General features: G+C 30.9%; 7 protein-coding genes across 11 annotated transcripts; 2 read left to right on the top strand and 5 right to left on the bottom strand.

Moving 5' to 3' along the window:
- Positions 1-685: 685 nt before the first annotated feature.
- LOC114190035 (DNA topoisomerase 6 subunit A) lies at positions 686-3,218 on the bottom strand. 2 transcript variants are annotated; one of them, XM_028078785.1, is made up of 3 exons: positions 2,629-3,218; positions 1,076-1,825; positions 686-887 (listed from the first exon to the last, which is right to left on the bottom strand). In XM_028078785.1, the coding sequence occupies exons 1-2, from the start codon at positions 3,133-3,135 to the stop codon at positions 1,079-1,081; spliced, it is 1,254 nt and encodes a 417-aa protein (XP_027934586.1). In that variant the 5' UTR covers positions 3,136-3,218; the 3' UTR covers positions 686-887; positions 1,076-1,078. The 2 variants fall into 2 exon arrangements, with proteins under 2 accessions (XP_027934586.1, XP_027934585.1); XM_028078784.1 differs by having other exon boundaries at positions 697-1,825.
- A 2,767-nt stretch (positions 3,219-5,985) lies between these two features.
- LOC114190037 (urease accessory protein D) lies at positions 5,986-9,608 on the bottom strand. 2 transcript variants are annotated; one of them, XM_028078789.1, is made up of 9 exons: positions 9,532-9,608; positions 9,210-9,372; positions 8,431-8,496; positions 8,257-8,331; positions 7,777-7,821; positions 7,208-7,441; positions 6,655-6,737; positions 6,400-6,571; positions 5,986-6,228 (listed from the first exon to the last, which is right to left on the bottom strand). In XM_028078789.1, exons 2-9 carry the CDS (start codon positions 9,333-9,335, stop codon positions 6,103-6,105), a joined length of 927 nt encoding a protein of 308 aa, XP_027934590.1. In that variant the 5' UTR covers positions 9,336-9,372; positions 9,532-9,608; the 3' UTR covers positions 5,986-6,102. The 2 variants fall into 2 exon arrangements, with proteins under 2 accessions (XP_027934590.1, XP_027934588.1); XM_028078787.1 differs by having other exon boundaries at positions 9,471-9,604.
- A 1,774-nt stretch (positions 9,609-11,382) lies between these two features.
- LOC114190033 (pentatricopeptide repeat-containing protein At1g66345, mitochondrial-like) lies at positions 11,383-15,718 on the bottom strand. 2 transcript variants are annotated; one of them, XR_003605759.1, is made up of 5 exons: positions 15,567-15,718; positions 15,305-15,462; positions 14,509-14,574; positions 14,279-14,410; positions 13,334-13,631 (listed from the first exon to the last, which is right to left on the bottom strand). XR_003605759.1 is itself a non-coding variant. In XM_028078783.1 (2 exons), the coding sequence occupies exon 2, from the start codon at positions 13,309-13,311 to the stop codon at positions 11,725-11,727; it is 1,587 nt and encodes a 528-aa protein (XP_027934584.1). In that variant the 5' UTR covers positions 13,312-13,326; positions 14,279-14,410; the 3' UTR covers positions 11,383-11,724. The 2 variants fall into 2 exon arrangements, 1 of the variants encoding a protein (XP_027934584.1); XM_028078783.1 differs by lacking the exons at positions 13,334-13,631; positions 14,509-14,574; positions 15,305-15,462; positions 15,567-15,718 and adding an exon at positions 11,383-13,326.
- A 4,657-nt stretch (positions 15,719-20,375) lies between these two features.
- On the top strand, positions 20,376-23,130 carry LOC114190036 (protein trichome birefringence-like 36). The gene is made up of 5 exons (XM_028078786.1): positions 20,376-21,012; positions 21,276-21,447; positions 21,520-21,701; positions 21,865-22,023; positions 22,664-23,130. The coding sequence occupies exons 1-5, from the start codon at positions 20,684-20,686 to the stop codon at positions 22,962-22,964; spliced, it is 1,143 nt and encodes a 380-aa protein (XP_027934587.1). The 5' UTR covers positions 20,376-20,683; the 3' UTR covers positions 22,965-23,130.
- A 3,202-nt stretch (positions 23,131-26,332) lies between these two features.
- LOC114190066 lies at positions 26,333-31,196 on the top strand. Of its 2 annotated transcripts, XM_028078831.1 has the most exons (6): positions 26,333-26,497; positions 26,595-26,650; positions 27,903-28,088; positions 28,305-28,344; positions 30,633-30,739; positions 30,836-31,196. In XM_028078831.1, exons 2-5 carry the CDS (start codon positions 26,648-26,650, stop codon positions 30,713-30,715), a joined length of 312 nt encoding a protein of 103 aa, XP_027934632.1. In that variant the 5' UTR covers positions 26,333-26,497; positions 26,595-26,647; the 3' UTR covers positions 30,716-30,739; positions 30,836-31,196. The 2 variants fall into 2 exon arrangements, with proteins under 2 accessions (XP_027934632.1, XP_027934631.1); XM_028078830.1 differs by having other exon boundaries at positions 30,633-31,196.
- A 6,804-nt stretch (positions 31,197-38,000) lies between these two features.
- Positions 38,001-40,758, bottom strand: LOC114190336 (3-oxoacyl-[acyl-carrier-protein] reductase FabG-like). The gene is made up of 3 exons (XM_028079178.1): positions 40,131-40,758; positions 39,393-39,622; positions 38,001-38,425 (listed from the first exon to the last, which is right to left on the bottom strand). The coding sequence occupies exons 1-3, from the start codon at positions 40,468-40,470 to the stop codon at positions 38,147-38,149; spliced, it is 849 nt and encodes a 282-aa protein (XP_027934979.1). The 5' UTR covers positions 40,471-40,758; the 3' UTR covers positions 38,001-38,146.
- A 4,943-nt stretch (positions 40,759-45,701) lies between these two features.
- LOC114190288 (3-oxoacyl-[acyl-carrier-protein] reductase FabG-like) lies at positions 45,702-48,952 on the bottom strand. Its single transcript, XM_028079115.1, has 3 exons — positions 48,362-48,952; positions 46,621-46,850; positions 45,702-46,182 (listed from the first exon to the last, which is right to left on the bottom strand). Exons 1-3 carry the CDS (start codon positions 48,729-48,731, stop codon positions 45,904-45,906), a joined length of 879 nt encoding a protein of 292 aa, XP_027934916.1. The 5' UTR covers positions 48,732-48,952; the 3' UTR covers positions 45,702-45,903.
- Between the last annotated feature and the right edge of the window lie 11,996 nt (positions 48,953-60,948).

Genomic DNA, 60,948 nt, shown 5'->3' with positions numbered 1-60,948 from the left:
ATCAGTACAATTGTGTACCTCACTACTGTTTGAACGGCGTTTGTTTAAATTAAACGGAAAGGACTAAATTGAGTCACTCTTCAAAACTTGAGGACTAAATTGAAACTCTGAATAATAGAAGAACCATTTTAAAATTTGCTAACAGATTAGAGGACTAAAACAGTAATTAAGCCTTAATTTAATATAATAATATAAAATTGGATTACTTAATATTTTGTTACAGTAATCATTTAAGTTGATCGTGGTTGTAAGAGTAAAAACAGTAAGAATGTGTTAAAAAATGGTTTCACTTGAAAAATTATATACTATTTGGATTCTTTTCCTATAGATGGAATTGTCGAAGATGATTTCTTAACAATTTATTTAAAATTACAAACATTTTGTGCAATGGTTATTTTCGTGAGCTCGATGACATGATGCCTTTGATGATAGATTCTACAACTGCTTTCCATGTACAATCCATTCAGTTCTGGATAAGGAACAAAGTCAAGTGAAAGTCAAGCAATTCTAAAGCACTCAAATTTTATAATTTGATAAACTCGGTACCACATTTACTCATAGGTGAACAAGAAAACAAGACAGAAAATTGTAAACACAATCAGAAAAAACATACCACAAACTTAACATTGGAACAGTTTAGGATACTTAAAACTCATCCATGTTCCAAGTGTAGATTGGGTAGAGATGATACCAAGCTGTTGAGACAAGTAGTGGCAAAACCACCATGTCAATTCTTAGATACTATTAGATCACTCAAAAGTTCAGCCGCAATTTCATAAGCAAACAACCTTGTACTGGTAGAAGACAATTGCACGAGGCCTATCCAGTACAAATTTGGAACTAGCTCGAACAAAACACGAGCATTTCAAGAGTAGTTGAGTCTTACCCTAATAAGTGATGCAAGAACAAGAAGAAACAGTAAGACAAAATTATAAAAGCAGTCTGAAAAAACATAATTTTTAAACATCTTTTCAATGAAGATACTACAGAACTCATCATGTTACACTAAAAATTGGGTGGAGATGCTAAAACATGACTAAGCATCATTCTAATTCTTAGATATTAGATTACTCACAGGTCACAGCCAGTCCTTCTGCTGTAACTTCAAGGGCAAATAGACTTCTGAAAGATATTGAAAACCAAAGGTACTCAAAGCCTGTATTTCAGCCTTCTGCTTAGTTTTGACCATCAAAGTCAATTCCTCAACCCAACCTGGATTTTTCTTCACAAAATCCTCCTCTAACAAGTCCTTCCCGGTCTTGATATCCTGGTCCGTCATTGGCAACCTACACTGCTCAGGTATCTTGTACTTGTCCAAATCACTAGGCCTAACCCCAAGCCACTTGATATCAGGGGTAGTCAAGTTGGCACTGTCATAGGACATGTTCTTTGACCCACACCCATAAACCGACAAAATCTTCAATCCGTAAGGATCACTGTCAACCAGAGCCAGCACTGGCAGCTTCAATTCCGTCTTCATCTTCCTTAAGAAGAGCCTAGTGGAAACATCTGGCTGGCCCTTTGCAGTCACAATTATACATGGAAAGCGGTTGTAGAATCTATCCTCAGCCAACCTCATATAAGCAGCATCCTTCTCCACCAACAGAATGAACAAAGCATCGCTCTGCATATCCCCAACTCGGTCAATATTTGGTGGAATGGCCTTCCCTCCCATCCCCATTTTAGTGCAATCAATCATGTCCCCATTGTCACTGAAAATCAACCTCCCAACCACCACCCCTTTCTCTGCAGCAACAACATTGAGGCTGGACCTAGTGCATCCCAGCATGCATGAAACATCATCCAGAACAGCATCCGATTGGATCTGATTAACAAAAAATTTGTTGAATTGCTTTTTTCAAAAAAAAAAAATATCACGAGAAAAATTACTAAATGATTATTTATTTGTGAATTAATGATATTTTTTTTGTCCCTGATTTTAAAAAGGTTCCATTTTTCATCCCTACATTTTCTAAATACCTGTATAGTTTAACAATCTAATTCTGTTACTGTACAATTACTTTACCATCTTTCTAACTAGCATTCTAGTCATGGAAACACAGACTTAGCAACTATTAAAAAAATTCTTTTAGTAGACACTGCATAATAGACCCCCGTGGATGGCAATCTACAAATGATTGAGACCACTGTATGCAGCAAAATTCTCTCTTTGAATGTCTAACAACATTTTATACCACCAGTTAAATTGAAACAGGCCAGTAGCTGTTGATCCACACAGAACACAGTCAGTTGTTAGACTTGACAGCATAAGCAAATTGTAAACTAACCTAAGATTCTTCACAAACTAAAATCAGTTTATACAGAATTTAGAATATCATGCTTTAGAAGTCAATACATGAATTTAACACTACAATTAGAAGTACATGAATTTAACACTACATTTAGAAGTCAAATCATGAATTTAACACTACAGAAATTCTTCTACAAAAGTTTACACATCTGCAAAAATTAGTTCTGCACATTAAATTTTTCCGTTTTATGATGCAAATCTGTAAATGCAGACATGAAAAGTAAAGGTTTTCAAAGTCAGAACAACAAAAATGGAACCATTAACCTTTATTTATTGGTTGGAGGAAAAGTGGGATGCTATGAATAGATAGATGATACCTGGTCTTGGAAGAGTTTGACGTCGGTGTAGAAGAGGTCACGCTTGGTGACATGGATGCCTTTGAGGCAGAGCTGGTGGATGAGTTGGAGGATGCGGGCGGTGATGGCGGACTTGCGCACGGTGGAGATGTTGGCGAAGGGGCGTTGGGAGGATTTGTCCTTCAGCACGATGCGGTCCAGCTCCGCCACGTAGTGCTGGTTGGCGGCGGAGCGCGACGGCACATCGAAGGAGAAGCCCTGGCCGGAGATGATGGAGTGCGCGATCCTCAGGACGAGGGACTCGATATTGGACTGCACCGAAGAGAGGGACAGATCGGCCACTTCACGGCACCGGAACGGGAGGGTCAGGTCCTGGAGCGTTAGGGTTTGGGGGACCGAGGAGGAAGAGGATGCGGTGGAGAAGTCTTTTAGGGTTTCCAGTATCGATGCGTCAGGTTTCAGCTTGTTCTTGAAGGGGAGTTCGTCACCGGTTGAATCCTTTCGCCGGCGCTTTTTGTTGTCTGCCATTGACACGCGGGAAATGAAACGAAACGAAACGAAAAATTGGATTTGACTATGGCAGTGAGGTAAGACCGAACCAGTGTTTTGCTTGCTTTAGTACCCGTTTTAATAATTAGATCTGGTTTAATTATTTCTTTGGTTCCCATTTGGTTTAATTATTTCTTTGGTCACTAAAGACAAAATCTCAAAATGATATTCAAATTTTTAAAAGTCTTAAAATAGTCTCTTCTTTATTGAAATGTCTTACGTTTGTCCTTTCCGTTAAGTCAAATTGAAACGTTGTTAGAGGGAGTGTCCTCCTCGATTTTTTGAATTTTTTTATTAATTTTTTTTGAATTTAAAAAAAAAATCAAAAAATTGCCACGTATCAAGATGTCATCATGCCACGTGACAGTGACACGTGTCAATATTATGTCATGTGTCATTTTCTTACTCTCAATTTGATCCTCTTTATTTTAATTTGTCTCAACTTAATCCCAATTTTTATAAAAATGAGCAATTTTGTCTCTTTTCAAATTGAAACAAAATTTAATTTTATATAAATGTTATACAAATATTTTTATTAAATTTGATATTTTTATTCAAATTGATATTTTTATTATATATTTTTAACATAGCTAAGTTTATTTAAAATTATGTTTCATATTCAACTTTACTTAAAATTGTTTTCAAATTTTAAATTTATATGTGTTTTATTATAATATGAACTAGTTAATTTATGAATTTTTTTCTATTAACATTATTTTCTATTAACAACTTTTAAACCATTTTAAATAAAGTTCAATGTAAAATATGAATTAAATGAACTTAATTTGGTTAAAAATATTTACTTGAAATATCAATTTTGATGAAAATATTTGTGTACATTTATATAGAAATTAAATTTGATTTCAATTTGGAAAGGGACAAAATTGCTAATTTTTACAAAAATTGGGACTAAATTGAGACTAAAAAAATGACACGTGACGTAATACTGACACGTGTCACATCATTTTGTCACTGCCATGTGGCACGATGACAACTTGACACGTGGCAATTTTTTGATTTTTTTAAAAAAATTGAAAAAAAATCAAAATAAAAAAAAATAAAAAAAAACTCAAAAAAACGAGGAACTGACACGTGGCACTCTCTCTAACGGCGTCAACCTTGACTTAACGGAAAGGACAAACATGAGACCTTTCAACAACAAAAAAGGACCATTTTAAGACTTTTAAAAATTTGGGTACCATTTTGAGATTTTTACTCCAAAATGGGGACCAAAGACATAATTAAACCATAAGATTTAATTCTTGATTTTGTTCTTTGATTTTATTTCAATTTTTGAAAAAGGCTTAAATACTTTTTTCGTTTATTTTTGTAGTGTTTGTTGCGAATGGTCCTCATTTCCATAATTCGTATTTTATTTAGTCATTTTCTTGTGTTTTGGTCCTGTGACGCCGTTTAACTCAGTAACAGAACACTGTTAGGTAAAGGTGACACCGTTTGTATCACGTTGCATTGGGGTGTGTTACGTTGTATCAGATGGCTAATTAACATTAGCTTTTCAAATTGAAAGAAATTTTGTAATTAGGGCTTGAGTTTGATTGCAGTCGCACTCTTCGTGATGTTTAATTTTTGTCATCAACGAGCTTAAGCATATTATTTCTATTTTTCTCATTTAGAACAAATTGAGTTCAACAAATTGGAAATGAAAACAGAGAAGTAATAGTTCGATTAAAATACTTGCTCTAAGAATTTTTTTTTTACTCTCAATTACTTCCATATTTTTTAAAATGCGTGTAACAATTAGATTTAACAGTGTTAAGAATATGTCACGTATCAATTTCTCATTTTTTTTGAATTTTTTATTTTCTTTTAATTTTTTTAAAATTATTTATGCAACATATCACTTTAGTATTGTGTCACATATCAAGTTAGTATGGTTACACGTGTTAAGTCATTGTCTAAATCTCAATTTAGTCCATATATTTGTTATTTTGATTTTATTTCGGTAATATTTTTTTTAAAATTTTTCCAATTTCATTATTTTCAAATTGAGATCAAAATTAACTTTTATATAAATATTATAATGATATTTTTATTAAATATTTTAACAATATTAAGTTTATTTAAATTTATATTTTATATTAAACTTTACTTATATTTTGTTTTACAATTTTAAATATATTTATTTTAACTTTTTACAAAATTGTTTTAAATAATTTATATATAAATATTGGAGTTGATTTAAAAATAATAATTTTATAAATTTAAATATAAAATTTTAAAATAATTAATTTTGTAACAAATTAAAATAAATACTTTTAAAATTTTAAAATAAATAAATAGAGTTTGATGTAAAATTTAAATTTAAACAAATTTAATATTGTTAAAAATGTCATAAAAATATCACTTATAATAAAAATATCATTATGATATTTATATAAAAGTTTAATTTAATGTTAAATTTAAGAGAGAATGAAATTAAAAATAAAAAAAATTGAAATGGAATCAAAATAACAAATAAAAAATAATAATTATAAAATTTAATTATAATTACTTAAGGAAAAGATTGGTTCATTGAATAACAATTGGTTGAAGATGCATCGCGATTTAGTCTTTAAATTAAACTGTATTGCATTAGATTAGATTAGATTTTTTTCATAACATGATTAATATGCCATATCACCGGGGAGTAAAGGAAGTTTGATCCTGATATAAAAGATCGATAACTGAAAATACAAATTCTTGAATGAAAGGAATGTTATACAAGTTCATTATTACTCATTTGGATTCTGAAATGATTTTTCTGAATTTAAATTCTGGTTTATCATGTGTTCTTCCTCCGCTCTGTCTTCAAAATAGCATAATAATCACTGATTTTAAAACTTTAAAATAATATATTTTTAATGCTTATTATAAGACAAGACTAAAAATCTCAGTCTAGACTCCATTATTACATGTAGCTCTGAAATTAAAACTAAAATGAATCTTTCATATAACACTTGTCTTGTATGGTGGAACACCTATCATTGCCTCCATTGGAGCCAGCTGAAGTCGTAGAAACTTATAGACTGATTCAGTTGTCTCAGCAGCCACTCTAACAACAAGACCAGTTTTCTGCACAAAAATCACTCGTCAAATTTATCCAACTATAAAAGTGTTTGAAACTTGACTCCTCTATGTTGAGACAAGAGAAGCCAATCCTACAGCTTGATGAATCACAGTTAACATTTTACAATTTTAGATAAACACTCAGTGTTGGTTGAATCTGAAATAATTTAAACAAACCTTAGGACCAAAGGCACTGCAGGAAGCTATGAAGCTTGGTTTTGTAAGGAAATGATCAGCCTTTTCTCTTTGGTGATGGTGACTCAAAGATGCAGAAGGATGCAGTAATTGCTTAGACATAATCTCTTTCACGCTATCTTGCACAAGATTCTGAATATACTGCATTTTTGGCCTAAAAAATCACATAGTACATGAATAATGAATTCATAAAACAGTAAGTATGAATCCAAAAGTAAGACAAAATAAACCACTCACCCCAAGAGTAAAATCATTGCAATTACTTGGTAATTGTGCATGTGCTCTTGTATGAGTCCATTTTTTTCTTTCTCTAATAACGTCTGTTCGTAACAAGAAGCATTGTCATTTCAGAAAACTCAGAAATTTCTACACAAGAAATACCACCCTCGAGTGAGACTTTGAGAGAACACGGGTTGAATCCATTTCTACAATAAACTGCTTGGACAAATCTAGAACAGCCAATACTGGTAGTGAGGCCATGGCAGATTTTAACTTCTCAAATGTCACTTGAACACAACATTCCATGTAAAAACATTTTTCTTATTAAGGTAGTCAATGGTTGTCCTCAAGGTGAAAATACAGAAGAAAATGTTCAAGAACGAATTATTATTTGAAAGTAATAACTATAACAAGGGAAAGAACCCCTTTTGCAACTGAGTTATCATCAGATATTTTCAAATTCATCTATATGTAACCACACAACACAACCCTCTTTAATAGTATACGCATTTAATTGTCTAACAAACTATATATATTACAAGCATAAAAAGAACAGCATTAAAACAATTACCGTATCCAGAAATAATGGTTGGCCATCTTCTAAGAAAATGTTATTGGTGCTTTTATATAGATCAAAATCCCATTTCTCGCCACTTTCATGGCGCCCACTTGTAATCCAATCAACCATGACCAAATTTGAGTCTGAAGACACATTGAAGACTTGTTTCTGATAGTATCTTGCGGTGGAAAAGCATGTCACTGGATCTGGAATGATGGTTAAAAGTGCATTGCTTCCAACTCTAGCCTACTACACAATGAATTCAAAAGTTGTCAGTTGGCCCATGAAACCAATAAACTCACCAATAGTCAAATCTTAACCATGAAAATTCAAGTTCGTCAAGGCATTTTTGTTGAAAAGTAAATGTGTTATGCCATAAAAATGTCCATTTATTAGACTCCTATTACAAGTATAACACTCTTGTCATGGCCATAAATCTTGCAATTGACATCAGGAATTGTGTAGCGAAAAACAACCAATCCTAATCATTTGTCCTCATAATGTAATATGACTCCTGTAACTCAATAATGATGAGCTTAAAGGCAAAAAAGCAAAAAAAAAAAAAAATACTCTGCTTTTACCTCTAATATTTGCTGAGAACACTTAGATCCCACGGATTTGTAGACCTAAATAAGGAGAACAAAATTATCAATAACAATAATATAAACATAAGCCAAGTCAAAAGACAGGAATTCACTCTAACAAAAGCCATAAATTTAAGAGATAATATATCATTATTGTTATAATTATAGAAATAAAGAGCTAATCTTATATAAACAGGAACATTTTTTATTAATTTCCATACCATATCTTTGTATTAGAGGATATCAAATCTGCACTATTTATTGTAGTGATCCCTTTTTCTCAATATAAACAAAGACTCGTGCTGTCCCAGAAACACACGGTTTTAGCACAATGTTTCTCTCTTTTGTAGAGTTTAACAATGATAGGACGTAAGCACCCTGGCCAAAAGTCAGCTCAAATAGAGGGACAACAAAACTTGGGGGATGAAAATAATGAAAAAAAAAAAATCTACAAGGGAAAACAATAAATTAGTCAACCTTGGTGGAACCTTGGGTTGTCAACACCATGGTACAAGAATCTCCCACACAAAACTTGCATGAAATATGATCACCCTACACCTCACAAGGTAAGCACAAATCCATCAGCATATGCAAATAAAAGCATAATACCAAGACAGTGAAAGGGGGCTATGAAAAAAATACAAAACTTACAGATACAATTCCTCCCCCATAATTGAGAGCATAAACCCATACAGCATCAGTTTTGGAAGAACCCACCTAAGCAATCAGTGAAAGAAACAAATTTAGCATTCCAAGCTAAGATTTTTAAAGGGGAAAACGTATTTTTTTAGTTTATACTTTCAAACTTTCAATTAAACGAGGTCAAATTCTCTATACTTTCATGTTAAATTTAGTTCCCAAACATTAAAAGAATGTAGATTTAATTTTTTAACTTACAAAACATTAATGTTTTTTAAACTTAAGGGGTATAAACCATATAAATTTGATAAAAACATAAAGATCGTTTCATAACACAAACATGTAAATTTCTGCAGCTTAATTAAAAGATGACTGAGAGTGTAAGAAGAATTTAATTTAGATTTAGTATTGATGTGTACAAGTATTACAATGTCAAACTAATCAAAACTTATTTTATAAAGTAACTAGCCCAAAAAAAAAAATATTTCAACAATGTTCAATTATACAACAATATAAAAGAGACTAATTATAATGTTCCTGCAAAAAAAAAAAAAACTTACACTGACAAATAATAATCGGATATCATCCTTGAATCAAAAAACTATAAATAAGAAGTCAACCATCATATTCTGTCAAAGATATTTCCATAATGAACCAACTAAAATTGAAATTAATTTAAAAAAAAAACTAATATAAAATTCAAGCCCAACATAATCAGATGACAGTTTATAGTATATTTGAATATACATGAACCTTTTTGAACCAAAGATTGGTGAAATCAAAGATATAACCTTTTTGGGTATGAAGAATTTGAGGGGATATCTTGAGAAACAAGTTGTGGCCGATGATCTGCCTCCCACTTTTTCAACCACCACTGAACCCATTGCCCCTTCTCCGCTTCCTTCATCATTTCTCATCGTTCTGCATCACCTTCAACAGATGCCAGTACCTTGGCTGGATTCAAATTGAAAAAAAAAATGTATTTAATATTCTCCTTCACGTGATTGAATTGAGATTTTAAAAACAGAGAAACAATAAGAGACGTGCTTTACATTTGTATTTTATCAAGTTCAAGGTTACGAAGAAAAAGAAAGAAAAGTTAGAGATTGAAACTTGATTTGGTTGAAGGAGTGGAACAGAGTCGCAGTGCAGACGGAGGTTATATATTCGCACGCAATTTTGAAATTTTTAGGGTGGAGTAACCCATGATTTCACCCTTAAACTATTAGTAAGAATAAAAACTGCCTAAATAATTTTAAATTGTTAAAAAATGTATTAAGTAGTTCTTAAATATTGCAATATTATTTACATTTTATTAAAATACATCAATTTAATAATTAAACTGTTAATCATTAAACATTTTCAAAATTACTTAAATAGTGATGTTATGAGAATTGTCATTTACAGTTAGTCTAAATATTAAACTTGTTTAATATTTGTTAATTAGTGGGGTTTAACTACCCCAAAACTTCTATTTTAAATCTATCGAATTAATCTTATTTTTTTAAATTATTAATAAAGATTAAATTCACAATTTTTTTTTTTTAGCTTTTCTTCTATCTAATCGTTAAATTATTTTATTATCTTGTCACGTTATTAAAAGCTTAAATTCGTGAGATAATCGGACAACATTTATTTATTTTTTAATTTAGAATTCGATTAAATTAAAAATTGGAATAAATAAGAAATCTAATTTTATTTTATGTTATAATTTAAAGATTAAAACATATTTAATCTTTAATTAAAGACATGTTTAGTTCTTAATGGATTAAGTCTAAAGGGAGTTAAATTTTTAAGTTCGAGAAAGTAACAAAATAACACGTTAAAGAAAATACTATCTCTCAATTTTTTTAACCCTCACTTACCCTGGTCACCTTAAAAAAATGTTGTTATTTACTTATTCAACTTCAATACACAAGAACCATCTTGGTTCTCCATATCAAGCATAAGTAAGTTTTCATGGGACATATAAAACACCAAAACAGATTTGCATATTCAACAAAAGGTACAAAACTTAAAATGCAGAGGAAAAAACAAACAAAGATAATAAGTGATCACTTCATGATCTTAGAATCAGAAAAAAAAAAAAAAAAAAAAACCTCACTCATCATCAACCCAAGACAAAACTGTTAGTAATGAGTGTATTTATTTTGGTTTCCTAGTAAAGGTAAATTTGAAAAGAAGAACAGAAACCACTTAAATGTCACACTGCCAATAACAAACAATAACAAATGCACATGCCCACCTGTCTCAACCAAACCATATTCAATTCCAAAGATGAATTCACTCATTAAAGAAGAAAAAAAAAGTGACCATAGCAATACAGGTGAAAGAAAAAAAAAGAAGATAAACTTTCTACATAAATTATTAAAGTATAAGCACACAAAATTTCTTAAAAGTTTAAGGAAATGATACTAGAAAAAACTTATAACTTTAAACAAATTTTGTCTCACAAAGAGACTCATTTTTCTCTTCTTAATTATTTTCATTGGAAGGTACCAATTAGAAGTAATGCATAATGCACCTCTCTATGGTCCACACCTTCAAACCACCGCAAGTCATGCCTTGATCAAACACTTTACCTCCAAACACTAGCTCCTTACAATCTACATAAACCCTTATGCTCTCTCACAGTTTTGTTCTTCCATGGCAGCACCAAAGATCCACTTGTTTTCCTCTTTCTTATTGTGCAGCACTTTTCTGTGCTTCGTCCACTGCACATTGTCCCTGCTGAACCCGGAGGATGAGGCTGGCATTCTGGTTCAAGCTGATGATGTTAGGATGGTCCAAAGCAACAGAGATTCTAAGAAGATGTGTGACTTTTCAGTTGGAAAATGGGTTTATGATGACTCTTACCCTCTCATTGGTTCAAAAACTAGATAGATGTCCAAAAGCATTGCTTCTTCCCTCACATACTCAACAGGTCCAAAGACCTTAATTTGTACATAACCTTCCCAAAATAAGTAAAATCATACAAAAGCAGTTGTTTAACATCAAAGTTATACAGATTAGCCCATTCCACCAAAAGCATTGCTTCTTTCCACACATACTCATCGTGTCCAAAGGCCCTAATTTGTGCATAACCTTCCCAAAATAAGTAAAATCATACAGAAGCACCTGTTCAACTTCTAAATTATACACATTAGCCAATTCCACATCTAGCAACAGGTTTCTAACACACATTGTCCTTGAAGCAGCACTAATATCACTAGATTGACATTTCACACCGCCAGCAGGAATCTTCATTTTGCGAAAAAACCATCACTACCGTCTTTTCACCTCTTTTTAGCACAACAAAATTGTCACTTACAACTCCAAAGAAGCCAATTCCTCCTGAAGGTAAAGGGCCCTAGCAGTATCCCCCTTCTTGATGTAGCCATCAATCAACTCCTCATAGACACAAGCATCCAGAGCCACCACCCGCTCTCTCATCACCCTCAAATATCTCTCCGCCTCTTCAACCTTTCCACACCGACACAAACACCGAACAACCGTCACGAAAACTGACAACCCAGGATTCACACGTTTGTACTCCATTTCATAATACAACTTCAAAACCTCTTGAACCTCCTCCTTTCTAGTATAACCCTGCATCAAAAGAGAATAAGTAACATCATCCGGTGAAAACCCTTTATCCATCAACACACTCAACATTCCATTCGCTTTCTCCACTTCACCCTTTTCACATAGCCTCTCCACCACCTTATTAAACACCACACAACCAGGCACAAACCCAACCCTCACCATCTCATCAAAAACCCTCACACATTCCTCCGAATCCGCCGCAACAACATGCTCATACGTCTCACCGTATGGCCTTAGCTCCTTCCCCTCCATTTCACGCACCAAACTAATAGCCTCCCCAACTCTCCCATCTCTGCAAAACGCTCCAACAAACGACGTGTAAACAAATGCGTTAGGCTCAAACCCTCTTCTCACCATCTCCCCATACAATCCCCATGCGGAATCCAAATCCCCAAACGCAACCTTCGCATGCAGAACCAAAGACCACACAACGTTCTCGTGAAGCAAATTCTTCTGCAACATCCTCTTCAACAAAACCACGACATCACTCTCCGATTCCGCCACGCGTCCCCTCTCCAAAATCCTCAACATCAAACTACAATTCACGATCATAGAAGGAGAACGGAAAGTACTCCTCCGCATAATCCGATCCAGCGTGTCAACAATCTTCTGCAATTCACCTTCCTTGCACAACACATCAACCATGATTCGCAAACTCGTCAAATTAGGGTAAATCCTTCTCCGAATCATGAACTCGTAAACCTCCCAAACGAGAAAACATTTTTCAGATCTCTGCACTGCGTGAAGCAAGGCGTTAAAACTGACGACGGTGACGGAGACTCCATGCTCCTCCACGTAGCGACAAACGTGGAAGGCGACGTCCGTTAGCCTGGCCTTTGCATAGGCTTGGATAAGAAGGTTCACAGCGAGGTCGCGAGAGGTTGAAACGAGAACGTCAAGAAGAGAATCGACGAGTGCAGGAACCGCATGTGAGTGAGTGTTTGTTTTGGTGAGAGAACGAAGAAGAGCGCGCGCGTGGACGAGTAAGTTGGCTCTTAACAAGAGGTTGATGGTGATGGCGTAGGAGCGAGTGGTGGGCTGGAAGGTGGAGTTGGGCCGAGTTGCGGCCCAGTGGAAGAAGCCCAATGCGGCTTTTGCGTCGGAGGGGGAATTGAATTGCATAAGGAGGTGTTGAACCAACGAGTCGTTTAAATCGAGAGAACGGAACTGGTGAGTTATGGAGTCCCAGTTGCGTCTTGCTCTGAAGGAATTGCAAAGTGCCGCGACGACGTCATCGTCGAGCTTTGAGAACGACGCCGTATGAGTCTGTAGACGACTGAATCTGGAGAAGAAGAGCTTGGAAGCCATACGACTAACACCTGTCTGTGAAAAAAATATAGTCTGAATCAGTCTTTGACCAATTGGTTTGAACCTTTTCGGATGTGGAAACAAACCAGAATAATTATCCACAATTACCACAACACAAATGTGAAATCATGTATTGAAGAAAAAATTACTGAACATTTGGGATGAGAAATACAAAAGGATGGAGAATAATAACAAGTGCACAAGACCCTTGTTGTTACATGTCTCATTGTTTAGGATTTATAGTTCAAAACTTTATCCAAACAATTTCTCAATGATCTCATAGAGGGATGAGTATGATCCAAAGCAGCTTGATACAGCACCTACAATAATAATTGTAACACAAAGTGCTAAATGTAGAAATAAGATGGAAAAGTTGAGTCACATTAGAGGTAATCATAAATATCTCACGGTCTTGCATTACTACAGAATGTTACAATTCAAATGTTACAATTCAGTTGAGTCACAAAGTGCTAAATGTAGAAATAAGATGGTTATCAACACAGAATGTTACAATTCAAATTGCATTTTTAAATTCTGCATTTTCCAATTAGGTTTCACTGAATCACCATCCTATATTTGAATAACTTGGAGTATTTCAGTTAAATATGATGAAGCAATAAAAGCTCCCACTTTGATTTAGTTCATGGAAAAGTTCTGCCATTATCTCTATTGTTTAAAAACAGAATTAAACACAAAAGAGGTAGAAGGAATGAGAAAAACTGATTTCTTGATATATTAATTTTCCATTCAGATTTACTGTACTCTGTGATCTTATAGCAGAACTTTAAACAGAAAAATTACAAACTCTTAACTGAACAGAACGGGCGACAAATTATGGCTAAATAAAAAGTTTTGTTTGTGTTCTAGCCCTTTGGCTGAGAAAAGCCATTCTTATTAAATAAAGAAAACGTGATTATATTTCTGATTTTCATTTAGCATTACTATTATGAAAAGGTAACCATCATACTCTGAAAGCTTGAGATTCTGCCACTCCTTATGCTTAGAAAACAATAAATTAGTCAACCTTGGTGGAACCTTGGGTTGTTAACACCATGGTACAAGAATCTCCCACACAAAACTTGCATGAAATGTGATCACCCTACACCTCACAAGGTAAGCACAAATCCATCAGCATATGCAAATAAAAGCAAACACCAAGACAGTGAAAGGGGGCTATGAAAAAAATACAAAACTTACAGATACAATTCCTCCCCCATAATTGAGAGCATAAACCCATACAGCATCAGTTTTGGAAGAACCCACCTAAGCAATCAGTGAAAGAAACAAATTTAGCATTCCAAGCTAAGATTTTTAAAGGGGAAAACGTAATTTTTTAGTTTACACTTTCAAACTTTCAATTAAACGAGGTCAAATTCTCTATACTTACATGTTAAATTTAGTTCATGTTAAATTTAGTTCCCAAATTTTAAAAGAATGTAGATTTAATTTTTTAACTTACAAAACATTAATGTTTTTTAAACTTAAAGGGTATAAACCATATAAATTTGATAAAAACATAAAGATCGTTTCATAACACAAACATGTAAATGTGCAGCTTAATCCAAAAGATGACTGAGAGTGTAAGAAGAATTTAATTTAGATTTAGTATTGATGTATACAAGTATTACCATGTCAAACTAATCAAAACTTATTTTATAAAGTAACTAGCACACAAAATATTTCAACAATGTTCAATTATACAACAATATAAAAGAGACTAATTATAATGCTCCTGCAAAAAAAAAAAAAAAAAAAAACTTACACTGACAAATAATAATCGGATATCATCCTTGAATCAAAAAGCTATAAATAAGAAGTCAACCATCATATTCTGTCAAAGATATTTCCATAATGAACCAACTAAAATTGAAATTAATTTTAAAAAAAGCTAATACAAAATTCAAGCCCAACATTATCAGATATCAGTTTATAGTATATTTGAATATAAATGAACCTTTTTTGAACCAAAGATTGGTGAAATCAAAGAGAAAACCTTTTAGGGTATGAAGAACTTGAGGGGATATCTTGAGAAACAAGTTGTGGCCGATGATCTGCCTCCCACTTTTTCAACCACCACTGAACCCATTTCCTCTTCTCCGCTGCCTTCATCATTTCCCATCGTTCTGCATCACCTTCAACAGATGCCAGTACCTTGGCCGGATTCAAATTGAAAAAAAAAAATGAATTTAATATTCTCCTTCACATGATGGAATTGAGATTTTAAAAACAGAGAAACAATAAGAAAAGTGCTTTACATTTGTATTTTATCAAGTTCAAAGTAATGAAGAAAAAGAAAGAAAGGTTAGAGATTGAAACTTGATTTGGTTGAAGGAGTGAGGAACAGAGTCGCAGTGCAGGCGGAGGTATATATTCGACACGCAATTTTGAAAATTTTAGGGTGGAGTAACCCATAATTTCACCCTTAAACTATTAGTAAGAATAAAAACTGCTTAAAGAATTTTAAATTGTTAAAAATTGTATGGAGTAGTTCTTGAATACAAATATTATTTACATTTAATTAAAATACATCAATTTAAGAAATAAACTGCTAATCATTAAACATTTTCAGAATTACGTGAATAGTTATTGAATAGTTATGTTATGAGAATTGTCATTTATCCAAACTGGCGTAAACACAAACGTTATCATGTGTACGCATCTTTTTGAATTATATTAATAATTGATGATATTGTAATGTTATTAAGTTAATAAATAAAATAAAAATAAAATAAAATATATGGAGAAAATATGAGAAAAATAAAAAATAAGAAATATATAAGTAAATAGTTTTATAGAAACTTGTAAAAATAACAGTTAATTTTTAAAAATTTAATAAATAATTAAATTGTAAAGGATAAAGTTGGAATTATGAAATGTGGACACAAAAGAGGGAATCCCCTTTATATATAAAATAGGAGAAAAAATAAGAAAAATATAAGTAAATAGTTTTATAGAAACTTGTAAAAATAACAGTTAATTTTTAAAAATTTAATAAATAATTAAATTGTAAAGGGTAAAGTTGGAATTATAAAATGTGGACACAAAAGAGGGAATCTCCTTTATATAGAAGGGTAAAGTTGGAATTATGAAATGTGGACACAAAAGAGGGAATCCCCTTTATATATAGAAACTTGTAAAAATAACAGTTAATTTTTAAAAATTTAATAAATAATTAAATTGTACAGGGTAAAGTTGAAATTATGAAATGTGGACACAAAAGAGGGAATTCCCTTTATATAGAAGGGTAAAGTTGGAATTATGAAATGTGGACACAAAAGAGGGAATCCCCTTATAGAAACTTGTAAAAATAACAATTAATTTTTAAAAATTTAATAAATAATTAAATTGTAAAGAGTAAAGTTGAAATTATGAAATGTGGACACAAAAGAGGGAATCCCCTTTATATATAAAATAGGAGAAAAAATAAGAAAGATATAAGTAAATAGTTTTATAGAAACTTGTAAAAATAATAGTTAATTTTTAAAAATTTAATAAATAATTAAATTGTAAAGGGTAAAGTTGGAATTATGAAATGTGGACACAAAAGAGGGAATCCCCTTTATATAGAAGGGTAAAGTTGGAATTATGAAATGTGGACACAAAAGAGGGAATCCCCTTTATATATAGAAACTTGTAAAAATAATAGTTAATTTTTAAAAATTTAATAAATAATTAAATTGTAAAGGGTAAAGTTGAAATTATGAAATGTGGACACAAAAGAGGAAATCCCCTTTATATAGAAGGGTAAAGTTGGAATTATGAAATGTGGACACAAAAGAGGAAATCCCCTTTATATAGATTATTATTATATAGATAAGATATTAAACTTGTTTAATATCTGTTAATTATCTATAACTATATATGAAGATGATTTCCTCTTTTGTGTCCACTTTTCATAATTCCAGTTTTACTCTTTACAATGTAATTATTTGTTAAATGTTTTAAAATTAACAATCACTTTTACAAGTTTTATAAAATTATTTACTTATCCTCTTCTTCTTCTTTTTTTCTTATTCATTAACAATTATTTTCTTATATTTTCTCTATGCATTTCACTTTATTTTTTATAAATGTAATTTTAGTTTGTTTATTAAACTAATAACATTACAATATCATCAATTACTAATATAATAACATTCATATTCAAAAAATACGTACACACAGGCGTTATTGCATCTGTGTTTATGCTAGTACTTTGTTGTAGATATTAAATATTTGGTTAAAATACTTCCTTGGTCCATGTTTTTGTTCAAAAATCTCAAATAGGTCCTAAGATTTTTTTTAGTCTCAATTAGTTCCATATTTTTTTAAAATGTATAACAATTAGGTTCATTTCATTAATATGGTATTATCGATTTTAAGGATGTGTTACGTGTCAATTCTTTATTTTTTTTTAACACAAAGTATAAGTAAAGTTTAATGTAAAATATAAATTTAAATAAACTTTATATTATTAAAATGTTTAATAAAAATATCATTATAAAATTTATATAAAAGTTAAATTTAGTCTCAATCTGAAGAGAATGAAATTGAAAATAAACAAAATGGACTTAAATATAATCAAAATAACAAATATATGGACCAAAGTGATATTCAAACAATGACTTGACACATGTCACTTTACTGACTTGACACATGACACAATATTAACGTGACATGTGACATGAATAATTTAAAAAAAAATAAAAAATTCAAAAAAATGAGGAGCTAACACGTGACACATCCTTAACACTGTTAACACCATGCTAACGGAATGGACTTAATTATTACACATTTTAAAAAATATAGACCTAATTGAGCCTAAAAAATCTTAGGACCTATTTGAAATTTTTGAACAAAAACATAGACTAAGGGAGTATTTTAGTCTAAATATTTTTCTTTTCCACGAAGATATGTCCAGAACCTTGTAATTCTTGATCTCATGATAGTATAACTTTATCAAATTAATTTTATTTTTCTAAATTTTTAATAGAATTAAATCTATGATCTTTATCACGTTTTTTTTATTTAATTATTTTTATTATATTATTAAAAGTTTAAATTCGTGAGATAGTCGATATAATATCCCAAAAAATACCGCATATTTGAATATTCACAACAAATAACTTAAGCATATAAACACCATGTTATACTCATTCCCTGTTATATATAAACTAGAATACAATTTTATATATAAAAACTGACTAAGAGTTGTCAAAAGAAAACTCAAAACTAAACATTATCCTGATACACAACTACTCAACGGCATCTCCTATTCTTCCTTGCACAAAACTATTTGCAGAATCCTCAATTGTTCACACCAATCAGATGATTATTGCAAAAGGAAAACAAACACCAAAACACAACTAAGACAAAAGAAGGGTAAACTAATAAGTTTTAAGAAATTATCTCAATCCATAAAATATTGACATAAATCAACTAAAACAAGCAGATATTCACATACAAATATATATAAACTACGACTCAACTAATCTAGATACATGCATTGAAGTTGGATCCAGACAATTTTGTGCTTGTAGTGACATCTCATGCTTTGTAGAGCGACAAATTCAAAGTGAAACTCTATCACATACAAGGTTAGTCCGTTAACACCTTTAGTCAAGGAAAAATCTAGGCTAGGACCTCCTGCTCCTCTCACCACATACTTCATTCCTTTCTAATTGAGAATTTAAATGGTTATTAGTACGTCATGATAACCGCCAAGACAATCCCAAACCAATCGCCCAACGACTATCTCCCTAGAGCTCTAAAGGAAAACAAATCAATTAAATCGCCTGGTGCGTAAAGACTCGCCTAGTGATAGAAGTTCTCTTGCTCAAGCGACAAATTCCTCATCTGAGCGAGAATTCTAACAAATAGCAAAGATGAACTTTTGATATTTTCGCTTAAGTGAGAGCTTCTCTCGCTTAGGCGAAAACAACAAATTCTCGTATGCTCACAACATGCAAACCTAGAAAGTCAAAACAACACCAACCAACATTTAATTCAAGCCAATACACTATTCAATCCAGCGAAATTAAATGGAATTAACACCAAAACAAGCAATACATTTTCAAATCTTAGAAAACAATCTAGCTTCTCTTACATGTGAAAAGTTCAGAAGACTAAACTCAAGTATCAATCCCTTTTTATACTTAGCAGAGATCACAATTCAATCTAAAAACGATAATAACATGATAAGGGGACATGATCATAATCACTGATTAATAGAGAATCATAAGAACAAGTTCGATGACTCATGTGAGAGAAGAATTTTCATATGCATAGGGATTCAATTAGACAAGAGTTAGGAATAGAAAATCAACTTACTCTGTTGAAGAAATTGATTGGACAGAAGTTAAGAGCGCGTCTCAAGGATCACAATTTTAGAGAGAAGACAAAGAGAAGGAAAGGAACAATTTCTAGAGAAATAAAATGTTTATAAGCAATGAAATTTAAATTTTCTATTTATATTTAGGTATTTTAATAATAAAATAATTGACTTCTATTATTTTAAACATTTATCCATTCTAAACTACTATTTTCTAGATTCTTACGGTTGAACCACGATTCAATTAAATTAAAATTAAAATAAATAAATAATGTTATAAATTAAGGATTACCATATATTTAATCTTTAATTAAAGACATGTTTAGTTCTTGATGGATTAAGTCTAAAGGAAGTTAAATTTTTAAGTTCGAGAAAGTAACAAAATAACACGTTAAAGAAAATACTATATCTCTTTAATCTTTTAACCCTCACTTCCCCTTGTCACCTTAACAAAATGTTGTTATTTAGTTATTCAACTTCAAATGATCTTAGAATCAGAAAAAAAAAAAAAAAAAAAACTCACTCATCAACCCAAGACAAAACTGTTAGTAATGAGTGTATTTATTTTGGTTTCCTAGTAAAGGTAAATTTGAAAAGAAGAACAGAAACCACTTAAATGTCACACTGCCAATAACAAACAATAACAAATGCACATGCCCACCTGTCTCAACCAAACCATATTCAATTCCAAAGATGAATTCACTCATTAAAGAAGAAAAAAAAAGTGACCATAGCAATACAGGTGAAAGAAAAAAAAAGAAGATAAACTTTCTACATAAATTATTAAAGTATAAGCACACAAAATTTCTTAAAAGTTTAAGGAAATGATACTAGAAAAAACTTATAACTTTAAACAAATTTTGTCTCACAAAGAGACTCATTTTTCTCTTCTTAATTATTTTCATTGGAAGGTACCAATTAGAAGTAATGCATAATGCACCTCTCTATGGTCCACACCTTCAAACCACCGCAAGTCATGCCTTGATCAAACACTTTACCTCCAAACACTAGCTCCTTACAATCTACATAAACCCTTATGCTCTCTCACAGTTTTGTTCTTCCATGGCAGCACCAAAGATCCACTTGTTTTCCTCTTTCTTATTGTGCAGCACTTTTCTGTGCTTCCTCCACTGCACATTGTCCCTGCTGAACCCGGAGGATGAAGCTGGCATTCTGGTACAAGCTGATGATGTTAGGATGGTCCAAAGCAACAGAGATTCTAAGAAGATGTGTGACTTTTCAGTTGGAAAATGGGTTTATGATGACTCTTACCCCCTCTATGACTCTAATTGTCCATATCTAAGCTCTGTAGTTACTTGTCAAAAGAATGGTAGGCCAGATTCTGATTATCAGAAGTGGAAGTGGAAGCCAACTGGTTGTGCTTTACCGAGGTAGAGGTTGAAAATCTCACATTGAATAGAGATAACCAATGTAATAATATATAAGTTGGTGCAAATTTTACCTTAAAAATCAGTTTTGTAAAGTCGAGTTAGGTTTAAAGTTCGATTTTTAATCGTATAAATGGTTGTTGTTGATGTTTTTGGCATGAAAAGGCTTCAAATTTTGGTTTTTGATTCTATCTATTAAAAACTAAGGCTAGTTTAATGAACATAGAGATATATCCGAAGTCTAACTTCTTGAGGGCATGGTGCAGATTTGATGCACTAAGGTTTCTTGGAAGAATGAGAAGAAAGAGAATAATGCTGGTGGGTGATTCAATGATGAGAAATCAGTGGGAATCTCTAGTTTGCTTAGTGCAAGGAGTTATTCCAACTGGTCGAAAAAGGGTGACTTATAAAGGACCTGCAATGGCTTTCCATGCCCTGGTGAGATATTTATCAGAACATGTTTTCTTTTGCTTTTGTGAAAATTATTGACCATGTAGTCTTCACCTGAAGGATTTTGAGACTTCAATTGAGTTTTTCTGGGCACCCCTTTTGGTGGAACTGAAGAAAGGTTCAGAAAATAAGAGAATTTTACATTTGGATTTGATTGAAGAAAATGCAAGGTATTGGAGAGGAGTTGATATTCTTGTATTTGACTCGGCCCATTGGTGGACTCATTCTGATCAAACCAGCTCGTAAGAAAGATTCTCATTCTCTAAATTTTTGCATTGCCTCAAATCAAGCTGAATTTCACTGTAACTGAAGAAAATTAAGAACAGAAAATTGAAATTAGTTTATGTATGACTAGTGCTCTAAGTCCTTAAGATGTGTCATTAAGTTCTATCATGATAATACCAGATGGGATTACTACATGGAAGGAAAGAATCTCATAAGAAACATGAGTGCAATGGTTGCTTATCAAAGAGGACTCAGCACATGGGCAAGATGGGTGGATCAAAATCTAGACCCTCTGAGAACACAAGTCATTTTTAGAAGCATGTCATCTAGACATAACAGGTACTGTATGTTTCTGTTTGTATAAAACTTGGCCTTTATTCTCTTTTTTCTAAAATGTGTTTTGACCATATGCTAAGGTTTGAGACTTAAGTGCCAAATTGAAGAAATTATTGGACTCTATAGTGAGTTTCTTATGGCCTTGTCTTGAGCTTTTCAACAAATGTCCTTATTAATTATGACATACAAGTTCTATGGTTTTCTTTTATCTTTGCCTAAGATATACAAAGTCTTTATCTTGAATCCCAAATTAGAAGTATGAGTTTCTATTGTGTTGTTTATGAAGTAAACTGTCCAACAACTGTATTGAGGTAAGGTGACGTGAGATTTGCATCCACTTATATTATATACTGTGTATTGATCTTATCTCTAGTGAGTGTGAAACTTTCAACATGTTGATGCATATGCATCTCGAACGTAGGACTAGACTGAAACAAGTGGTCTAATAGTGGTACAATAGTGGGTGAAATATTAGATCCAACAAACAACAAACTTTATCAGGATAGGCTCTAACTCATGGTATGGTTCTAATATTATGTTAAGAAATGAATTTTAAGCCTAACTCAACATTACAAAACTGACTTGTAAGATGACATTTGCATTTACTTTATATACTGAGTCATTTATCTTTTTGTATATGCAGAGAAAATGGTTGGAAATGCCACAATGAGAAGCAGCCTCTTCCATTTTTCAGCCACCTACATGTTCCTGAACCTCTGGTGGTGCTACAAGAAGTGCTGAAGAGAATGAGGTTTCCGGTGTATCTGCAAGATATCACAACAATGACAGAACTGCGCAGAGACGGACACCCTTCGGTGTATATGAGAGTAATAGGACAAGATGAGAGGCAGAAACAAGGAAAAGGCCTTTCTTCTGATTGCAGCCATTGGTGTCTTCCTGGAGTACCTGATATCTGGAATGAGATGCTCAGTGCATTGCTTTGACTACAGCAATGAAGTGTGTTTTAGGAAATGCAGACACTGTACAACAACTGATATAGATCACCATTTACTTAACATCATCCAGAGTCTTTCATGGTTATGGTTACTCTTGCAAGGACATGGTTGGTTGTTGCTGTTCTTTCTATGAACATGTGTCATTTGATGGAAATCTTCTATCATTTATGTTCCGGTGCTAAACCCTAAATCCTAAACCCTAAATGTTTCTGAATCGTTCTTTACCATGATTTTCACAAATCAGGTTTCATTCCATCAATTTAACTTTTTACTCTTTAATTGATCTTCAAAATCAAACATATAATACTAATTCTACGTTAGAAAATCAATTCTAACAAATTCTGCGTCTTTGACGTATAACCACGCAAAAGTACTTGAGCATAGTGAAATGAATGCAACCACTGAATAGGGGAAAGAGTGATTGAATTGAAGCTTTGTTACAGATTTGAAATGATGGTGTTAGATAAAAGCATTATATCAGAAACATAGCATCATAGTATGCAAAAAAGAGAAAAGCACATATGCAAAACACCCTCCATCTCCTCCTTTGATTTCGTGATTTATTTAGAAACTTTTTTGATTGAACCAAATCTTGAAGTGCTTTTTTTTACCAGTAAAATAAGAAAAAGCAAAAACTTGAAAAGTGTTTGGTCACTTGTGATCATTATATTTAGTTTCACTTATCTTCTTATCTTAAATGACATTCATAACATTTTTAGATGATATTTATAAATTATAAATGTCTTGATTTAAAATTTCTACTCGCCCTCTTTCTGTTTTTAACAAAATGATATTTATTATTTTTAGTTTTTAAATAGATATTCAATTTTTTCCTCAAATAATAGGAAAACGTAGCAATAAAAGAAGTAGATTGAAAATGTATAATCACCATGTATACACGATATAAAAAACCTTCAAATGAACCCAATGCATCTTTATTTTCCTAATATTCTTCACATCAGAAAATTCATTGCAATTCGGCTATTAGGAATCAAATTTTGGGAGAGATTTTCTAGTTTTTAATTTCAAAAGAGGGAAGGAAAAAATTAAGAAAAAAAATAAGAAATTGAAATTGTAAATAAGTAATCTAAAATAATTAATTGACAACTAGATATTAGATTTTAATTGGTTTGAGAGAAGAAAAAACTAATAATATAAGGATGAATAATTTTGATTTTTTCTATTATTGTGATCTTTTGTGCAATTTGAAATTATATTTGTTACAATTTGTATAGAGATAGTGAATAAAAGATCATTGAAAATTTTAAAATTTACCGATATTATTATTATTTTTATTGTTATTCCATTCAATTATGAATTATTTGTTAATTTTATTACATTCTAATTTATGTAAATCATGAAAGACATAATCATTGCAAATCCTCTTTTGACCAATGAAAGTTTCAAATTCAGAAGACTATCTTCATTCATTTGATTATACTAGAACGCAGAGATACATTAAATTAAATGTGTTTTATTTTAAATTATATGTTTGTTTCCTCTTCAAACATTTTTTTGATAGTTTGGAGTACTTATTAAGTAGTCAAATAATTTTTTACTCAAACTGAAATAAACTTAGAAACCATTCAAGTTATCTATGTAAAACAAACTCTATTCCAAATCTTAATTTTGAGATAAGCTTTAAGTAATCATCTTAATAAACTAAAGATGAAAACATTTTTTGAAAACAAAATATGTTTAAAGAATAATTGCGTTAAGTATAAGAGTAACTTAAGAGAATATGTTTATAATATAAGAGTTCAGATTATTTTTTTTTTCCTTTACTTAAGTATTAAAAATAGATTATGTTTGTATTTTAAATATTTTTTTAATATATTTTAAAACGTCAAAATTAATGATAATTAGTGTATTTTTAAAATATTTTTAAAATATTTTAAAATATAGGAAAAAAATATTACAAAATATACAACAGATAATCCAAATTTATAATCTAATCGAGACTTCTCTTCTCGGAGGTGAAACAAAATATTATATAATTTGTTATACAAAAATATATTTTATATAATCTGTTCGTTTACAAAACACATAATCTTATTTATGAAACATTTTCATGATTTATACTATGTTCTGTTCTGAAAATAAGTTAACACTATTTAAATGTTTTAGATAAACTTTTTTCCGTATTTTGTCGTATTTAATTTTTTTTAAATGTAATGAGAAAAATAGACTTCATTATAATTTTGGTTCTTTACTTTTGTAAAATCTGTAATTTTAACCTTTCAAGTTTTTAAGCAATGTTGATTCTTATAATTTTATAAAAAATTGAAATGTTATATTTTAAATTTTTTATGCAATTTTATTCCCTATGTTTGATCAAATTCATAATTCTGGTCCCAATTATGTTTCACAAAATTTTAATCTCTTAATTTTTAATTATTCATAAATTTATCGATTTTCGGTTTGAAACATATTAATTGTTACACTTAATATGTCTGACTAATTAAATGCTAGTGATATGATAGTTTAAACACTAATTAATACATATTTTAATTAATTAAAATGTAGAAAATATATTGAAGATTTATATCTCTATAGGTAAAATTATCATCTCCCAAAGAAGTACAGAGATATTTCACAAAGTGTAAAAAAACTAATAAAAACATAACATAATACCCTTAAAGAATTTTTCTTTAATTTACGTAGTAGAACGTTTTGAATAAAAAGAGATACAACTAAAAATAATTAAAATGAGGATTAAAATTGTAAAAAAATAAATTAACAAAAATTGATAGTTTTATAAAAATTAAATAAAACTATAATAAATGAATAAATAAATAAGGAATTAACATAGTTGATGAAAATGAATTGAAAAACATATTTTATAAAATATAAAGATTAAATTGTGAAAAAAATATCTATAATAATATATAAAGAGATTTTCTTTTTGTGTCTATATTTCAAAATATCAATTTTATCCTATATATAATAATTTATTAAATTTTTAAAAATTGATCATTAATTTTACTATAAAATCGATTATCTCTGTTTCTTCTTTTATTCTTTATTTATCAATTATTATTCTTTTGTCTGTTCTTATATATTTTACTTTATTTTTAATAAATATAATTTTAATTTATATATTAATTTAATAATATTATAATATTATCATTTGCTAATATAATATCATACATATTTAAAAAATACATATTTCTAACAAAAATAAGATTAAAATAAATGAAATAAAACACATTAAAGAACAACACAACACACGTATGTTCACAACACATTGTTTCAAACAACTGTTTTGTTTTTATTAATTTATTATTTGATAATTAATTATATTTTAGCTAAATATCTGAATTTAATATTTTATTATCGAAATCCAGTTCTCAATTAATTTGATTGTATTGAAAAAATTGATTTTGAATCCATCATCTTCTTTAAGAATAGCAGAGGTGGAGTCAAGGTCAGGGGCACGTGAACAACTAACTAATCGATCACCGTTCTGTGTGCGACCAAGAATACCTCTCTGAAATCTGACAATTTTCACAGATTCGCAGGTGAATTACTCATCACCAACTTTCACCACTTTTCTTGCTTCAAATCCATTACTTCACTTGCAACCTTTGTTTTCCTTTTTTGAAAATTTTTCTCCAGTTTTTGGAAACTGCAATTTTGTTACCGGAAAGAAGCACCTGGAAAGTAATACAATGGTAAGTCACTTTTGTGTACCCTTTAGTTTCTAATCTTTATTTACTGTGTTGAACCATGAATTATGGTTTGTTTCAAATTGAAGTTAAGAATTGGGTTTGGGTGTTTGTTTTGAAGTCATTTAAAGTTAAGTGAGGGACCTGGAACCAAATGTTCTTTCCTAATTGCTTTTAGGTTGTGAAAAATAATAAGAGGGAAAAAAGAATTGGTAAAAACAATGGTGTTTGCTGTGCTTTCACGAGAAAGGAAATAGGAGATGCATGTCTTTATAATTACCTCTCTTGTCCCAGGAGTTTGTTAGTGTAGACGATCCTTGCCAAAATACTAGCAATGATGTTAGAACTTTGGAGATCATGAAGATGTTCATAGCTTGTTTGATTTTTATTTCCTTTGAAACTGTACAGTTACTGAGACTGATTCTTGCTATATGATGGCCATTTTGGTTTGTATCTGGAAATGAATAGGTTACTTTCTGTTTTCTTTCTATTTCATTGTCAATTCTAGAGGTCTCAACTGGTGTGCTTTAGCATCATTCAGTTATAGAACACAGATACTCTGATTTCAAGGCTATAATGTTAAATGCTAATCTTACTCATAGCATAGATGGAGATTTGGCGATAGGGAAAATAGGAAAAGGGAAGACCTCTCCAGGTCTGTTATAGCAACAAGAAAAGAAAGAGGGTTAAATTGTAATTATTTAGTATGTGATTTGGTAGTTACTTATCTTGGTTAGTGAGTGAGGACATTATAAAAAGTTCCTCAGTTGCAAGTGGGATTAGCTTTTTGAAAAATTAAACTTTGTAACCGGATATTGCCAGTGTGAAAAGGAGAGTGCTCTTTTTGGGGTAATTATTGTTTACCTTGGTGCCTTTGTTTTTGTTGTAATCATAGAGATAAGGAGCTGATCCTTTGTAATAAAAAATATCTAGATTATATATGTATTATTCGAAACATTTTTATTTATCTCTATCATATCTTTGTTACTCGAGGGTATCAAATGTCCTCTATTTATTGTATTGATTTCTCTTTCCTAAAATAAATAAAGCGTAATCTGTGCTGTCTCGGAACATGGTTTCAGCTCAATGCTTCTCTCTTTCTTAATGTTATACAGTTTTCATGAAGTGTGAAATGATACAGAAGTATTTCAGTCACTATGCTATTGCAGCAGATTGTGTTAGGATTTCTAGTTCTGTTTTGTTGTCGTTCAAAAGGGATTCCTAACATATATCATACTGAACTTTTGTTTATTGACAGGATATGTACATTCGTGTTAAACGTAGTAAGACAACCTACTTCATCCGGTGCAAGGCATCTGATAAAATTATTGACATAAAGCAGAAGTTGCAAGAACTTGTTGATCAGCCAACTAGTAATCAACGGTTAATTCTACCTGGTACAGGGGAAGTATTAGAAGACTCTAAGACTTTGGCAGATCAAAAGGTAATGTAATATTACATTTTCTATGGTGTAAACTTTCTGTATATTCTTTTTAATGTTTGCATATATGTTTGGTTATATCTAAGTCCTGGGTATTTTAACATGTCAATTTTTAATCTGTAGCTGGCCAAAATTTTCTGTTTGCCCCTTGTACCGCTTTCACCTGCATCTCATAGGCGTTGACAATTTCCTATATTTTTATTTTTTTTTACTTTTCAGGTAGAAAATGATGCCGTTGTAGCACTGACCTTGAGAAAAGGTAATGTATATTATTATTCTTTCTCTAGGTACCAATTCAGTTTCCTTTCGTCCTCCACTTATTGTGTGAAGTATCCTATTAACTGTTGTCTTTGTTGTTCTCTGAAAGATCCTTGAATTTGGGTATAGACATAGACATATTATTCAGGTCATCCTTGACTTTAGTTTGGTTAACTTTGAACGGTATAATTTTTCCAGGGAATTGACGTAACTTTAGTTTTGGAAATCCAGAAAATTGTAATAATAATGATCCTCAAATTTTTCGAACCAATTCTTAAATATTCATGGATTCCTTAATGAATTTGTAGATGTATTTCAGGAGTACACAAAGGCACTTTAAACTCCTTTTGGTAACATTAGTGACTTAGCTCCTTTACTTATCTAAATCATTTGGTAATTTTCTTTTGAAAAATACACTTGTTTATTCCATTTATAGAATCTTGAGAAACTAATCACAGTGAGTTCTTGTTTGATAAGAAAAGGCTCCTCTACTGTATAGGTAGACCATATTCATATTCCGGTTATTCAAGAATAGGAGTGAATTGAAATCTTTATTGTACAGCCAAGCCAACCCCACTATTATAAATTTATTTAGTATTGTGAATTGTGACAGTCAAATAGAAGTGGAGGCAACCTTACAAAGCAGATTACATGGCTCTTAAGGAAAGTTTAGATGTAGTATACGAAATGCAAGCTTAGCAAGAGAGAGGTGCCTCAATCCCAACATAAGGTGAAAATTAGAGATCATACCTTATAGGTCACAACATGGTTTAAGCGTCCTGGGTCCATCACACAAAAACGAAATCAGGAGCTGTGTAAATGTTAAACTGGCACCAAAACTTAAAGAGAAATTTTTGCTCTGAAACATGTTGTTCCCATCCTCACCAAGGTGAGAAATTTTTACAATGTTATTTTAGAAATAGGATGACTTATTCCCTTGATTATGTCTCCTTCTATGCTGTTTAATATACACCTTTTGAAATAACCGGTGACTAGGATTAAAGTGGGGTTGATGAAACGAAGGAGGTGCTGAAGTGTTGCATGAAACTTAGTGTTGAGTCGCGAGAAGCTATTAAGAAAATAAACTCACGTAGCATAGATGAGAATGTTATGTTGGATAAATGGACATAGTAAACAAGGTAGAATTTTAAAGGAATGCAGTAAAAAGAAAGATGAGATAGCATCTGCTGAAGAAAAAATAGAGATCTCACTTCAGGTGGTTTGGGCATGTATACAGAAGGCCAGTAGAAGCCTAAGTTGGGAAGGCAGCCTGTAGTCCTATTGCTAATGGTAAAGTGAGGCTCAAAAAACTTACAGGCAAAAACCATTGAGAAGGATTCAGAGGTCAATGGTTTCTCCATGGACGTAATTTGTCATAAAACTTTGTGACCACATTTAATGCATGTAGCTCACCTCATGTAGGAAAAGGCTTGTTCATTATACTGTGAATTGTTGCCCCATAAGTTCATTACCCTTTTAGGCTTCAATGGGACTTTTTGTTTGGCAATGGCTTCCCTTTATCTACTGTACAAGCGTCTGACGATAGTCCTTTTGGATTTTCTTTTATTTTACAAAATAGAATATTATTCAAATGCATTATTCTGCTTAACATTTATTATTATTAATATCATCATCATCATTATTATTATTATTATCATCATCATTATTATATAGTTGATCTCATTCTGAAAATGGTAGTCACAATATGTTCTTGTCAATTTTAGTGTTGGAACCGAAGTCTCAGTTTTTTTGCTGTATTGTTATTCCCAACAGAAAAAAGAATCACTTATTATAGGTTATTAGCATGCTATGGCTGCTTGGAATTGCACGCGTTATTTCTTTAACTTGAAAGGGACCTGCTAACAACACTTTATAACCTCGGAAAAAGGGTTTCAGTTGGATTTTTCTTCTACTGTCAAGGTCAAAACATCTTGTTTCAAATTTCTCTAAAACGCATCATGTGCTTTTTGACTGGATTTTACTGAGGTTTGAAAACCAAAGAGGTCAATATGGCAAAGGAAAACAAAATTATTTTCAATCCAAAAGTTAACCTGAGCTGCAGTTGTCAAATGATGGATTGGACTTAGATTGTTCCTGGAATTAAAGTTGTCTCCTCTAAGTGTTAATTCACATATTGAGTGTTAACTTACATGTAGCTTATATTCTCTTATCCAGCATATCTAGTTGTTGCAGATATACCTTTGACCACATTTTCTGTAAAAGAATCCTTGAACACCTTTAATTTTCAGTAACAACATAATGAAGAGTTACCCTTCTGTTCTTTTTCAGATGATAATGAGTTTGAGGAGGTCAACATTGTTCGGCCTAACGATTTCTACCAAGCTCGGGATGCAGATGGTGCGAGTTGGTAAAGCCATGGCTAACTCACATTGCCGGTACCCTGCTCATGGAATAATTGATAAATATTCCTTGTAACACTTTAAATGCAATTTCTGTTATGTGCTAATAGTACTGTTTCATTAATTTATCAGTTGGCATGATGAAATCCATAATGGCTCAGGAAACATTTCCCCAAACGATTGATCAATTGTAGGAATAATTATGTGCTTGTTATATCATGCATTGCCTGAAGAGAGTATGGCACTTTCTGAATCTTTTGAATCAAATTTGTGGGCTATAGTTTAGATTGGCTTTATACCAATGTAAATGTAATGCTGAAGGACTGGCATATCTAAGCGTGGTCATAAAGAAGACGTGAATCATTTGCATAATATTGGCCATTGTGGGCAGGTACTTTTAGTTTTTATATTTGTCAAAATTTTGTATTTTAGTTATTGTACTTATAACCTATTTTAGTCTTCAAGCAAATAATATTTTGTATGTATTAGTTCATGCTGCCAATTGTTAAATAACTTAGTTAAATTTAGATGTTGAACACTGCACACAATTTTGATTCATTGTTGCAAACTTGCCAAAAACTTTTACTGGTTTCACAATACACCTCCTTGCTAATTACTGTATGGAACATTTTCATTTAAAATTTCTGGCAATTGTAGATCTGTCAAAAACACTCTAGTGGTTTAACAAATTACCAAGATATTTATAGTATCTTCCATCGTGAGTTTTAATTTTATGGTGGTATTTTAGCATCTAATTTGTTAGGGAAAGAAAACTATTTCTGACTCAATTAGGCATAATATCTGACCAACAAAATGGTTGCCTGTAAATTAAACCTTGATTAGCAAGACTCTCTACACATCTCTTACCTTTAGTGAAAATGTGAAATCTTAAATTTCATAGTTGATCCATTTCTAACATATCAACCTCAGTAAAAGCTTGCTGAACTAGCATAAAACCACATTCCCAATCAAAGATTAATCCAACCTTTGTTCAATAGTAAAAAATAGCAGTTAGAAATTTTGAATCCTAAGTTCTTAATACCCATTATATGCCATGAAACCATAATAAACATACCTCTTGGTCCATGAAATAAGCCAACTAGAAGAATGCCCTCAAGGCCCCTATCAATGGAGGTACCCTCAGTTAATCTGCATAATTCTTGATGCCTTCCTGAAATTAAAGTAATAAAATCATAAACTAACTCCCTTCGAAATAGAACCTGTAAGTGATATTGAAGCCTTGATCATGATCAATGCTTGATAAATACCATTACGATGGTCCTAAAGATGTTTATTGTTGCAGCAACCTCTAAATCTCAGACCTGAACACTGAACTTTTTCTTGAAAAGCTCCATAATTGATGAGTACATGGATGAAAATGATCTTTATTACAAAACTTACTTTGATGTAATTTTTAGATTAGTATTTCACTCATTCTAAGTTTAGGTGTTAATAGTAATTCTTAACTTAGATCGTATTTGGGTCTATCAAGCACACAAGGAATAAGGAGGTGTGACCAAGGGAGTGCAAGAAATCAAGAAGCACATGGCAAACATTCATTCCCAACAATAGACCATACAATTTTGGAAATTGCTTTTTGCACCCTACCAATTTCTTCCTGCACCATCAATATGAGGAAAATACTTAAATACCCTTCATCATTGCATCATACTCCTACTTCCATTACCGCCACCACTAAGGCCAACGGATCCCAACTGAAGAAGAAGAGAGAAAATACTAAAATAATCCATTATGAAAAGTTTTTTTCGGAAAATATTTAATATGTTCCATAAAGCTCTTTCCAAAACTCATATCGAAAAGTATAATATGTATTCCGGAGAGTGTATTATGAAATTTGTTTTGAAAAGGTTTTCGAGATGTATTTCACGGGTTTTAGCAAATTTATTCTAAAAATCTCGTTTCGAAAATTCTGTTTCGGAAATATTATTTCAAAAATCCCCTGTTTCGAAAAGTCTGTTTTGGAATTCATAATTTAAAAGTCATTTTTATAAGGATAAAATGGAAATTTGATGGGCTGTAGGAATAAATTGCCAGATCAAAGTTAGATTTTTGCTTGTTACACTCCATGATTACTACTTGCACCTTTGTGTTACAGCAAAAAGACTAAGATAACCTTCTTTGCTGCACCAAAGCTATAGGGTTATAAAAAGTATACGGGTAAGGTAGTAACTGTGGGTGAAGGAATATAAAACTTCAAAGTTATTAGAAGTGACATTAAATACTAAATGAGGAATCATGTGCATTAAAGAAAAGAGATAAAGGTTGTGTAATAAAATAGAATAAGTTCACAAGTGTGCTTTCAAATTTCTTTCATTTAAACATTTATGCTCACAGAGTCCCTTTAAAACATATCTGAAAAAATAAAATAGAATACGAAAACGATTTCTCCATTAAGTCCTTTAAAAGTAGTTAAAAAAGGTTCTATTCTCAATGGGCTTTTACTTTCTACGTCCCCACAATTTGTTTGCACACCCCCTCAAATTTCCCTTTCCGTCTGATATCTTGATCCATTCTTTTTTATTAACTTTTATCTCATCATTTTAATACCCTTTAATTATTTATTTTAATTTTTTAACAGTATAATATAATAATTGAAAGGAAATTAAAGTAGTAAGTAAAAAAAATTGAGTTAAAATATTATTATCTTTCAAAAAACCATTTTCCATGACTTCTTGATGACATGTTTCGAAAACTTTCAGATATAAGATTTTCCAAACTTTCTGAAACAATTTTTAGAGTCAAATTTTAAAAATATAATTTCTCGAACGATGTTTACGGAATAGGTTTCAACATGCATGAAATACATTTCACAGTAAGCTTTTCAGGGTGAAATTTACGAAACAAACTTTTTAGAACACATAATTTCTTCTAAAATGAGTTTTCTGCAACATTCTTTCAAAAATGTGTTTCGAAAAGAATTTTTCTGAATACTTTTAAAATACTTTTTGAAAAAAGCTTTTCAAAATTATTATTTTTTGTATTTTTTCATTTTTTTTTATTCGGCGTCAAGAGTGCAACGCAACAATAGAAAATCCGTAACATAAAAACAATAGAAAAGCCAGAAATCTAAGGAATATTGAAAATCCATATCTACAGTGAAAAATTAAATTGCAAGAGCAGCGATGACAAGAGCAGCGATGAAACAAGATGAATTTTTGAGAGTAAAACAAGACATTGGAAGAATAACTTTGATTAATGATAGTCTAAATAATTATAATTGATATTAATTAAAAATAATTTTAATTAATATTAATTCAGCAAAAATATTATTAATGTTAATTAAAAAAAGTTTTGCAATATTAAGAAAATAATATCAATCAAGATTGATTAAAAATTCAATAATATTAATATTTTAAAATTATTAATAATGATTAAATATTTTGACATCTTAATTACATTATATTTCAAAACACATTTATGTTATCACATGAATATTTATTAAAAAGAAAAGAAAAAAAACTGCAAGTAGAAGAGGTAAGCCAAATCCATGAGTCAAGGGAAACTTTCCACAAAAATTATACCATTATGAACATGGGAAATGAAACGTATTATAAAAAATAAATAATTCTAAACTTATAAATACTAAGTATAACTTTATCTATTTATTGAAAGCAAATATTATATATATATATATATATATATATATATAAATTAATAATTAATGATATCATATTTTAGTTTCCATCTATAAACTAAAGAATCCTTAAGTCCACTTAAATTCACCAAGTGTCATCCATTAAAAAATATATTGACAATAATAACTTTATCATTTAATATTTAATTAAAATTAATTTATAACAATAACATCTATAAACTAAAGAATTCTTAAGTCCACTTAAATTCACCAAGTGTCATCTATTAAAAAATATATTGACAATAGTAACTTTATCATTTAATATTTAATTAAAATTAATTTATAACAATAACAATCAGCTTGATCAATTTATTAAATATATCATTTTATAATTTTTTTAAAATTTATTATATCAATCAAATCATCCACCAATATTACAAATTTTTTCTTCTTTTTCATATTTTTTATTGTCATTTTTTTAATATAAAAGAGTATATCTTTCGCTCAACGAATGGAAGTAGTTGACCTTGACTCATAAGCGACCTCCTACTCAACTAGAAGATATGCTCGCTTACTGAGAAGCTGCTTTTTGGTAGAGAGTTGTATGAAGTGGAGGATTTTTTTGGTGTGGGAACGAACCAGAGACCGAGGAAATAGGGCAGAGGTGCATCCAATGTTCAAGACCTCATTCATCTTTATCCAATTCATTTCCTTGTTCCATTTTTGAGTCCCAAATGTGTACGAAAAGATAATTACACTATTCATTGAAGTTTGACATGATGTATCTTAACTCCATGTAGATTTTTCATATGCAATATAATATTTTTCATTACTCTTGTGTTCTATCTTTAATCTTAATATGTATGATTGAGTATCTATGCTATTTTGTGATATCTAATTATTGAAAAATATTTTGGAACATAGACATGGATAAAACAACCAAGAGAGGTTTGGCTCTAGGTATAGATTTTAATCTCTTGGTCATTCTAAACACATTTTCTTAATGCAAATATTGTATTAGTAACTAAGCGATTAATATTTTTACATAAAGGTTTAGAACTTGTCTCTATGGAATTAAGACTTGTGTGCTTATGGTGTGAATGTTTGAGTAGGTGTAGATATATTATGTAGATTATTGCATGGAGAGTAGTTATGAAATCCAACCCATTGAACCTTCCTCTTATTGTTTTATATCACTTAATTTAATATCTTTCTATACTTGCAATTTCATTTCATCTATTGCTAAATTTAAATCCATTAATGTTTATATTCATAGTCTGAATTTAAAAATAAACACAATTAACCAAACAAAAGAAAATCTCTTGAAAAAATAATATTTAGACTTTCATTTTAATACTTGTATGATTGGGTACATTTGTCGAGTACTTAACACAATAGTGAAAATATAATCCTCAATATTTTTTTCTAAAATGTCACTATGAAATGTACATTCTAAAATGCCTTATTGGCCATTGGATTCCCAATAAAACCTTTCATCAATTTTCCATAATTATCATTCTAAAAAACATTTGATCATATTAGATAATGTACAATTTTGAATGCGTTGATCATGCATTATGAGTGAATCATCTATCACTTCTTTTTAATTTTGTGTGCAGTTAGTCAATTATGTAATACATTTCAGGACAACACTTTTCATAATAAGGATTTTAAAAAACTAATTTTGTGTATAAGTATTATTATGGGGTGAGGGAAGAAAAGTACGGGTATAGAACGAAAATTTCCCACACATTTTCACATATAGGTGGAAATGCAAGTTAATTCATTTTGTCATGAGTAATTATTTGTAGTAGCTTCTACACTAAGTTTCACACTAAAAACATCAAAATAAGAAGTAACTTATGTTAGTTTGGACTTTAGATATATCTCGCACTCTCACATTGATTAGGAATTAAGGTTAATGGTAATTTACATATATATTTGTCCTTTAATCCTATGAAACACTTTTTAAGGACATAATTGTGATGTAACTTTGAGTTTTGAAGTGGACAAAATGAATTGCACTTAACTGTTAGAAACTACAGTAAACCAAAGAGTAGTTTGTCTAAACTGAACTGAAAATTAGTTCAGACAAATTGAACTAAATTATATTTTGTTCTACCAAACTATACTACAATGAACTTGGTCCATCCCGACCTTTGACCTGAGTCAGGACCGACTCGACCAAATTTCTGTCATCGTTGAACCGGCCGAATTTGGCTAAGGCTTACTCAGCTGAATTTGGCTGAATTTATACTAGGGTTGACTCATTCAAAATCAACCAAATTTCGGTCGAGACTGACTCAGACAAATTTCGATCAGGAACGACTTAGCCGAATTCAACAAAATTTCGGTTGGGATTGACTCAACCAAATCCGACCAAATTTTGATCGTCGTCTACTCGGACGAATGTGACTAGGGTTGATTAAGTCAAATTCAGACAAATTTTGGTCGAACCAACTCTGTTAAATCATGCCAAATTTTACTTGTGACAGACTCAATCGAATCCGTCCAAGTTTAAACCAAGTTGATTTGATCAAATTTGTTTAAAGTTTTAATGAGTGGAGCATGTGTCACTATTTCATGCCTATGTGCTTCTATGTGTTATCAACAAGGTAGTTTTAAGTTAACGAGCAGTTAACAGAACTACAACTTTAAAGGTTTAATTTTTTAAAACTGAACTATAAAATGGTTCAATTCAACCTTTATTATAAATAATTCAGTATTTTTAGTATACTATAGTACAGTTATTAGACCATTTAGTTCAGTTTAGTTAATTTTGCCAACCAACAGATAATATCTCAAGTGTAATGATTGTCCCTAATTAATTATCTCAATAAACTTCATATCAAAAAATTAACATTGTGTGTCAAAATGAACATGAGATTCGAAAGACAAATCCTTGCTCCCCTTTACCCTAAAGTGAAACATTTACTTCATTACACACAATAATCCCACATTAAACTTGAAATCGAAACATTATTAAATAAATATTTAATTAAACTATTTACCTGAACTCACCATAATTTAAATCTAATGAATATATCTTTAGATTTGTTAAAAATGGTAGTGAGCTTTTGTTAATCCCCAATATAAATATTTTCTACTAAATTGTATCTTTGTCATGCATGTTGTTCTGTTTTATCATTCCTTCATTATTCTATGTAATATATTGAGAGAATTCTTAAAGAAGGAGTTTCGGTGTAATAAATCAAACTCTTCACTATACAGTCTCACCATTAAAGAAAAACAAAAACTTTTTTCCAGAAGATAAACAAATATTTATATAAACATAACAATAAAATAAAAAGTCCCAATACCTACTATGGTCGATTAAAATTCAATTTCATCATCTTACTATCGAGATTCTATCTACTAAATAACTGTTTAGATATAAGAAAGTATTTGTAATAACTACATCTGCATAATTATACTGCCACATCATCCTGGTGTGGAGAAACTTTGAATTTCACAAGTTAAAGGCAACCTAATGGATCATTTGTCACTGTTTGATTATTTGTATAAGAACAACATAATGGAACCATCACTTTTAGAAGAACAACAGAACATAGGTCGTTGTTTCGTTTACCTTACAATGGTCTTTATGTACCTCTTTTATCTTCTTAATTGACTAATCTGGAATGTAAAATTCCATTCCAGAATTAGTACCTTCTGGATTTTTGGATTAAATATTCCAAAAAGTGAAAAAGAAAATAGGCAAAGTAAGATCAAGGTGGTAGCCATCGTACATAATTCTCCGTATACATGGACTTCAGAACTCTATATCATTTAATTTGAAGATATGATGGAATGGTTCCAATTGGAGTACTGAACAATGTATACATAAATTATAGAGAAGAATAAATTGGCACACCTGGTAAGGTGGCTCCAAAATCAACAATAAAGTTGTTGCCTGTGACGTACTCTGAAGAATCATGAATAAGATAACGTGCTAGAGATGTCAATGCTGGATCTGAAGTACCTAACCTTCTCAAAGGCATTATTTTCCTGACCACACCTTCCAGCCACTTTTTTTGCAATAAATTCTCAGTGATTTCAGATTTGAAAATTCCAGGGGATATTGAATTCACTCTAATTTTGTGCACTCCCAATTCCATAGCCAGGACCTGTCAAATACCATCACCCAAGTTATAGTGATATCAGCATGATGTTTATTCAATATGATACAAGTAGTGAAATCTTGACCAGCTTCCAATTTGTGCATGGCTCCATCTATATATACTTCGTTGAATACGAGTATAGCAATTTAGAGCACAATGCCATAAGGAACAGATACTCTAGAGTTAGTTATGAGTCACTAATGTCTACTTTCTTATTCCTTCTTTCTTCCGCCTTTTCTCTAACTAAAATGGAATTCCCATTCCACTTATTCTTATTCAATCTAATTAAAGTATTCTGATTAAAATAACTACTTTATATGCTCACTGTTGTGATAGAACGAATTGTAGACCCAAACTAACTTCTACTTCACCTTTTATCCTAATATTGGCAATTTTTCATTTATATATAACCCAGATAAATCAAACTATGTAATTGTATATGTTAGGAATGAGTGCTGGCAAAGATCTATAAGAGAAAAGGGTCGGCATGTTTATCATAGGGAAAGGAAAGAGTCAAAGTTGTAACAAGTTATTAGATGGATAGGAATGTGAGTTGGTCCTGTTATTTACTTTAATGTAATTCCCATAAATAAGTCCTCTTACAAGTAAAGGGGAGAGGATTGAGTTTTTGATTTGCTAGGCAAATTCCAGTGCAATAAGGAAAAAGCTCCTTCGGGTATGCTTCTTGGGTGATTCTTATCTTTCTATTAGCAATAAAAAACATGTTCAGTATTTCTTTTCTTTGTTTGGTGTTAATTTTTCCTAGCAAGAACTATTATCCCTACATCAGAAAAAGAACCTGAAAGTGGATCACAACACATCAAACAAGTTTCATCATCTTGATTCATTTACTCTTTGCTATAATGCAGTGGTCATAAAATTATTACGAAATCAAAAGAAAAAAAACCAAGAGAGAATTAAAAAAAATGGTTAGATTTTAAGAAAAAAAAAACATCTCAAATAATATTATTACCTTGGTCAGCATATTTACTCCTGCCTTCGAAGACGCATAGGCAACACCTCCAGGCAATTGCCCCCGATTTAAACCAGCAACTGAAGAAATATTAATAATTGATCCCTTCATCTGGGCATCACACATGCGTTTGCATACATATTTTGACACCAACCAACACCCGGTAACGTTAGTCTTGAACACCTGATCCCACTCCTCCTCAGACAATTTCAAGGGTGATTTAACACTTCCTACACAAAATAAACAGTAAAAACGCCACTACAACTTTTAGGAAGCAATCAAGTGTTCCAATGTATTCAAACACTTCAGTTATGTCCTCAATGTTAGAAATAAACAAATAATTTCTTCTCTTTTTTAGCTTTAGTCACTCTATAATATTCAATATTTTTGGTGTTAACAGTTAATATGATGACTAAGAAGTCAGGGTCTAAAATTAAAAAAAAATGACTATGGTCCCTGGTCTGAGTGAATCTGGAATTGAATCCTTTAAGCAAGTTCTAGACAATGATCACAATTGTGAATGAAGAAGAGTTTTGTAAAATAGACTAATAACGTTTAATCATCAACAAAACAGGATCAAATGTCATAACCCAAAAAAATAACAATGGAGACTAACACAAAAATTTTGAACATTACATATTATTTTTAAAAAATTAAAAACTAATATAATATATAATGAGGTCAGCAAAACTGAATTTAAGCCAAACAATAATAATAGAAAATGTCATAGTGGATTACCTCTGACACCAGCGTTGTTAATGAGAGAATCAATGCGGCCATAGGCGTCCCAGGCTTTCTGCACGGCCTTGTCGATGGTGGAGGCATCGGCGGCGACATCGAGCTCCACGGCCACTGCGCGGCTGTTTCCGGCGGGGGAGGGCCAGAGGCGGTTGATTTCGTGGCAGAGGGAAGTGAGGCGATCGAGGCGGCGAGCTGCTGCGACGACGTAGGAGCCAGCTTTAGCGAGGTCAATGCAAAAGTCTCGTCCGATTCCGGAGGAAGCACCGGTGACAAGAACGACTTTGTCTTCTAGCTTGTGCCATGGCTCCAGCACTTGTTCTGCTGCTATCAGATTCATTTACTTATGCCTTCGATTTGGTGTTTGAATCACAACAAGATCCTCTACCGTGGGAAGCAATCGTGTACACCGGGTTCAATTTCTAGTTTTAGACATCCTTTTTTTTTTTAGTTTTTGTTTTTTCTTTTTGTTACCCAGGGATGGCAATTAGGCCTGGCCAGCCCATGGATCCGGTCTGCAGGCCCGCAGAAAAAACGTGGGACGGGTTAGGGTAGTGAGTCTGCAGGTCCACGTGGGCTGGCCTATAAACTCACATAAAATTAAAAAAAAAATTGCACTTGTGTATATTAATTACTTTTTTGATGTATTCTTGTATTAACGTTTCAAATTTTTGTATAACTGGAGAAAACAAATATTCTGTAATTTTTAATGTGCTAAAATTTAAAGAATACATTGTGTATGTCATAGTATGAATATGATCAAAATGTTGAATTATCAATTTATCATCTAATTCCCCAAAGTCTTTACTTAATTTTGTGAACTTCTTAAAGTATTCCAATTTTTAAACATTGAAAGTTTTATCATAAAATTAAAAAAAAAAAGCGGATCGGCCCGCAGACCCTCGGGCCAAGGAGTATGCGGGGTGGGCCAGTGTTTTTAGCCCGCGTTGTGCGGGCCTTATGTGGGCCGGCCCGGCCCGCATTGCCATCCCTACCCGCAGTGCTTCATGGGTTATTTTTTACGAAAATGATATTTTGACTTTATTATTTTGACCATCTTTTACACCATAAGTGCTTTTATTTTAAAATAATTTTGATTTTTTTTTTCAATTGTTAAATGTGGCCAATTTAGAATTGAAAAGGAAAACGAATATTATTTCATTTGAACCCGAAAAGCAAAAAAATCTATTTCTCCTCCCTTGCAAAACCCTAGTTCCAACTATATGATTTCTCTTCCCGTCACCATCATCTTCTACCTCAGTACATGTAGCAACGACTTCCCCATTTATTCCTAACAAACTAAATAGGCTCATTTTATCGAAGTTTCGTTATTGATGCTATTATCGAAGTCATTGTGGTCCTCTACTTGGACTTGTGATACCCTAGTCGTGGGTATTAGTTCATCTTTATACATTTTAAATTTGTAGTTTAGTTTTGTTTGTGTTCTTTCCTCCCCATTTTAGCATACATTTCATATTTCTTTTATTGTGCGGAAGAGGGCGTTGTTGGAGTCTTTGTTGATGATACATTATTTTCATTGGAGCCTTTGCTGATGATATATTCGTTTTTTATGAATAAAGCAAACCTTCCATTTTATTATTCTCTTTTTTTATGTTGTCTTTGTTTTTTCGACGATTGGAGTAGAAGAATGACACAAAAAAAAATTATTTTGTGTCAAACATATCTAAAGATGAACCTAGTTAATTATTTTTGTGTCACTTTTGACAGGTTTTGTGCCATTTTGTGTGGAGACCAGTCAAGAGTCAAGCCAGTTAATTACTTTAGGTTGATAACCAGTCAAATTTAATAACTATGGTCCATAACAAGTACATGTAATTTCGTGTGTACATAAAAGTTTAATTGTTCAAGTTTTGGGACTTATACAAAAAAGTTATTTCTAGCTCTCCACTTATTTGCACATGGATCATCAAATATATTTGACAAGTTTTAGTGTCATTTCATTTGGAGACCACTCAACTCAATTAATTAGTTTGGATTGATAACCAGTTAAATCTGATTACTATGATTCATAACAAGTACATGTCATTTCGTGTGTAAATAAAAGTTTAATTTTCTAAGTTTTGGTAGACTTGTACAACAAGTCTTTCCTAGCTCCTTACTTATTTGCACATGGATCACCAGATATGTTTGAAAGGTTTTCTGTCATTTTTTGGAAGACCACTCAAGTCAGTTAATTAGTTTGGGTTGATAACCAGTTAAATCTGATTAATATGGTCCATAACAAATACATGTAACTTCGTGTGTACATAAAAGTTTAATTTTCCATGTTCTAGTAAACTTGAATAAAAAGTCCTTCCTAACTCCCAACTTATTTGCACATGGGTCACCAAATATGTTTGACAAGTTTTGTGTCATTCTTCTAGTCCAATAGTTGAAAAACCAAAGACAACAAAGAAAGGAGAATAAATAAATGGAAGGTTTGCTTCATTCATACAAAATGAACGTATCATCAACAAAGGCTCCAACACGTGCCCTTTTGCACAACAAAAGAATATGAAATGTGTTGTCAAATGGAGAGGGAATAACACAAATAAAACTAAACTACAAATTTGAAATGCATAAAGATGAACTAATACCCACAACTAGGGCATCAAAAGTTCAAGCAAAGGACCACAAGGACTCCGATAATGGCACAAATGACAACACTTCGGTGAAATGAGCCTATTTAGTTTGTTACGAAGGGCGATGAAGTCATTGTCGTCATCGTCTGTGTGTATGGAGGTAGAAGATGATGGTGAGGGGAAAAGAAATCAGAAAGTTGGGGCTAGGGCTTCGCAATGGAGGAGAACAAGGTTTGTTCATTTTTTGGGTTCAAATGAAATTATGCCCTTTTTTGTTTTCAAATCCAAATTGGATAGTGTTAACAATTGAAAAAAAATATCAAAATTGTTTTAAAATGAAAGCACGTGTGGTGCCAAAAATGGGTTAAATAATAAAGTTGAAATATCATTTCCGTATATTATATATATATATATATATATATATATATATATATATATATATATATATATATATATATATATATATCATTATTTTTTCATTTATAAGGTATTTGAGATTACTTTTAATCTAAAACTTTAAAACGGGGTGTTTATAGGTCTTTTATTTTATATTATGTTTTATTTTCTCTTTCTTACCCAATGTCAAAACTTTGACTCACACTTGAATTATTCTCAACACTTACCTATCACCTAGAGTGCAATAGAAATTCAACTCATTATTTGTTTTGTTATTTGTCGTATACTAGTTTAAAAAGTATTTGTGGGTGGAAAAATCCATGATATCCGTAGATACACGTAAATATTTTTAAAAATTGATATATAAATTTTTAAAATGAAATCTATAGGAAATTGTAAAAACCTATAAAATATAATTTGAATTAAATTATCCATTTATTATCCATAGCTGATTTTATCTACCAATACTCCCATATATATTTGGCATCCCTATATACAACATTATAAAAAGTATCAATACATAAACTTGGTTAGGTAGTATACATCAAACACAACTTTCTCAGTGTATTAATTAGAATCTGACACCTTGCACCTGTTATACTCACTTCACCCTCCCTCTTGAAGGGTTCTCGATCCCATGACCACATCTCATACCAAGAAGTATTACAGGGTAAATCATTCATATGTAGATTTGACCCTTGATACCAAATCTACTAATAAGGACCTATTGTAACTCTCACTCTTATGCATACCAAAGTGTGTTTGCTTCTAAAGATAGATTTGAGATAAAGTAGGTGGAAGAAATCGAGGGGATAGAAATGGGAAAAGTGAGTTGTTTGTTTCATGGAATGAAGAGATGAAAATGAAGTGATTTAAGGATAAAGTTTCTAAAAGTTTGTGAATTATTTCATGGATGTAATGGATAAAAAATATTTTAATAAATAAGTTATTAGATTACAATTTAACCCTTATGGTTAAAATTAATATAAAATAAAATGTAATTGTTATTATAATTATAGTAATAATAATTAATAGTATTAATATTATTATTTTTAGTTTGTGTTATTATTATAAATATTGTTATAGTAGTAATAATAATATAATTGTTATTATCGTTAATTTTCTTATAATTAATATAATTTATATTACAATTATTTTTAAGAGCATATGACAAATTAAAATAAAAGTATGAGACATTTATATAAAAGTCATGGACAAAAATGTAAAAGTATATGTAATGACCTGTTTTTTCTTTCTAATTTCTTCATTCATGAGGAGATAAAAATCTTTGGGTCTTCCTCAAATACATCATCCCAAATCAGCTTGAATCTCTTAAACCAAATATCTGCATTACTCTCTCTTCCTTCTTAACAAAATTCCTTGAATCAAACACCTACATCACTCATTCTTTTGTCCTCACAAATATTACATTTATTAAAGTAAACATAACATAAGTATCTTCCTTTATACCAGTCCAATTAGTAAGTAAAGTCAAGATAGTCTCACTACAAACTCTGACATCAATACACTCTACACATCAAGCAAACATACTAGCATCTCCCCTTAGAAATTACTACCTCCTCATTTCACCACATGCAACATATCAATCACAACAATTTCTTTCCTCATAAAGCATGTTTACATTCATTTAAAACTTTAATCGCTCCAAAACATGATAGTTATTCAAATATTATTTGTGTATCATAACACATATTTCATATGACATCTAATATACTCGCTCAATGAGTTTACTCATTATTTACCCTTGGAGGGCATTTCTCAATGATTAGAGTGTTCGACCAACAAGTCCAACATTAGACAAAATGTATAATAATTCGTCTGGCGAGAGTAGACTACGTAGTCGACCTCCCTTAATTTCTTATTAAATTTTTGTGTTTTATTGAGTCTTCACAAATTTTAAACTTTTCAATTAAGTTTCTTATGTTAAATTTTTTAATTAGGTGATGTGACAAGTAACTAAGTGATGTCACGAGTAACTGAGTGATGTAAAGGTTATCTTAATCTTTCTTAGTTTCTACCACATGCAACTTTATAATTTTAAAATTTTATAAATTTACAATTTTATAATTATAAAATCGTATTGCTTTACAATTTCATAATACTATACTTTTATGTATTTCGAATTTTATAACCTTACAATTTCATAATTTTAAAAACTTATAATTTTGTAATTTTATAATTTTGTAATTTTATAATTTTATGATTTTATAATTTTATGATTTTATGATCATAATCTTATAATTTTATATGATTTCCTTTATAATTTTATAATTTTATATGATTTCCTTTATAATTTTATAATTTTTTATTCTATGATTTCATAATTTTCGTAATTTTATCTACTTTTATATTTTTATATTACATAAATTATATTTTTTTATTTTATATTTTATAGTATTAATTTTCTTTAAAAATAATTTTCATTAAGTATAACAAATCATTGAGAAATTTTTGTCATTATATCTTGTAATAAAATATTATATGACAATATCATAACAAAATACAGCATAACTACCACATCATATGATTAACATAAAAATCTAACAAGAAATATTCAATTTTAAAATTTGAAAGACTTAACACAGCAGAAAATTTAATAAATATTCAATTGAAAGTTTGAAATTTATCAAACTCAACTACCTATAAATTAGTATTGAAGTAACTCGTACATTTGGGGTAATACATGTGCAAAATTACGCATTGACTACAGTGCAATATTTTCGTTTAGCTAATGTAAAAGTGTTCTTAAAATGAATCTAAAAATTATGGTTGGTTTATAGAGAAGAGAAAATAGGCAGGCCAGGTAAGGTGACTCCAGCATCTACTATAAAATTATTGCCAGACACGTATTCAGAAGAATCGTGAATTAAATAACGAACTAAGGATGTTAATGCTGGATCAGAAGTACCATAACTTCTCAAGGGTACCGTTTTGATGGCCACTTTACTCAGCCAATCTTTCTCCATTAACTTTTCAGTGATTTCGGATCTGAAAAGTCCAGGTGATATGGAATTCACTCTGATTTTGTGTGTCCCCAATTCCAATGCCATCACCTGTCAAACAACATTTTACTGTCTCTTTTAATCATTCTCAATATCACCAAAAAAATATAATTTCTAAATATCAGCAGAGGAGCTTGCAAACTAACAAACAAGATAAGAAAGCAGAGTGTTTTCTAATATTTTATGTCAATTTATCTTTTAAAATTTTAACATAATCAACATGGAGCAATTAAAACATGTGTAATTCTGAGTTTTAATTAAATAAATATCTGAACAGTAGAAGTCAAGGACAATGCTTTTCATAATTTGTGTTCAAATGGAATATTCCCATTCAACAAATCAACGATAACTACAAAGTGAGGTGTAAAGAAATTCAATGTGGAAAAGAAGAGAGATTCAATGTGGAAGAGAGAAATTCAAAGAAGGTTGACTAGCTTTAGTTGATTTCTTTAATCAAGAAAAATCAAACGCAGAGTAGTTATGGTTTACCTTTGTCAGCATATTGACACCTGCTTTAGAAGATGCATAAGCAGCTCCACCAGGCAATTGACCACGATTGAAACCAGCAATTGAAGCAATGTTGATGATTGATCCTTTCCTCTGAGCGTCACGCATGCGTTTACATACGGATTTTGACACCAGCCACGTCCCAGTTAAGTTGGTTCTGAATGATTGGTTCCATTCCTCTTCAGACAATTCCAATGGTGACTTGACAGTTCCTTCACGCCAAAGAACAATGAAACACCACAACTTTCCACAATCAGTGAGTAATCCAGAAAGTAAGTATGATAGGACACATCTCAATTGTGCAAATCACTTGCTTCTCAAAATGAAAAAAAGTATTCAGTAACCATTAAGGTCATGCTCTTTCAACAATTACCCTCTTACTGGGTTAAATTTTAAAATAATGACTTCGTATAGTTAAAGATCTATGAGCACACAACACGCAAATTTTTCTCCTTGGTTAAACTCGGTGATTAAAAATACCAACCTTTTGGGTAAAAGAAACATTCCTTTGAAACCACATATCAAATCCACCCCACAAATCAGAGCATGCTTTTTTTGGGTTCAGAAATCGAATGCAATTATTCAACAATGACATCAAATTCTCCAAATCACTGTGGACAGAAACCAAATCTTCACTTGTCAATGTCTCCTATAACAGGGGACATTTCAAGTGTCGAGAACAATATACTGTTGATTTTCCCTTTCGTACACACTTTATTCCTTTATCAGATTCGAAAACAAATTATCAACTATTTTCAGCGAAACTAAATTACAACTTATCCACCATTTTTTAACTCTCACCTTTGAACTTAACACATGCAATTGTCATATCAGCAAATCACAAATTCAGAAAATAATTAACAAACAACAAAAAAATCTTAAAATATTTGCTTTTTACAAGAGATACAATAAACATAGAATATATATGAAAGAAATGAATCATAAACTAGGTTACAAAATATAAAATTAACCAAAAACTTTAAAAGACAATAGATTTATATATATTCTTTTTATAAATTATTCATTTTATTAATTTTTATCTGGTCTTCAAGGTACACTCCTCTTCAACGATATTATTACCATCCTCTTCAACGATGTTTTTACCATGTCTCTTCACTGTCACGAAATTCCAATAAATAAATTACATAAATAATCATCAAAACATCTAAACTCCTTCGAATTAGTTTCTGCGTTTTAATAAAATATTTAACACTTAAGAAACTACTTGTGCAGTTCTATCAGATTAAGAACCACAAAAATCATAGTAGATGGTTAACATTCGGAAAAGTCTAATAATCAGTATAATCTCAAAAAAGGTCGTAATCAATGGTTGCACAAAAATCATAGTAGATGGTTAACATTCGGAAAAGTCTAATAATCAGTACAATCTCAAAAAAGGTCGTAATCAATGGTTGAAAACGACGTGGATTTCTCGAATTTCAATTCCACTGGTCCTGCAGTTTTATCATTGGTTGCATATCATTCTAATATATAAAATTTTCTGTAATTTTGTTTATCTCTGTTCAAGTTGAAATATAAATTCAGAAAATCAGTACAATCACAAATAAATAAATAAATAAATCAATCAATCGAAAGCAACGACGTTGATTTCTCGAATTTTTATTCAACCAATCCTGCATTAGTATTTACTCATTCTGATATCATATTAAAGATTTTCTGATCTCGCTCTGAGTTGATACTACTAATTCAGAAAATCAGTTACCTCTGACACCAGCGTTGTTGATCAGCGCATCGAGGTGGCCGAACGCGTCCCACGCCTTCTGCACCTGTCTATCGATGACAGCGCCATCGGCGGCAACGTCAAGTTCCACGGCGACGGCGCGGAGGCTCCGGTCACATTCTGCGAGCTCCGCCGGCGACGGCATCCTGTTGATTTCGTCGCAGAGGGACTGGAGGCGGTCGACACGGCGAGCCGCCAAGAGGACGCGGCAGCCGGCGCGGGCAAGGTCGAGACAGAAGTCACGGCCGATGCCGGAGGAAGCGCCGGTGACCATGACGACCTTTCCGGCAAGGGTGGTCCAGGGTTCAAGGGAGAGTTGGGGAGACATTGGAAGAGTGAGTTTGTTGAGCATTGAGATTTAGAGAAGAAGGGGTTTTATAGAGAAGAGGAAATGAAGAGTGAAGAAGTTGGGTTGGTGGCAACAAACATGAAGACGCATTAACCTAAGTTAAAAGAGGAAGAAGATATAGAGAAGGTGCATTGATTAGTGTTTGTTGAAACGACTTTGGTCTGGCACGTTCTTACTAAGAAATCCCCTATGTTATGAAAATCTCGTTTTCTTCTTTTGACTTATACATGCTTCCAATTTTTTATTTTATTTTTTTGCATTTTTTTTCTTCAAGTTTTTCTCATATATATTAAGTATTTCTTTAGGTTAGAGGAATGTCTTTTCTTTAGCTTTGGGAGGGGAAAAGAAATATTGAAAAGGACATATAAATTAAATAGGGCGTTCTTGAGAGAGCCACAAATGGAAAATTTTGATTAGAAATATTACAAAAATAATTTATTGATGTGATATGATAAAAGAAAGTATTATAAATTAAGATATTTAAAAGTTTATAAAAGTATTATTTAGATTAAATAAGAAGTGAAAGAAGGATAATTATTGATTATGAATTAATATTTTGATTGATAAGACATATGTTTCAAAAAAATTTAATTTAGTTTTAATTTTTGTTAATTGTTTTACAATTTAGTTTTTTATGGTAAAGATGTTTAGATAGTTAATGACTGATTTTTTTTTATTTCTTTTTAAAGTTTTTAGAAAATTTTTCCTAGTTAAAATTTGACGTAAGAATATTTTGTGTCATGGTTATTACTGTGTCATGGATTAATATTTTATTTACAATTTGAATATTATATTTGTTAGTTTTGTTCTAAAATGAATATATTGACATGCGACACAAAAATAATATATAACAACAATAACGTATAACAGTATTGCTATGTTATTGTTATATGACTACTTACAAGACAAGATAATTATTTTTAATTAAAAAAACCAAAAACAAAACATTATAAATAAACAAATAGAAAAATAAAAAAAAAAACAAAAAAATTATGAATCAACATGTGATTTGTATTGATAACTTGTTATTGACAATTTAAACGTTGTTACTAAGAAAAACTAAATCGAATAAAATTGACGAAGAAAAATAAGACCATTTAATGAAAAAAAAAAGGATAAAGTAGTTTTTGAACCTTAAAAAATTATCAAAATCATGTGTAGTTTAAATTAAGAGAAATACGAATACATTGACGATGATCAGTAATTATTTGACTGATTTGATATAATAAAAACGTCAAATGTTGATTAATTTAACAAACTGAAAAATAGAAAAGAAAGTTATGATTAGATCACTGATTTAATTGATGTTATGTAAAAAAAATCTTATGAATTTGTATATGAAATTAAAAAATAATTAAATTAAATGTTGAAAAATATTTAAAGATCTACCACTTTTTTTAGTTTAACTAATAATTATAATCTAAAAGTGTAAAATTAAAATAGAAATGAATTTTGAGCTAAAATGAAAAAATGTTACATTCTTTTCCTTATTTTTATTTAAATAAAACTACAGACATTAAAACGTTAACTGTATAATTAATTATATTAAAAAATAATTTATTCTTTCAATATTAGTATAGTCCATTACAACCAAGATACATATAAATATTACAATCAAGATACATAATTTTTGAAATATTTAAACTAGAAAATAATATTTTAAAAGTGATAGTGATTTTAAAATAGTGAGACTCATTTTTTTCTACTATTAAAAAGTTTTATTATAAATATAATTGTTATAAACAAATTTCAATTATTTTTATTATTAAAAATTTTTAGTATAAATATAACTATTATAAAAAAGTTTTAGTATAAATATAACTATTATAAACAAGTTTCTTTATTTTTAAAACATATTGTCTTTCTCGAAATCATTTTTCTCTAATTCTCTAACTTCTTTATAAGGGTTCTCCTCCATTGTTCGCCTGATTGAAGATATGAGATCATAGGAGTGATTCTCACGGCGAGTTCTTCAATTTGGACCAATTAATTTTTTCGTTCGCATAAGTTAAGTTTAAGTCATTTTCTTGGACTTTTTTTTTCTTTCTTTTTGCATGTGAGGTCTTTTTTGCTTGCATGTGGGATTTTCATCTTCTATATTAGTCTATGTTGATCAATGATCCTAACGGTAGATCCTGATCGTCATTGTGTTGTTTCTAACTATAGGTAGAGCATCTTGTTGAGCTAAAAGTGTTTTGTTGTTTGATAATGTTAATTTTTACCATTGTCTAAGTCTTATTTTATTTAACAAAATCAACTCTTCCATAGCTTTTAACCTTCTCAATCTCCAATTTTATCTTGCTTTTGTAAATAAATATATTTTGGGTTACATTGATCTAATTTTACCACAAATCCTCATTTTTTTTGTGTCTATTTATAGATTGGAAGCTTTGTTCCAAAAACCCAGACAAGTGAGTGATCTTAAGTAGCAAGAAGAAGCTAAAAAGGATGAAAATAAGGAAGAACTAGCCACTGTTGGGCGACACAAGGCCAGCGCTAGGTGCCAGCCCAATTCTAGGGAGTCATCGCCTAGCAAACAACATCCAATGCCAGGTACCATGCGTTCCAGTAACACAATGCCTAACGGCACCTAGAAAACGCCAAGCGATAGTCAAAACTCATCTTTTCTCCTTTGCTGCCAGCGCCTGGCTTTGGGAGGCTTCCTTCGAGTGCCACTTTCATTGATGTGGCAACTTGACCCTATTTCTTCTAGTTTTCTCGAAGGAAACTCATCTTTGTACGTTTTGAAGCTCGAAATGCACGTTTGGAGAAGTTTGGAGGTTTGTTAGGGCTTGTGGGAACACCCTTTTCTTCCTCCTTGTATCTCCTTCTTCTTTCATCTTTATTTTGTAAGTTTATGCTTTCCATGACAATGGAGAGTTAAACCCATTTTGTTGGGGGTAGATGTAGTCATTGAACTCTCTTATATTTTACAAATGTTTTGAATATATACATGTTTATTCCATTAATTGCTAGTATCTTTGTTTCTTTACTTAATGCTTTTGTTTTGGCCATTCATTGCATGATATTTTGGTCATTAGGTATTGGAAAATATCTTTTGAAACCTAGACTTGGAACAAGATACCTAATGAAACTTGTATCTAGGAATGAAGTTTGACCCATTAGTTGTCTAAAACCCTAGTTCATAAAGCAGGTTCACTTATTTGGGAAATAAGGAAATCTAGGCTCATTCAACTAAGAGATTAGGGTTTTAGTACATTTGTGGGTTGACATTAGAAATTTAATGGAGAAGAGTTTAAGTGTTTTATATGTTTGAGAGTGAAGTCGGAGAAATTTAATCCCAACAATATCATTCCACTGCATTTCAAGTCTTTTACATACTCTAAGAGTTTAAAATATCCAAGTTCACCTTTTACTTATTTATGCAAAATTTACTTTCATGCAAAAAAACTCAAATTATAGATTCATTCTTTAGCTTAAATTAGTTATTTATTGTTCGGTTATTTAGTATTACACGAGTCTCTTGGGAAACGATATTCCGGTCTTACCGGTTACTACTTTTGCGACCTGGTATGCTTGCTAGAGTCTTAAAAATGTTCCTTGAGTCTGCTAAGTTGTTTGGGTCGGTTGAGTCGCTTTGTCAAGTAAGAGAATCTAGATTTATGTTGAATTGATCATCTTGACAGTTAATTATGATATGATTTGTTGAATTGATGAGTTGTATGTTTAACTGTTTGATTTTAATGTATGTTTGGTCTTGATATGGCAAATGTTTGAGTATGTGTTTTGAGTGATTTATTATAAGTTTTTTACTCTCTAAAGTCATTTTGAATCAAAAATACTAAAGGAAATGTGCTCAATTAGTCAATTACATAGGATCAATTTTCCCAAATTGTTGTTTTTTATACAACGTCAAGCATTGTTATAGTGCCGCTAGGTGCTAGGCCATTAACTTGGTATTGTCGGGCGCCACGTTTCAACCGCCGAACGCTAGAAGTTAATGAACTCCAGGGGCTAAACTTCAGGCTCCAATTTTCTAGCATTAGGCGTCACCCTATTTTTCTAATTTGTGTTCCTATGGTAAAATGAAGATTCTCGCTTCATTAACCGTCAGATCGAGTTGAAATTTTGTCAACTGATCCTAGATACATGATTCTTTACTTTGACCGGTGGGATCTGTGATTTGCGATTTGTAGTTAGACCAGTTAGTTTCTCATGTTTGCACTATACTTTAGGTTTCTCTTTTATGAAGGGTATTCCTGTTTGATGAGTTAGTAGGTCCTTATGTAGTGTTGTGATCTTGGGTTGATCTTGATATTGAAGTATGTGTTTTAAGAATGATAAATGTGTATGATATGCAGACTAAGGTATGCTATGGTGATGAAATGAGTTTATTTATAATTTGTGGAATCTTGTTATGGTATTCGTAAACTCATTTGGGGAAAGTTATATTATGATAATGAGTAGTGTATGAAGTGGAAATATTGGTGAAAAGAGTTGTGAATTGTGTTCTAAAGAAGTGTGATGGTTTTAAGAGAGTGAAAGTGGAACTTACTGAAATGAAATGAGTTGATTTGAATTGTTTGTTGTATAACGGTTGTGCTTCTAAGAAAGAAGTGTAAATCTTTTCTAGTAGATTGATATGCATTGGCTAGGGATATGTGTTCGTCAAAATCTATCCTATACTCTATTAGGTATACAAACTCATATAGAGTGTTGTGGCCTAGGTGGTGAGAGTTGAAAGAGGTTCTTATGGCAGGATTAAGGGTGGGTGTAAGACCCAGGAAAATTAATTAATTAAATAATTAATTAATTAATAAATGCGGGTAGAAGGCGTCTTTATGATATTAATTGTTGTTTAATGTAATGTGGAAAAGTACTAGCTCAAATGGTTGAGAATACTTTGGTTGTGTGAGAGGACTTGGGTTCAAGTCCTAAGTATGCCAATTATGTGTGATTATTTTATTATTAATTTTTAAGAATATGTATGAGTAGGTGATTGGTATTGTAAACTTATGTTGATTGTGTATATCACCAAATGTGGTTTGGCATAATGGGTATGCTTTGTTATTGTGGGTGGAAGGTCACGGGTTTAAAACTATCAAATAATTGACATTAAGAGGAATTAAAAACCCACCTTAAGCCTAATCCCGTTTTATTTTTAAAACCTACTTTTCATTATGATAAGATTCTTCCAATCTATGTGGAAGTGTGATTCCACAGTTCTCTTCATTTTATTGAATTCATTTTATTCAAAGAAAGTCAAAGACTGGCGGACCGCATACGCGCTTAGGGGAAAACAAGGAGGACTCATTATTGGCATTACTGATTGGAGAATGAAGAATGCTTGGCATGGGCCTACTACTTCGAATACGAGAAAGAGAATATAAGACAAAGAGATTCTTTACGGATTGGAATGCTAACGATTGATTCCCTTTCGGGCTCTTGCTGCATCAAAGAAGTGGTCTCTATCCCCGTGGATTTCCTTTTCTCTTAATTTGAATTGGATTTTTTTTTCTTTTTATAATAAATTCAAATGGATGGGCATCTACTTGCTGGGAGAGGGGCTAATGCCACTCGCCCTAATGAATAAATAAACAGGATGAGCAGAGAGAGCACGAAATTGAGGTTGAGAGGTGAGGTTTGGGTGCGAAAAAGGGGCTCAATTAAGAGAGATTGTGGCACGTCATAGGCAAACCAAGGAAAATCCCATTTTTCTTCCAAGTCTAATCAAACTTTCAAGTTAGGGGAGCTGTATTTTGAGTATGTAAATAAACTGCTAAGTGCTGTGATTTAGAGTCATTGGTGTCTCCTTTGATTTCTATTTGATTGGTAAAATTCGTACTTTACTGCGCTGTGGTTGTGAATTGGAGTTATTTGGGGTTGGAAGCATGATTAAGTATGTGTAATAGGTTGCGGGATAAGGGTTTTGATAATCTTGATTATTTCTGATTGGAAAGGGTGGTTTTGGGTGTTGTTGCCATTACCATTAGATTAGTATCGATTGCAAGTTGGGTGGTATATTTTTGGGCATGAATTGACTCTGTTTTGGTATGATGCATGTGTGACAGTGAGGGAACTCTACAAGTCTCGCCCAAGCGAGTCTATCTCGTCCAGGCGAGAGTTGCAGAACCTCACGTCTGGTTTAGGTCGCGCTCGACCTTGGTTTGGTGTTGAGCGACTTAGTCTCACTCAGGCGAGGGACAGCTCGTCTAAGCGAGGTTGTGAGGAAACTTGGGCGCTTTTGAGCGCGATATCTCACCCAGGCGAGAAGTATTAGTGTTTTGAGCAACCCCATCTCGCTCAGGCGAGAGACATTCACCTGAGCGAGGTCGCGATGTGAAATTATGTTATTTAAGTGGTTCCTCGTTTAGGCGAGGTGTTGGTATTACTTTGAGCGATGGTGCAGCTCACCCAAGCGAGGGAATCTCGCCTAAGCGAGATAACGTGTGTTTGTGGTTGTTTTAAGCTCGCTCAGGCGACGCGAACTAGCCTAAGCGAAGCAGAGGGTTTAGCTTGGGCGAGGGGTCCCTAGCCTAAGCGAGTTTATGTTAACTATTGTGTTTCTATGTGCTTGTGAGTGTGTTTTTGTTGTTTACCATAAGGATCGATTGTATATGCATGTGGTGTGATGTTTGGGCTTGATGGACTAAGTCCAATAAGGGTCTGGGATGTGCTCGGAGGTTGGACACATGATGGGCATGGAACTGGTTGAGTTCCCGTTGGCTAATAATGGGCGAGGAGTCCTTAGTATGGTGATTGCATGTGTCAGGCGCACGATGGGCAAGGAACTGTGATGTTCCCGTCAGCTACTATCGGACGAGGAGTCCATAGTATGGTGATTGCGTGCGTGTCGGGGTCCAAGTGTGAGACTTGGATGTTTATACTACAGGCGAGGAGTCTGTAGGGCAGGACTATGAGCGGGATAGGCTCATAAGGTTGGACCACGAATGAGTTAGTTTCGTGGGAGCACAGGGAAGTCCCAAGACCTAGTTCATGCATATGACTCATGAAGGACTATGAGGTCATGGTTGGGTGATTTGGAAATTATGAGTTTGTACTTATATTATTTTGGGTGGGGAAGCATATTTATTTCACATATGTCTGTTTATGTTTTATTGTGCATAGCTCACCCTATCTGTGTGTGTATGGCGATGATCTGATAATTTGTTATCCGGGAGCAGATGATGTGACAGGTGAGCCAGGAGCTGCGTAGAGACGGAGAGCATGGGCCACTTGGGATTTTGAAAGAAACTTTACTGTTTTGTTTTTGATTTAAATATTTCCTATGTTAATTTTAATATCATTTGTAAATAATGCTATGGTACATTCAGATTATGTATGGTATTAATTATGGTTTTAAATTTCCCGCGTTTTTGGGAAATAGTTTATATTAAATGTGATATTTATTTTATTTCGAATTTTATTTATTAAAAATTAGTAATATCCCTCAGGGATGTTACAGTGGGACCCCATATATGGCGATATCATAAGTAACTTACCATGTTCAGAGGAAATTGATTCATGTTGGTTAGGCCAAGTGGAGCCAAGACCTTTGTCACAATTCACTTTTATGGCAGGTTCACAACTTCTTATGTCTGAGTCAATGTATAAATCCGAATAATTGAATCTACATAGGGTGTAATTGTATGTTTGGTATTTTTTTATGAATGTTTGAGATATGCTATTTTATGATGTAATAAGTTTAATTGTTATATGATTATTTTCTTTATAAATTAGCTTACCCTCTTCTATTTGTTGTTTGTATGTGTTGTGTACTTCTTTTGCAATGATCATTTTATTGGTGTGAGCAGATGGAGATATAGGTATAAAGGCACCTTTTGATGTTGAGAAATCAGTTGTCTGGACGATGACCAACTTTAGATCATGTTAGGTATAATATTATAATAGGATTATAATACAATAGCTTGAGAATGTATATAAGTGATATTATTGTAGTTTGATCTTATAAGAATGTACTAATTTACTATATACATTGATTTGGTTGATCTGTCTTGTAAATATTGAATATTCATAATGAAATATTTTATTTTGATAGTATTATGCTATTAAAATGCGATGTTACAAATATAATTTATTTTATTGATGACACAATTCATTGTATCACAAATAATTTTATAATATAATAAATTATCTTATTAAATCGTAATTTTTTTAAAAGTCATTTCAAAAAAATATTTTTTATCTTTTGTATTGTTTAATCGTCTACCTTCTTATTTTTGTTTTTGCCAGTGACTTTTCATACCTTCAGACAATAAAATGAAGAAAAAAAAATATAGAAAATAAATATTTTTTATAGAGAATAAATATTGTTTGGATTAGAATATAAAACATAAAAAAGTATTACAATACTAATTTATTTAATTTTTTTCATTTAAATGTTGTTATTACTATAATTATTATGATTTATCATATATTTAAAACAAAATTGCACTCGTAAACATAAAAGTAATATTTACGTTATAATCGATTATCGATTATGTTATCATTCTAACATAAATAAATTAGGAAAGACGAACCTAAATATAAATTCTATAAAGATTACAATTATATATTATTATAAGAATATTTTGTCTATCTTTATTAATTTATATATTATAAAAAGTTAAAGGTTTTAAGAGTTTTTTTTTAAACAAAACAATTTTCGAAAACCCTTCATTCTTGAGTCTCAAAAGTTAGGTTCTCTCATCTTCTTTTTTCCTAGCAAATTTGACCTCGTTGTTATTTTCTTGAAGATTCAAAGTCACAGAAGTTCTTGGTGTAAAAACTAAAAAAAAAATGACATTTTAGAATTGATAGTAGTTTAAAAATGGTGAGACTCAATTATTTTAATATTATAAATTTTAAAGGTTTCAAGAGTCACTGTGTGACTGCCGATGGGCGATGAATGTCTAGCATTAGGCAATAATCCTGTAACTTTTTTTCATACGAGAAATGGTGGTTTATATTTTACTGAATGGTTTTCCTTATATGTGTCGATGAATGTGTAGCGTTGGGCGGTAACCCTGTAACTTTTTTCATACGAGAAGTGGTTTATATTTTGCTAAATGGTTTTCCTTATATGTGTTGTAAATGTGCAGTGGAATGATTAACGTTTGGATAAAAACCAAAAGGGGGTAAATTGATTTTAATATTAAAAATTAATACTTTATAAAAAATTCAAAATTTTACCGTTTAATTTAAATATCAGTTCCTTTAATTGCAACAACAGATGAAATAAATAGATAGGGAATAAGATTTAACACAAATATTTATACGGGTTCAAATCAAAAGATCCTACGTTCAATTGTTAATCTCGTTAAACAAAGAGATTAACTCAATCACTAAAAATATCAGATTACAATCAAATAATAAGAGAACAGGAAAAAGAAAACACCTCTTTTGAAGACACAAGAGATGAAAGTAACTTTCTCTGAATCACACAAAGAACTTGGCCTAGCTTTCTTAACAACAGCAGCAACACTCAATCTCCTAGAAACCCTCTTAGGAAAAGTTATCGCTTTACTCACACTAGACTTTTCAAAGCACTTTTAAGAACACTCAAAGAACTTCTTTGCAAACAGTACTAAGACTTTGGCTCTCAAAAAGGTAATTTTTGAACTGGCATTGCAGTTCTTTAAATAGGGTTTTCAAAAATTAGGTTAAAAATTGAAAGTCATGTTCAAACTGTCAAGGATAATCGATTATCACTTATCATAATTGATTATTCCAGTGTGTTTTCTAAAAACAAAAGTTTGAGCAAATAATCGATTATCCAGGAAGATAATCGATTATTCCAGTGGGTTTTCAAAAAATGGACTCAGCTTAAGATAATCGATTATCCTAAGTGATAATCAATTATCACAATATTTTTTATAAAAATAAGAGGATCAGAGAGATTACGAACTTGTTGATTCTAAGCTATTCTAAACACTTTAAAATAGTTACAAGATAACTTTAAACATAAAACACTTGTTCTTCAGATTGTCTTCCAAATAACTTTTGAGTTTCTTTGACATCATCAAAATCTTGCTTTAACATTAAACTTGTCTTCTGCTTTTTCCAACAATATGCTATATATTATAGTTATAATTGTATTCCCATATACTTGACAATGTATGTGTATGCATGAAGATTTTAGTGTTGAGATTTTCAAATTAGCAAATTCCAAGAAGAAATGCTAATCTAGGGTAAAGGTGAGTCTAAGTGTAATGAAGGGAACTTGTTAATTGGAATAATCCTCACTCTACTTGTATCTAACTCACATAAAAGAAGATAACCAGGCGATAGTGACAATCGAAGGAGACTTCACATGACAAACGATATTATAAGAGAGAAAATTATACTTATGAGTCAGTAAAGTTAACCATAGTACTAGACGAGATATATGAGATTCTTAAGTTATTATTATAAAGAAGGAGAGGAGAGATGATATGACAAGTGCAAAATCTTACAAGTATATTCAATATACTAGTCTCTCAAAACAAAATTATGTGTTATAATAGTTTAGTGTTTGAAGTTACTTTCGTGTATATATATATATATATATATATATATATATATATATATATATATATATATATATATATATATATATATATATATATATATTCGAAAACTTCTTTTCAATTTCCTAATTATATTTGAAGTACTCGTGGATGGGATTATTGCAATGTGTATTTTGAAATATTTTATTATGTAGTTTAAGAAGTGTAATCTGAATTAGTTCATGTATGTAATTAATAATGTTATAAAAATCATGTGATACTTAAGTACTTCTTGTTTATCTAGAATATGTGGGGTTGTTACCCAAACACATGATAGTATATATTTTTAAACCTAAATAAAATAAATCCCAAATAGAGCCAACAAGTTTATATTTATTTAAACGAATCTCTATTCATATTATAAAATTTGTGATCTCAAATTTTCCATGGCATTCATTTCATTATTTGGTTAGCACATGCCAGAAAATCGTTAAATCGATCCATCCAGATACTATTTCTATGACTTTTTTTTACCTTTTTTAACATGTAAAATGTTTATATTAATTTAAAATAATTTATAATTGATCTATTTAATATCTAAAATATATTTTTATAACTTTAAAAAAATTTAATATTTTAAAATATATTCAAAAGTATTTTTAATAGTTGAAAATATTTTGAATTTATGAGTGAAATTAAAAAATAATATAAAGATAGTAATTTATAAGTAAATAAAAATTATATTAACAACAAGATTTTAAATTTTAAACGTTCTAAGTCGTAATTGTTGATATTTAATTTAAATATTTAATACTGTGAAAATATTATAAACTATAATTATTTTAATAGTATATTAATACTATTAATAATTACGAATTTTCTTATATTTTTTATTAGATATTAAAATTATTACGAATGCAATAATTGATATAGTTAATAGTAAATCTAATTGTGAAATTTATAATTAAATTTAATTAACTAATATTCTCCTATTTTTAAATTAAAAACTAATTATTAATATAAAAATGTAAGTATAATTTAAATTAATAACAGTATTCAACTTTTAAAATTGAAATCAAAGTCTTAAATTTAATATTTAAAAAAAAATGTCATGTGTTAAATATTATTATAAACTTTATAGTAATATAATTTTAAAATAATTTATTGTTAGTATGATTTGGTTATTTTATAGATTATAAATAAATACATATATATATATATAATTTAGAATAACTTTTTTAAGAATTATACTTAGTAAAATATATTTTAAGTGATATTTATCAATGTTTTCAGCAATTAAAATAAATTTTATATTTAAGCCTATAATTATTGTATTATATTATATCTGTGTGTCTGTTAGACTTTCTCTGGTGTTTATCTTTGCTATGTTTTATATTCTACAAATAAAACCTTTATTGTGTATATGTATTGGCATCAAACCCTTATACATACTAAGCAATAGCCATTTGATTTTATTTTTAATACTTATTTTTTATTTTCATCACAATCGATTCATATGTAATTAAATTCTCCAGTACAAATGAGGGTAAATTTTGAAATTTTAAAATTTTCAATTGAGTATTTAATGTTTTTTTATTAGAAAACATAATTATTCTTTTGTCTTGTATTTTTTTTATTTGTATACTTTATGTAATTTGAGATTTTGTGATTAATATAAAATTATATGTTCGCTGATGTAAAATTATAAATGAACTTTATTATTTTTATTTAAAACATGTTGAATAATAAAATTGGCATGCTTCCGAATATTC

The sequence above is a fragment of the Vigna unguiculata genome, chromosome 7, assembly GCF_004118075.2.
Source record: "Vigna unguiculata cultivar IT97K-499-35 chromosome 7, ASM411807v1, whole genome shotgun sequence".
In the NCBI taxonomy this organism is placed as follows: domain Eukaryota; kingdom Viridiplantae; phylum Streptophyta; class Magnoliopsida; order Fabales; family Fabaceae; genus Vigna; species Vigna unguiculata.
Note: the sequence above shows the minus strand (reverse complement) of the source record. Positions and strands in the feature narration are given on the sequence as shown.

What these genes read in the sequence shown, in the direction of transcription:
- LOC114190035 (XM_028078785.1), bottom strand. Translation starts at nt 3,135, where the DNA reads ATGGCAGACAACAAAAAGCGCCGGCGAAAGGATTCAACCGGTGACGAA. An exon ending in TCAAACTCTTCCAAGACCAG is followed by an intron (nt 1,826 to 2,628) that starts GTATCATCTATC and finishes TTTGTTAATCAG; the next exon opens with ATCCAATCGGATGCTGTTCT.
- LOC114190037 (XM_028078789.1), bottom strand. Translation starts at nt 9,335, where the DNA reads ATGAGAAATGATGAAGGAAGCGGAGAAGGGGCAATGGGTTCAGTGGTG. An exon ending in ATGGGGGAGGAATTGTATCT is followed by an intron (nt 8,332 to 8,430) that starts GTAAGTTTTGTA and finishes TGTGAGGTGTAG; the next exon opens with GGTGATCATATTTCATGCAA. An exon ending in AACCATTATTTCTGGATACG is followed by an intron (nt 6,738 to 7,207) that starts GTAATTGTTTTA and finishes TGTTACGAACAG; the next exon opens with ACGTTATTAGAGAAAGAAAA.
- LOC114190033 (XM_028078783.1), bottom strand. Translation starts at nt 13,311, where the DNA reads ATGGCTTCCAAGCTCTTCTTCTCCAGATTCAGTCGTCTACAGACTCAT.
- LOC114190036 (XM_028078786.1), top strand. Translation starts at nt 20,684, where the DNA reads ATGGCAGCACCAAAGATCCACTTGTTTTCCTCTTTCTTATTGTGCAGC. An exon ending in CAATGGCTTTCCATGCCCTG is followed by an intron (nt 21,448 to 21,519) that starts GTGAGATATTTA and finishes CTTCACCTGAAG; the next exon opens with GATTTTGAGACTTCAATTGA. An exon ending in ATGTCATCTAGACATAACAG is followed by an intron (nt 22,024 to 22,663) that starts GTACTGTATGTT and finishes TTGTATATGCAG; the next exon opens with AGAAAATGGTTGGAAATGCC.
- LOC114190066 (XM_028078831.1), top strand. An exon ending in AGACTTTGGCAGATCAAAAG is followed by an intron (nt 28,089 to 28,304) that starts GTAATGTAATAT and finishes TTTACTTTTCAG; the next exon opens with GTAGAAAATGATGCCGTTGT. An exon ending in AGCACTGACCTTGAGAAAAG is followed by an intron (nt 28,345 to 30,632) that starts GTAATGTATATT and finishes GTTCTTTTTCAG; the next exon opens with ATGATAATGAGTTTGAGGAG.
- LOC114190336 (XM_028079178.1), bottom strand. Translation starts at nt 40,470, where the DNA reads ATGAATCTGATAGCAGCAGAACAAGTGCTGGAGCCATGGCACAAGCTA. An exon ending in TAACAACGCTGGTGTCAGAG is followed by an intron (nt 39,623 to 40,130) that starts GTAATCCACTAT and finishes TATTTTGTGTAG; the next exon opens with GAAGTGTTAAATCACCCTTG. An exon ending in GAGTAAATATGCTGACCAAG is followed by an intron (nt 38,426 to 39,392) that starts GTAATAATATTA and finishes GGTATTTGACAG; the next exon opens with GTCCTGGCTATGGAATTGGG.
- LOC114190288 (XM_028079115.1), bottom strand. Translation starts at nt 48,731, where the DNA reads ATGCTCAACAAACTCACTCTTCCAATGTCTCCCCAACTCTCCCTTGAA. An exon ending in CAACAACGCTGGTGTCAGAG is followed by an intron (nt 46,851 to 48,361) that starts GTAACTGATTTT and finishes TTTGGCGTGAAG; the next exon opens with GAACTGTCAAGTCACCATTG. An exon ending in GTGTCAATATGCTGACAAAG is followed by an intron (nt 46,183 to 46,620) that starts GTAAACCATAAC and finishes GTTGTTTGACAG; the next exon opens with GTGATGGCATTGGAATTGGG.